The sequence below is a fragment of the Manis javanica genome, chromosome 16 (assembly GCF_040802235.1).
Source record: "Manis javanica isolate MJ-LG chromosome 16, MJ_LKY, whole genome shotgun sequence".
NCBI classification, from domain to species: domain Eukaryota; kingdom Metazoa; phylum Chordata; class Mammalia; order Pholidota; family Manidae; genus Manis; species Manis javanica.
The window spans coordinates 24,750,041-24,822,129 of NC_133171.1; the positions used below are offsets into that span (position 1 = coordinate 24,750,041).

Consider the following 72,089-nt stretch of genomic DNA (forward strand, 5'->3'; position numbering starts at 1 on the left):
CTTGGTTAGGTTTATTCCTAGGTATTTTATTCTTTTTGATGCAATGGTGAATGGAATTGTTTTCCTGATTTCTCTTTCTATTGATTCGTTGTTAGTGTATAGGAAAGCTACAGATTTCTGTGTGTTGATTTTGTATCCTGCAACTTTGCTGTATTCCGATATCAGTTCTAGTAGTTTTGGAGTGGAGTCTTTAGGGTTTTTTATGTACAGTATCATATCATCTGCAAATAGTGACAGTTTAACTTCTTCTTTACCAATCTGGATTCCTTGTATTTCTTTGTTTTGTCTGATTGCCGTGGCTAGGACCTCCAGTACTATGTTAAATAACAGTGGGGAGAGTGGGCATCCCTGTCTGGTTCCCGATCTCAGTGGAAATGCTTTCAGCCTCTCGCTGTTCAGTATAATGCTGGCTGTGGGTTTATCATAGATGGCCTTTATTATGTTGAGGTACTTGCCCTCTATTCCCATTTTGCTGAGAGTTTTTATCATGAATGGATGTTGAATTTTGTCAAATGCTTTTTCGGCATCTATGGAGATGATCATGTGGTTTTTGTCTTTCTTTTTGTTGATGTGGTGGATGATGTTGATGGATTTTCGAATGTTGTACCATCCTTGCATCCCTGGGATGAACCCCACTTGGTCATGGTGTATGATCCTTTTGATATACTGTTGAATTCTGTTTGCTAATATTTTATTGAGTATTTTTGCATCTACATTCATCAGGGATATTGGTCTGTAATTTTCTTTTTTGGTGGGGTCTTTTCCTGGTTTTGGTATTAGGGTGATGTTGGCTTCATAGAATGAGTTTGGGAGTATTCCCTCTTCTTCTATTTTGTGGAACACTTTACGGAGAATGGGTATTATGTCTTCTCTGTGTGTCTGATAAAATTCCGAGGTAAATCCGTCTGGCCCCGGGGTTTTGTTCTTGGGTAGTTTTTTGATTACTGTTTCAATTTCTTTGCTTGTAATTGGTTTGTTTAACTTTTGTGTTTCTTCCTTGGTCAGTCTTGGGAGGTTGTATTTTTCTAGGAAGTTGTCCATTTCTTCTAGGTTTTCCAGCTTGTTGGCATATAGGTTTTCATAGTAGTCTTTAATAATTCTTTGTATTTCTGTGGAGTCTGTCGTGATTTTTCCATTCTCATTTCTGATTATGTTGATTTGTGTTGACTCTCTTTTTCTCTTAATAAGTTGGGCTAGAGGCTTATCTATTTTGTTTATTTTCTCGAAGAACCAGCTCTTGGTTTCGTTGATTTTTGCTATTGTTTTATTCTTCTCAATTTTGTTTATTTCTTCTCTGATCTTTATTATGTCCCTCCTTCTGCTGACTTTAGGCCTCATTTGTTCTTCTTTTTCCAGTTTTAATAATTGTGATGTTAGACTATTCATTTGGGATTGTTCTTCCTTCTTCAAGTGTGCCTGGATTGCTATATACTTTCCTCTTAAGACTGCTTTCGCTGCATCCCACAGAAGTTGGGGCTTAGTGTTGTTGTTGTCATTTGTTTCTATATATTCCTTGATCTCTATTTTGATTTGTTCATTGATCCATTGATTATTTAGTAGCATGTTGTTAAGCCTCCATGTGTTTGTGAGCCTTTTTGTTTTCTTTGTAGAATTTATTTCTACTTTCATACCTTTGTGGTCTGAAAAATTGGTTGGTAGAATTTCAATATTGTGGAATTTACTGAGGCTCTTTTTGTGAGCTAGTATGTGGTCTATTCTGGAGAATGTTCCATGTGCACTTGAGAAGAATGTATATCCTGTTGCTTTTGGATGTAAAGTTCTATAGATGTCTATTAGGTCCATCTGTTCTAGTGTGTTGTTCAGTGCCTGTGTGTCTTTACTTATTTTCTGCCCGGTGGATCTATCCTTTGGGGTGAGTGGTGTGTTGAAGTCTCCTACAATGAATGCATTGCAGTCTATTTCCCTCTTTAGTTCTGTTAGTATTTGCTTCACATATGCTGGTGCTCCTGTATTGGGTGCATATATATTTAGAATGGTTATATCCTCTTGTTGGACTAAGCCCTTTATCATTATGTAGTGACCTTCTTTATCTCTTGTTACTTTCTTTGTTTTGAAGTCTATTTTGTCTGATATTAGTACTGCAACCCCTGCTTTCTTCTCACTGTTGTTTGCCTGAAATATGTTTTTCCATCCCTTGACTTTTAGTCTATGCTTATCTTTGGGTTTAAGGTGAGTTTCTTGTAAGCAGCATATAGATGGGTCTTGCTTTTTTATCCATTCTATTACTCTATGTCTTTTGATTGGTGCATTAAGTCCATTTACATTTAGGGTGACTATTGAAAGATATGTACTTATTGCCATTGCAGGCTTTAGATTCGTGGTTACCAAAGGTTCAAGGTTAGCTTCTTTAGTATCTTACTGCCTAACTTAGCTCGCTTATTGAGCTGTTATATACACTGTCTGGAGAGTCTTTTCTTCTCTCCCTTCTTATTCCTCCTCCTCCATTCTTCATATGTTGTGTGTTTTGTTCTGTGCTCTTTTTAGGGGTGCTCCCATCTAGAGCAGTCCCTGTAGGATGCCCTGTAGAGGTGGTTTGTGGGAAGCAAATTCCCTCAGCTTTTGCTTGTCTGGGAATTGTTTGATCCCACCATCATATTTAAATGATAGTCGTGCTGGATACAGTATCCTTGGTTCAAGGCCCTTCTGTTTCATTGCATTAAGTATATCATGCCATTCTCTTCTGGCCTGTAGGGTTTCTGTTGAGAAGTCTGATGTTAGCCTGATTGGTTTTCCTTTATAGGTGACCTTTTTCTCTCTAGCTGCCTTTAAAACTCTTTCCTTGTCCTTGATCCTTGCCATTTTAATTATTATGTGTCTTGGTGTTGTCCTCCTTGGATCCTTTCTGTTGGGGGTTCTGTATAATTCCATGGTCTGTTCGATTATTTCCTCCCCCAGTTTGGGGAAGTTTTCAGCAATTATTTCTTCAAAGACACTTTCTATCCCTTTTCCTCTTTCTTCCTCTTCTGGTATCCCTATAATACGAATGTTTTTCCTTTTGTATTGGTCACATATTTCTCTTAGTGTTGTTTCATTCCTGGAGATCCTTTTATCTCTCTCTCTGTCAGCTTCTATACGTTCCTGTTCTCTGGCTTCTATTCCTTCAATGGCCTCTTGCATCTTATCCATTCTGCTTATAAATCCTTCCAGGGATTGTTTCACTTCTGTGATCTCTTTCCTGACATCTGTGATCTCCTTCCGGACTTCATCCCACTGCTCTTGCATTTTTCTCTGCATCTCATCCCACTGCTCTTGCATTTTTCTCTGCATCTCATCCCATTGCTCTTGCATTTTTTTCTGCATCTCTGTCAGCATGTTCATGATTTTTATTTTGAATTCTTTTTCAGGAGGACTAGTTAGGTCTGTCTCCTTCTCAGGTGTTGTCTCTGTGATCTTTGTCTGCCTGTAGTTTTGCCTTTTCATGGTGATAGAGATAGTTTGCAGAGCTGGTACAAGTGACCGCTGGAAGAGCTTCCCTTCTTGTTGGTTTGTAGCCTTTTCCTGGGAGAATAGCGACCTCTAATGGCTTGTGCTGGGCAGCTGTGTGCAGACAGGGCTTCTGCTTCCTGCCCAGTTGCTTTGGGGTTTATCTCCGCTGTTGCTGTGGGCTTGGCCTGGCTGGGGCTGTTCCTCCAAAATGGTGGAGCCCCGTTGGAGGGGGAGCAGCCAGGAGACTATTTATCTCCGTAAGGGGCCTCTGTGCTCCCTGCTGCCCAGGGGGTTAGAGTGCCCAGAGATCCCCAGATTCCCTGCTTCTGGTCTAAGTGACCTGTCCTGCCCCTTTAAGATTTCCAAAAAGCACTCTCCAAACCAAAACAACAACAGCAACAATGAGAGAGGGAACAGAAAGAAAGAGAAAAAAAAAAAGGAAAAAAAAGGAAAAAACAAGCGATTTTTTTTTTTTTTTTTTTTTTTTTGTCCTCAGGTGCCGGTCCCAGGCACCTGCTCACTGGTCCTGCTGCCCTGTCTCCCTAGCACCAGGGTCCCTGTCCTTTCAAGGCTTCCAAAAAGCACCCACCCACCGGTCCGGCAGGGAAGGAACGCTCAATATTCTTTGTCCTCAGGCACTGGTCCCACGCACCCGCTCACCAGTCCCGCTGCCCTGCCTCCCTAGCACCGGGGTCCCTGTCCCTTCAAGGCTTCCAAAAAGCACTCGGCAAAAAGAGAGAAAAAAAAGGGGAAAAACGCGCGATTTCTTCCGTCCTCAGGTGCTGGTCTCAGGCACCCACCCACCGGTCCCACAGGGAAAAATGCGGGATATTCTTTGTCCTCAGGTGCCGGTCCCAGGCACCCGCTCACCAGTCCCGCCGCCCTGCCTCCCTAGCACCGGGGTCCCTGTCCCTTTTAGGCTTCCAAAAAGCACTCGCAGAAAAGAGAAAAAAAAAAGGGGAAAAACGCGCGATTTCCTCTGTCCTCAAGTGCCGGTCTCAGGCACCCGCCCACCGGTCCCGCAGGGAAAAACGGGGGATAATCTTTGTCCTCAGGCGCCGGTCCCAGCCACCCGCTCACCAGTCCCACCACCGTGCCTCCCTAGCACTGGGGTCCCCGTCCCTTCAAGGCTTCCAAAAAGCGCTCGCCCAAAAGAGAAAAAAAAAAAAAAAAGGGGAAAAACGCGCGACCTCCTCCGTCCTCAGGCACCGGTCTCAGGCACCCGCCCCCAGGTCTCGCAGGGAGAAACGCGGGATATTGTTTGTCCTCCGGCGCCGTTCCCAGGCACCTCCTCACCGGTCCCGCCACCCTGCCTCCCCAGCAACGGGGGCCCGTCCCTCTAAGGCTTCCAAAAAGCGCTCGCCAAAAAAAAAACTGCTCCGGTTTCTCTCCACCCGCCGGGAGCCGGGGGGAGGGGCGCTCGGGTCCCGCCGGGCTGGGGCTTGTATCTTACCCCCTTCACAAGGCGCTGGGTTCTTGCAGGTGTGGATGTGGTCTGGATGTTGTCCTGTGTCCTGTGGTCTCTATTTTAGGAAGATTTTTCTTTGTTATATTTTCATAGCTCTATGTGTTTTTGGGAGGAGATTTCCACTGCTCTACTCACGCCGCCATCTTGGCTCCGCCTCCTATATTGGGTTTAATAATGTATATTATAAAGTTAACTTGACCTTTTTCTGGGTTTTTTTGCTTTTTAAGTTTTTTATGTGTTTACAAGAACGTTGAAAATTACAGATGTGATCTGCATTGTATTTGTACTGGACATCAGTTTAGAGTGTTGGTAAAAGAAGGAATAACCAGCCAAAAAGTAGATAAATAACATCAAGGACAACCTTCTATAGAAGTGAGCAGTCCGGAAGCAAACGCCAGATATAAGGAAGAAAAGGGTGTCATCTCACACTTTTTTAAAAAATCCTGTTAGTAATGTTACAAAACAAACGCAGACGCGCCCCCCGCCCCGGCCTCTCCGGCCCGCGGTTTCGGGCCCCCCGACCACCCCCCCGCGCTCCAGGCGCCACGCGACTCCCCAGGACGCGGCTCCCGAGGACACGCCCCCGGGCGCAACCGACCCCGCCGGGCGGAAGCGCAGGCCGCGTAGCCGCAGCCCGCAGGTTCCGCTCTCCCCGCCCCGCCCCAGCGCCGCCCGCACCTAAGATGGAAGCCGAGGGGAGCCGGGCGGCCGCCTCGGGGGCTGAGCAGCCTGTGGGCGGGGCCTATCGGGGGCGGGGCCTATTGGCCCCGCCCCGCCCCGCAGTCCCGGCCTGGGCTGAACCGCCGCCGCTGCGCCGGGCGGGGGCCGCGCTCCGGGAACTTCATGAAGCCCCCGGCGCGGGACGCGGCCCGGACCGCGGGTGAGGAGGGCGCGGACAGCACTCCGCTCCTGCAGGGCGTCCGGAGGGTGGAAGCAGGTGAGCGGCGGCGCGGCCCGGGGGTGGGTCGGTCCCCGGCCCTCGGCCGGCGCGCCCGGCTGCAGCGGGGCGAGGGCTGTCGCGGAGCGGGAGGAGTCCCGGGCCCCCGGCCCGCCGGCCCGCTTTCCAGGAGCCGCTCCGGGGCCGGGCCTGGCCTGGCGGACGTCGGTAGCGTCCCGCGCGCGTCCCCGGGGAGAGCGAACCGGGGCAGAGCCTGCAGGTCAGCGCGCACGGGGCGGCGGAGGACCGGCGGGCGGAGGCCTGACGCAGCCGCCGGCCCTTCCTCCCCGCTGCCAGCTGCCGGCGCGCGAGGACGGCGGCGCGGGCGGCGGCGGCGGTCCCGCAGACCCCAGCGGGGGTCCTGAAACTGTGCGGTAGGGGATTGAAAGTACTGCCCGCGGCGTTTATAGCAGCCTGCAGCTTCACTTAGGGAACAGGTTGGCTGTCCTAAGACAGGGTGTCTACCAAGCCCTAAAGGAATTTGCCAAAGGTCGTGCAATGGATAGGAAAGGTGTTCTGCAACGCATCCTTCCCTGAATTTGGGAAATTTTGAATATTTTGCTGTTTGGTACTTTTGTAACACAACGTCGTGAAAGGTAATAATCAAAACTAAACAAGTCGGTCTGCATGCATTCTGTAGCTTCAAAGATTTGTGCATGAGAAACAGCTGAATTAGAAATTTGACTGCCTCAACAGTAAAGATCCGGTAGGATCTTTTTGTGTTTGCTTTAACATCACCAGATGGTGGCAGTAAAGTGGCAACGTTATAGCTCTGCCCTGCAGCTGGGCGCTTATTGTAGTGGCTGCACGATGGAAATGCTATACCGTAGGGTGTTTTACCTGCGAGTGTGACTTAGTTCCATAAATTAATCTCTTTCTGTGGCATATAGTGTTAGATTTCCATAATCTTCCTCTAAAATAATCTAGTACGGAAATGCAGAAACAAATGCCGTAATAAAGATACACCCTAGAGAATACCGTATTCTGCTGCAATACAATTGTAGCTCAAATGTTAAACATCATTAGTCGTCAGGAAAATGCAGACTAAAACTACAATGAACCATTAAAACACCCACTAAAATGCCTAAAATTAGAAAGAGTGAAGAACCAAATGTTGGCAAAGATATGGAATAATTAGAACTTGCATACTTTGATGGTAAGAGTGTAAAATAGTACATGTTTTGAAAACTGGCAATTAACTTTAAAGTTAAACATACATTACCATAATACCTCACAATGTTTATAACAGCTTTATTCATAACCGTTAAGATTGGAAACAATCTGTATATTCATCAGCAATTGAATGAATAAACTGATTATAGTATATCCATACAATGGAATACTACTAGCTGATAAAAAATTGTATACTCCCATCAGAAGACACCACTCTGCTTTTAAACCCCCAAAATGTTTGCACACCAGCTCTCCAGACACGGCTGTGAAGGTGCACAGCAGAGAACAAAACCGAACAAAGCTCCTGCCTCACTGAGCTTTTATATCCCACTGCGTGCTTTCCTACGCCTTCCGCCCCCTCCACGTCACTCTCTCCCTGGGTCAGCCTCACTGCCCGGAGCTTGGTTTTCTTGCCGGTGCCCGGGGCTCCCTCGCCCCTGCCTTGTCACCGAGGCTCCTCTCCCCGTGCTGTCCTGTGTGTCCCTGTGCCTAACCCCGCAGTGGGGCGTGCAGTGTTCCCAGGCCACACACTGGACAGGCTGCCCCCGCCTGTGTCAGGTGGGTGTCTGCTCAGTGACCCTGCACATCTCACTGACAGTCACACACCCCACTCATTTCGACAACTCCTTATGTCTTTTTCCAATAAGTAATTTCTCACAAGTGTGCAATAACCTCAATTCCTGATGTCCAGAAAAAGCAATAATACTAACAGCAGTTCACAGTCATTGAAGGCATATGTGCTAAGCACTATTCTAAGCACTGGGCATGTATGAACTCAATCCTTATGGTAACCCTCGTGTAGGCAGACCACAAGCTGACACTGAGTGCATAGTAAGTGCTCAGTAAATACAAGCTGTTGTGTTGTTCTATAAACTTGGCACCTCTGCCCCACTCATTCCGCAGAGTGCCATGGGCTAGCCATGCCAGGCTGTCCGGCCTCTCCTGCTCTCCCTGTGCGCCGTCCTCGTTGCACACTCCTGTCTCTGCTGCGGCATCTGCCTGCGCCACTGTCCCTGCCCTCGCCTGGTGGCTTCCTGCTCACTGGTGAAGACTGGGTACAAGTGTTTCTCCAAGAGGCCTTCCCTCACCCGCCCCACTCTGCGCGTGCGCGCGCACACACACACACACACACACACACACACACACACACGCAGAATAACATGTTACATACATAGCGTAGCACTTTACCTTACTAGTGTAACATTCTTTGGAGTAAACTGGAAAGGAACTCACTTGGAGTGCCTTCCATTCTGCCCTCCAGGAACTCATTTCAGCCACACGTGACCCAGGGAGGTGGATGGCAGAGAATGCAAAGTGACCTCCAGAGACCAGCCAGTGAAATCCAACCCAGAACCTAAATCCGTTCCCAGGTCTGCCTCACTCTGAGTTAGCCTGTGTTCCTTGAATAACACCTGCTCCACATTGCTGAGTTAAGCCGTGTCTTAGAAGCGGGTGGGTTGGGTGGGTGCCCTGTTCACCATGCAGGCGTGTTTTGCTTTGAGCTTGCTTTCCGTGTGGCAGGTGCTCAGGGATGTGACCTGTCTCCTCTCCGTGATGTCACAGGCACGTTTGGCTGTATCCCCAGGCTTCCTTGAAATACAGTTTTTCTGGCTGATTTGTAATCAACATCCAATTTAATAAAGCTAGTAACCATTTATTTTTAATATTTATTAAAACCTGATCATGTTATATTTTGTGACATCTGGCTTTTTGTTTTCTGATTATTGACTGCACCCCAAAAACTTAAAGTTGCCTGATCCATAACTCGTAGGTTAGATGTTCACTAGTAATTTGAAATCATCTCACTCACCTTTCCTTCGTTCCCCAAGCCTCTAGCCCCACATCTTACTCACCTGGTGAGGTATGTCCTGGTCCAACCCAAGCATCACATTGGGAGAAGCTGAAAACACACAGGAGCGTAAGGGAACTGCAAATAAGGCAGAATGGAGTGATGACATTAGAAGTCAGAGGAGCATAAAATAAAGCTGCTTAAAGTGAGAATCACTGATAACTGTCCCTTCCACTTACTCCTGCAGCTAAATGGGCAAAGTCTGTGCATCCTGCCTTTAAATTTATCTCAGATCTGCCCAGTCCTCGCCGTTGCCTCAGCTTATTCTAGTTTAGCCACCTTGGCCTCTTACGTAGAAAACTAGAGAAGGCCCTGCGGTGATCTCCCTGAGTCCACATTTCCCCACCATTCACGCTTCTCCCACTTGGTAATCGCACCGCGACCAGAGAAGCTGCCTGACCCTCAAATCACATCTTGTCACTCCTCGGCTGAAGTGCGCGATGGAATCTGTAGACGGACCTTGGCAAAGCAGACAGTTCAGAAATCTGGGTTTTTCTTCTTCCAAATTACTCAAAGTAAGACATTTTAATTGTCAGATTTGGGAAGGTGATGAATCCCCCATCCAGACTGCAGTGTCACTGTGTGGCAGAGCGATGTTAAAGGATGCGTGCGCGCCTGGAAAACATGCCTTGCGATAGCCACACCGTCGCTGCCTGGACAGCTCCCGTGTTGCTGGCGAGAGCAACTGTGTCTGGACTCAGGTCACAGACCGCGCGAAGGAGCCTGGGAAATACAGCTCTCACTGCTGGAGTCTAACTGGCAGCAGCACTTTACCTCTGCTAGCTGTCTCTGAACTGGGAGTCAGGAATGCCAAATCAAAGTGCTCCATTCAAAGATGTCATTCTTGCCCAGAAGAGAAATTGCTAGCAGTTGGTAGGTGTGTGAAGACTTACAGAAAGGGGAGTTGGATCACTTAGATGTGTGTTAATACATATCTAAGTGTAGTTGTGCTGCATTCATTAAGGCATCAGCCTGAGTCAGTGCCAAGACCGTTGCACTCTGAAAAATAGACTCTTGTTTGAGGTTAGCTCAGTGAAAACACAGGATTCCCAAGCAGGCAAACACACACACGTTACTATGCCATTGCCAAATGGAAGCACACATATATCTGTACGTGTGTCTAACTTCTCATGACCAAACAAAATGATGTTTAGATTCTTATTAAACAGTCAGCGTTTACCAAGTTTAAAAGTGTCAGACCCTGGGTGACCCCTTGCCGGGAATGGCCAGCAATCCCTGAGGCGACAGGTGAAGGATCTGACTTTACAGCAAGAGAAGAGAGGGCGAGGGGGTCGGCGCTCAGAGGCGAAGACCCTTTTCTCTGTTCGCTTTCATATTTATTGTGTGCTTTCAGATCTTTACATCATGATTAAAGATACCACAGGTGCAGATCACAAGAGTGCAGAAAGTTACAGGGTGTGATTAATCTTAAGCCTTTAGAACAAAGAAATCAAAGGTGTCCAACAATAAAGTCCGTACACAGACCCTGGCATTCCAAGGGTCTGCACCCCATCCTGCAGTCCCATGACACCCTCTGAAAGCTTCCATCTATATCTTAGCAAGCCAACACTGCACAGCCCTACCACTAACATTTCCATCCCCCACAACCTACTTTGTCTTTGTCACTAGCTTCCTGACTCCCGCCCTCAGCACTAGAGGACAAGGTAGGATGTGTGCATAAGCCCATGAATAGAGTAAAATAGGCCAGCTCCCCCCACAGGACCCTGTTCTCATCGCCGCATCCGGCCCACTCTCCTTCCTGTGATCAGTGGCACCTTCCCTCACGTCCTTTTTTATCGTGGGCCCTTTAAGCCTGATCATCTGAGCAACTGTCAGAGATGCTTTGCGTTTGCTTCGGGATTCTTAAGCACACTGAGTCTAGGAGGCCCTAAGTGTTAATCATGGTTTGTGGTTCAAACCTGCCTCTGAGGATATTTTCCAAGGTAAGAAGTGTATCCAGAGGGCTTTCGTGTCCTGGCCTTGGCAATAATCCCAGCTAGGCTGCCCCTGCAGGGGGGCAGCCACCAGCCCTGGTCACCAGCACACACGCCAGGCGACGGTGAGCGCCCAGACCCTCCTCAGCCGTGCTTTATTAGGTAATTCCTCAGAAATAGTGATGCCGAGACCCCCCGTACCTGTTTTTCTCATGTCCTGGCCAGCCGAGTGGGATTTGGGGTTCAGTTTGGCTTCGTGATGGAGATTTTTCTGCACACAGTTGGGGATGCTGTCGCCTACACGTTTTAAAAACCTGTCTTACAGCTCAGGCTCTCGTGTTAAATGCTCCCTGGTAACTGCAGATACCAGGGACAAATTCTCTTCGAGAAATGTTTTTAGATATGCTTAATCTGACAATATTCTTAGAAAAACATTCATGATTTATTAATTTGTACACATCTAAAAAGTAACGTTTTAGTGATTTAGATAGTATCATCTAAGTCACTCTTTCATTGGAAGCGTCCCCGGCTCCTCGTTTCAGCTCCAGCATGCTGCTCCGCTCGTTACAACTTAGCAGTTCTGGCCTTTTTTGGCTTCTTCATCCTCTATGCCTTGCGCGTGAACCTGAGCGTCGCACTTGTGGACATGGTGGACTCAAATGTGACCGCGGCCGACAACAGGACATCCCAGCCATGCGTGGGCCACTCCACTCCTCTAACGGCGCTCCGTGATCCGTCGGTAAGGGCTACTTTTTAAGCAAACCGTCTTAACCCTGAGCTATGAGAGGTCTTCCTTCATCCTGCAGAAAACATACACACTTAGTTCATGCAGACTCTGAACCACTTTCTGTTGTGTTTTCCAGGCACAGGTTGGACAGTAACAGGACTACAGCTGCTGTGCCTGTGCTGTGGTGCACCTTAATCTGTTCAAAAAGTGTTCTTTCTGTGTCTTCTATGAACAAACCATTCTTGAAGAAAATTTGGAAAAACCTGTTTGGCCTACCAAAAAATCATTTTGCACGTTGCTGGTTTTTATGTGACTCAATAGCCACTTAAGATTCCTGTTGCAGGGGGCCTTAGAAAATCTCAGGTGCAGAATGAAAGATAACTGGTCAATGTGGACACACTTTTTCCAGAACATACGCCTTCTAACCGAAGCCACTGAGTCACTTTACCTGCCCTGCGACCGTAGAGTTGCAGTGTGTGTTCACCTTTTGTTCAGAGAATTTAGTTTAACACAAACTTTAAATGTTTTATTTTGCCTATTACTCGGGGAGACAGGACAAGTTGGAAAGGCTGGGGTCCCTTCTTGTGAGTGTGCTGTCAGCCGTTCTCAGCATGCACAGAGCCAGACCCGCGCGCCGTGAGGCGCTCCCCACGAGCGCTGGAGCAGGAGGGGGGTTCTGCCCGTGCAAGCACGTTCACAAAATAACAATTTACCAGAAATCTCTATTTGACTTCAGTAATATTCCTGAGTACATATTCGGGTACACCTCACCCACTTGCCCCCTGCAACTTATAACTGCCGGGCAGTTCATGAGGTCAGAGAATTCTTGAGATGAGCTGCCAGCTATTATCCTAAACTTGGGTAGTTGGGGGCTGGCCTTGCGTCTTTCCCCTTGGCGTGTGCTTCTGTCGCTCCAGCTGCTTACCTTCATCTGCCTGACAGGCAGCAGAAAGCACACCTGGACTGGTTCTTGACACGCCGGCTCGGGTGTAGGCGGTGTGCACCAGGAGTGTCAGATCTCAGATGGGTCGCTAAACCCTTGTGACCCTGCCATGTGCTACTGCTGCTGACAAGACATTTCCTGTCACGTGAAGTATGGGTCCGTTTAGGTGCTTGCTGTCAGCATTGTTCTATCTGCATGTCCGAGCGCCTGGTCTAAAATGGGCAGATATGAATGATCTATATTTAGGCATACTAACAGCCAACATTAAATGGACCCTTAGTGCATGTCAGACCTTATTTTATGTACCTTTTCATTTAATCTTCCCAGATCACAAATCCAGTAAGTCATGGTGCATGGCTTGAACCCAGGCCTGGTTCCAAACCCTGGCTCAGCCCCTCCAGTGCCCGGTTCAGTGGCTTTCTGGATTAAGTCTGTCACAGCTAAGGCTTCCTAAGGTTTATGACTCAGTCATTTTCCACTAACTTCTAGAAACCACATCTGTGTCAGGGGGACTCGCCTGCCTCGTTGGCATGCTCTTCAGTCTGAAGCAGTGGTTCAGAATCACATTTATTTGTACGTGCATGCCGAAAAGAGAAAGGAGCTGTTTCATCAAGGTCTTAAAAGGTTTTTTTTTCTCTTACTCTTCACAGGGTAAAAGGTACCAGTGGGATGCAGAAACTCAAGGCTGGATCCTCGGTGCCTTTTTTTACGGCTACATCATCACACAGATTCCTGGAGGCTATCTGGCCAGCAGAGTGGGGGGGAAGCTGCTGCTGGGGCTCGGGGTCCTGAGCACCGCCGTCTTCACCCTGTTCACCCCCGTGGCCGCGGATGCCGGCGCTGGTGTTCTCATCGCGCTCAGAGCGCTGGAAGGACTAGGAGAGGTAGTGTTTGTTTCTTATTTTTCTTATGTTGTTTTTTTATCTTTCTAAAGATACCGTTCTTTGGTTTGAATATAAAACAAAATTTGTCATTGGGAAGATACAAGGATTTCATTTTTAATTAGAAAAATGATTAACTAGAAAATGATCTGAGTAGATTTCATTGTGGTCAATGAGCAGGAGCACCCTGAAATCAGAAGTTTTACTCTAAAGGCTGGAGAAAACATTCTCCAGGGGACACTTCACAGCTCCCCCGGTTCTCTCCTACTTTAGGAGAGAAGAAAATAAACCACCACTAAAATAAACCAGGTCAGGATAGACGATCATTACCTCCTAAACTTTTGCCAGTTTATTTCTGCTCTATCATTGATTGCCCAGGTCTAAAACGCATTTTATGCATAGAATAGCCTTGTTTTACTTTTTTTATTTTTTTATTTTTTATTGTGTTATCATTAATCTACAATTATATGAAGAACATTATGTTTACTAGGCTCCCCCCTTCACCAAGTCCCCCGCACATACCCCTTCACAGTCACTGTCCATCAGCATAGTAAGATGCTGTAGAATCACTACTTGTCTTCTCTGTGTTGCACAGCCCTCCCCGTGCCCCCCCCACACTATACATGCTAATCATAAGGCCCTCTTTCTTTTTCCCCTTCCTTATCCCTCCCTTCCCACCCATCCTCCCCAGTCCCTTTCCCTTTGGTAACTGTTAGTCCTTTCTTGGGTTCTGTGATTCTGCTGCTGTTTTGTTCCTTCAGTTTTTGTTTTGTTCTTATGCTCCACATATGAGTGAAATCATTTGGTACTTGTCTTTCTCCGCCTGGCTTATTTCACTGAGCATAATACCCTCTAGCTCCATCCATGTTGTTGCAAATGGTAGGATTTGTTTTCTTCTTATGGCTGAATAATATTCCATTGTGTATATGTACCACATCTTCTTTATTAATGCATCTACTGATGGACACTTTGCTTGGCTAATGTGAATAGTGCTGTGATAAACATAGGGGTGCACGTCTTTTTTAAAATGTGCCACTGCATTCTATCTTATCTATGTATCTATCTATCTATCTATCATCTATCATCTATTTATCTAATCATCTATTTATCACCTATATCTATCATCTATCTATTTATTTATAATTAATCTACAATTAAATGAGTAACATTATGTTTACTCAAGTCTCCCCACCACCAAGGTCCCCCTCACATACTATCCATTACAGTCACTGTCCATCAGCGTAGTAAGATGCTGTAGAATCACTACTTGTCTTCTCTGTGTTGCACAGCCCTCCCCGTGCGCCCCCCCACATTATACATGCTAATCGTAATGTCCCCTTTCTTTTTCCCCACCCTTATTGTTTTACTTTTAAAATTGTTCTTTGTAGAACTTCCTCTTTGTCCTTTTTTCTGGCCCTCTAAACACAGAGACAAATAATTTGCATTTGCTATAACTATACTTATTTAGTTCTATGATTCTTCTGACTTTTCTGCCTCTTTTATAATTATTGATTTTTATCTTTTTTTCTCTCCTTACACTGTTTAATTTTTCAAATTTTAATTCCTTATGTCACTTTCCTTCCCACTTCTCTTTTGCATTTTATCATATGTACCTCCATCTTTAAATAATTATGTTTTCATTTCTAACTTTGAACTTCTCCCCATGAAACCACAGCATAGGTTTATTCTGCTCTCCCTTAAGCAAGACAGTGGCTGCAGTTTAGTGCACAGCAGGAAGGCTGTTTGATCGCCCATCTGTATGTTCTTGTTTTGTCCTTATCAAATGGAGGTGTACTAAATAAACCCTTATTGACTACAAATAATAATTGCCCCCTATTACCAGGTTCCTCTTCTTACTTAAGTAAAATATACTTAATTGTAGTGTATTTTATCTGGTCTAGATACTGAATCTCCATCCTGAATGTATCCCCATATTGTGGCTTCCTGTCTGTTCATGCCACCAACTTAGCATCATTGGACATTGATTATATTACTGCTGCTATCTCAGGTGATTGCCCTGTTTTTCAGTAGAATTTAATTTGTGTTTGTTCCAAGGGTCCTGTCATTGTTCATCCCTGCAGTATGAATCCCGGATACTTTGCCTCCTCTATAAACCTCGGTCAGCATCTTTCATCTGTAGCATCCCACTCACTGTCAGTATACATACGCTTTCCCCAGGGTTTTATAATAAAGTCGTCCACAGCACAGTCTCTGTGGGTATTTCTGACCCTCTTGAGCTTTGTTCCAGGACGACTCATCCCGTGGATGCCCCGTGATGCAGATTCTTACCGATTTGCTATGTTGCCCAGATCGTTTTTGCCCTCCATTGGTATTTCCTTTTTGTTGTTGTTTTTGAAAGACTCAGGAGAAAGTACAAAGTATTAAAGATTTATTCTTTTCTCCATTAATAATAGAACTAGCTACCATTTATCTTTGTAACAATCATACAATATAAGGAGTATTATATCCGTTTTACAGATAAAGAAACTGAAGGTTAAGGAGGTTACCTAGTCTTTCTGGCCTACACAGCGGGTGGCCAAAGAAAGATGTGAATTTACTGCTTTGAATCTACCAGAATCTATTCCCTCCTGCTTGCCTGCAGCATCTCTCCTCTCCCAAGTCTGTGAGCCGTCCTGTCCCCACAGTCCAGTGCCTTTGCGTATCAGTAATTGACATTTACTAGGGTAGTTATCACAAGAAAAAAAAAGACTATGAACATATTAATTGAATTCATCCTTGTGGGACCATTTTTTCCTGTTGATTAAGGTCAATTAGGGATCTCCCAGTATCCCAAAGTATTAGCTCAGTATTTTTAAAAGTTACGTATTTGTAATATTCCCATTTCATTCAGGCCATCAATAAAGTGAATGAGTAAAACTGACCTTGAGAGGGATCCTTTTAGGTCACCATTCAGTCCATTTTTTAAATTTATTGTAAGCCTTACTTTGCAATCCTCAAACCAGCTAACAGAATCCATTAATCTCTGTTCAGATTTTAAAAGTACTTCATTATAAGGTATTTTTACTCAATATTGTAAAAACATCTCACCTCATGGAACCAGATTCTAGTTGTTTGATTCTTATCCATAAATTTCTCTTGGAACAAAATATTCAACTGAATCTAAAGCATTAACAAAACTACCTTGTATTTCATCAGCAGTGCCCTTTCCCCTCCCTAGGGTGTCACATTTCCCGCCATGCATGCCATGTGGTCTTCTTGGGCACCACCTCTTGAAAGAAGCAAGCTTCTTAGCATTTCATATGCAGGTGAGATAACTGTTCTTATAAAAAGTTTTGCTACAAAAACTGAAGGAACAAAATGGCAGTAGACTCACAGAACCCAAGAAGGGACTAGCGGTTACCAAAGGGAAAGGGACTGGGGTGGATGGGTGGGAAGGGAGGGAGAAGGGGAATAAGGGGCATTACGATCAGCACACATAATAGAGTGGGGGGCATGGGGAAGGCAGTATTGCACAGAGAGGACAAGTAGGGGCTCTATAGCATCTTATGACACTGATGGACAGTGACTGTAATGGGGCATGTCGGGGGGACTTGATAGTAGGTGGGAATATAGTAACCACAGTGTTGCTCATGTGAAACCTGAGCATAAGATTGTGTATCAGTGATATCTGAATTAAAAAAAATTTTGCTACAACTTGTTAAGTACATACTAGTGTCAAGGGAAGAGGCCTGCACACCGGAGTCACACAGTGTCAGGTGTCTCCTTGGAGGGAAAGTAAAGTGCTGTGGGTATAATTTTATTATTAATTTTCCTCTGGCTCACCAACATAAGCATTGTGGCTCAGTTGACTCATGTCCTCCATCTGCCATCATTTATTTCAAAACATGTTGCCTTTTCAAATGTTGGTATACAGAATACTATGTTTTGTTTTGTTTTTAAGCCCAATAGCTGGAAAATTGAACACTTTGTTCTTAAACTGTGGTTTCTAATTTGGTCATCTGATAAACATATCAACCGCTCTCTCTGCCCTTCTCCATGTACATCTTTTTTCTGTGCATTTACTTGCTATCACTCTGATCTGTAGGTGAGAGAGTATAAGGTTTCCATGTGAATTACAATTTTACCAGGTCACACATGAGTGAAAACTTTGGGACCTGACTGCTTTGTAAGTACAGTGGTTGAGAAAAACTTCTCTGTGGTGACCTTTAAGCTAAAACTAAAGGATCAGAACAAACCAGTCATGCAAGGAGCAGAAAGAAGAGCATTCCAGCCAGTCCGAGTAGCACGTACAAGGGCTCTCAGGCAGGAAATAATGTAATTTCTCAAAGAAATGAAAAACCACTGTGGGTGGCTAGGACATAATGAAAAAGGGGATAATAGCATAAGAGGAGGTTAGAGAAATAGACAAGGGCCAGATTATACCAGACTTTACAGACCACAGGAAGAAATGTAGATTTTTTTCCCAAAATACAATGGGGAGACATTGGTTTTTAACCAGGAAAGAGACATGACCCAGTTTACACTTTACAGAGGTGATAACTGCAGCTATGTAGAGAGTGACATGAGAAATGGTAAGTTCAAGAGCAGGTACCATCCATAGTTCCCCCTTTACATGTTGAACAAAATCTAAGCTCTGACTGGGGTCCACATTCTTTACAATCCTCACCACTTGGTGTCAGCCAGCTCAGTCCCTGGCACATAATGCCTGATCCGGAGTTTGACCGACTTTTCCAGCCTTTATCTTTTCTTCCTTCCCTTCTCCCAAGTGAGTTCCCAGACCCTCTCTCTGCTTTCCTACGTCATTCCTCTGCTTGTCCTGTCACATCTGCCTCCGTATCTTCTTTCTTACCTCATTTCACAGGGACCAAATCTCCCCCATCTTTTCAAGCTCCACTGCTGCTGCTTTTACCCTTTCCTGGGCTCTGAAAATCAGAGGTGACCTGTCCCATATTTGAACTTCCATATTGCTCTGTGCCACTTAGCGCTCTCTAACATGTAATAATTATTTTATATTTATTTCCTACTTAAGACTAAAACTTGAAACCAGAAGCAATGTCTGATTATTATAGCTCCCATCATGTTTGGTAGTTAAAAAGAATTTCATTATTTATTTGTCTGAAACACTTGTTTGTAATATATTTTGGGCAGATTAGATTAGTAAAAGCTTCATTGTTTCATCAAGTAGGCTGCAGTGGGTTATGTGTATTACTTAGCAACCACCTTTGAACCTTTCCACAAACACCTGGATTTCTAATACATTTACTAGTAATGTGATATTTATTAGTTCATATTATAATAGGTCTTCTATTGACTCATGCCTACTAATTCATCAGTAGCTACATTGTAACTAATGTAACTACATATTAATGTATACACTTTACATACTATGGGTCTTTTCTAATACATGATTCCTTAAGAGAGTAGGTAATTTGTATTTACATGTGACCAATTCAGTTCCTGTAGGATGTGGATCATTCTCTCCTCTCTGCATTATCTGTTACTCATCTGCTTTATGCAGTAGACATGTCCCCTCTTTATTCATCACTCTCCAAAGGTTACTAAGTCTTTGTTGTTATTCTAGGAGCACAGCTTGGGACGGTAATTTCTCTTCCTCTTTCTGGAGTAATTTGCTTCTATATGAATTGGACTTACATCTTCTATCTTTTTGGTAAGTTTATTATAAAATGTAACTTAAATTACAATGTAACAAGTCCAAAATACAAATCAAAGCCACAGTGAGGTATCACCTCACACCAGTTAGAATAGCCACTATCAAAAAGACAAAAAATAACAAGTGTTGGTGAGAATATGGAGCAAAGGGGACCCCGTACACTGTTGGTGGGAATGTCAGCTGGTGCAGCCGCTGTGGAAAGCAGCAGTATGGAGGTTCCTCCAAAAATTAAAACTAGAAATACCATATGGGCCAGCAACTCCACTTCTAGGAATGTATCAGAAAAAAACTGATTTGAAAATGTATGTGCACCCCTATGTTAATTACAGCACTATTTATAATGGCCAAGATATGGGAACAGCCTAAGTGTTCATCAAGAAATTAATGGATAAAGAAGATGTGGTGTGTGTGTACACACACACACACACACACACACACACAGTGAAATACTACTCAGCCATAGAAAAGCATGAAATATTGCTATTTGCACCAACATGGATGGATCTAGAGGGTATTACACTAAATGAAATGTCAGACAGAAAAAGACAAATACCATATGATTTTACTTATATGGGAATCTAAGAAAAAACAAAAAAACAAAACAAAACAAACAGATTTACAAATACAGAGAACAAACTGTTGGTCGCCAAAGGGAAAGGGGATAAGATGATGGGCGAAATAGGTGAAGAGGATTAGAACGGTCATAGAACCATTCTCAGGTGTGCAGAGCGCGGCACGGAGAACATACTCAGCACCATAGTGCCTGTGTGGGGACCAGTGGTCACCAGATCAGTCAGGAGCGTTTTGTAATGCGTGCAAATGTCAAATCACTATGTTATAATATAATATTATATGTCAACTCTACTTCAATGTTTAAAAAACCTGAAATTCAAAAATCCAAAAAAGTTATCTTCAAAATTTACATTGAAATTAGTTACATAGTTTTTTTAAGATAAAAATTGCTGTTAGTACATTCTAATTATATTTAACTATTATTTTTCTATTTTCAGGCATAATTGGAATCATTTGGTTTATTTTATGGATCTGGTTAGTTAGTGATACACCAGAAACCCACAAGACCATCTCTCCCTGTGAAAAGGAATACATTCTTTCATCCTTAAGAAACCAGGTATGGACTTAGGCACATTTTAAAAATAACTTCAGAACTTTTTTTCTTCAGATTAAGATACCAATTTTTAAATAGATTATTATGCATGATGAAGGCAAAGCAAAGCAGGCAAATGGAATATTGGTTTGTTTTGTTTGAGAAATTCCAATTCTTTCTAGATTAAATCTATGAAAAATTACTTTTCTAAGTCATTTTCAACCTTCTAGAAAAATGGTTATGAAGTGAGTATTAAGTGTGTCTTCTTAATTAGTGGACAATGTGTTATTTGTGAAAGGAATCTTAAAGGTACATTCTAAATGTTAGTTGATAGAAAACTGACTAGTATGTTTTTATCTGTATTTTAAATGAGTGTGATTTAATAAGAAGGATGCATTTATTATGATAAATTATAACATGATATACACCAGTTTGCTCCTCTAGAGAAGATCCTTAGAAAAAAATGTATATCTTATTAAAGCTAGATTTATATCACCTAGTGGAGCACAATAGCAGGTCAGAAATAAAAGTCCTAATTTTATATACAAATTCTCAAGACATGGAAACAAAATACTTGCCTTTTGGGGGGAAATAAAAGAAGAACATGAAAACATTAGGAAAAATTAAAATATATACAGTCTTTCCTTTAGCATTAGTAATGGCTTCATGTCACTTTATTCATTTAAGGACATAAATATTTCATATAAAATTTTTCTTGACCATTAGGTGGTTATTGTTGATATTTTGAATTTTCACATATAGTATAACCAGGCAATAGTTAAACATTTACCACTCACTAAATCTTGGGACAGATGTCTCTCCAAGCTGCTAAACCTTAAGAAATACGGCATCTCTTGGTCTTTGCCAAAGGCTTGCACAGAATTAGAAGCAGCATTGATGGAATAATGTTACTTTGAGATTTAGTGTCTTCTGCGATTTTAATCAAATGAATCATCCACCTTTTCCCCCTAAGGAACAGATGAAAAGAATTTAATGTGTAAACAGCTCTTGCCACATAAAACTTATTAAATTTTGTCACCTCTTCTCAGCTTTGATGGTCAACAGATCGCTTCTTCTAGTACCTCATTCTATCAGTACTTTATTTTTATGGACTTAAGAAACTTTTCCGTTTGTTTAGATTTTTTTAAAGCTTTCTCAACGCTGATATCTGCCTTCATCTGTCCATTATCCAAAACTAAGGTTAATTTGTTTTTCCATATGCTTCAGAAAATGGAAAACTCAGAAGCAAGAGGAGTTAGGGAGGCGGCTTCACGGAGCCCGAGCCTCCCGTGAGCCAGACGGTCCTGTAGGTGGAAATGTCACAGAGGGCAGTGTGTGCCGCGAAGCTCCACCTGTAAATCCTGGGCCCAGGAAATGCGCAGCACCTCCTGTGCATTCATTCTTCGTTGTTTGAGAGCTTGCTGTTTACTGGCTACTGAGGACTTAAAAGTTACTAAGAGAAAGAAAATGAACAAGACACAACTCCTGGGGAGCCTGTGATCTCCAGAGGGAGGCATGGGTGAGCAGCTTTTCCATACAGCATAGGCTGCATAATGCTATGAGGCACATAGTATGTCTTCAGACAGAGAAGGCAGGCTCCTCAGCCAGCCTGGTAGCAGGTAGGAGAAGCCCTCTGGTGTCGCCCTCTGGCCGAGAAAGGTCAGGGACAGACCTGTACTGGGCAAAGTCAGGTTTCTTAGTTTGTTCCATGGAGGGAGAAGGCACGTGGTGGGACCCTAGCGCATCTCAGTGGGAGAGCTGAGAAGGGCTTGTAGCCTAGACTCTATTAACTGACTGTAGGGATGGTTTAAAGAACCAGTGTTTTGCTCTGCAACTGGCACTGTCAGAACAGCATCAATTTTATGATTCAGTGTCTTACGTTTATCTGCAGCGTGAGGCTGAAGCTGAAATAGTACCGAAGCCGTAGTCACTCATATTAGATGGGAGAGGAAAGCACACTGTGTGATCACAGAGTGTTGACCGGGGGAGGGGGGGCGGTGAGCAACACCTGGTCACCTCACAGAATCACCGTTTCCCTATTAATAGTGAGAACAAAAGTGAGATCTACTCTCTTAGCAACTGGCCAGTACACAATGCAGTATTGTTGACTGTAGTCACCATGCCACCTGTGATTTTAAAGTATCAAGCATGACTGAAGCGTAGCTGCAATGGAGAACCGCTACTACATAAGAATCAACACCCCCTCCTCATCCCCTCGCCCCTCCGTCTTCGATACACACTGGAGAACACAAGAGGCTATCTGCCAAGTCAGATAAAAAGCCCCTACGAAAAGGCCACACGAAGGTTTATACTGGTTCTTCCTTTTCTTTGAAATGACAGTGAACCCTGGAGGCAGAAAGCTTGATTGCTTTAGGTTTTGAGAGAGAAACTGCAGCACCTCGGCATAAGAAATGTAACAGTCTGATACCCTAGACAGTGTCCCCAGGCTCTGTAAATCATGCGTCAGTAAAGAGGTGGGAGGGACTAACAGTCTGAACACAGGGAAATTCACTCACTGCTCCCTGCATGTAGGACGGTACCATGTGCACTATAAAATACATATAAAATTAGACTTTTTAAAGGGTGAATAGGATGGGGAAATAAACAGTATGTACATAAATTTTAATAGGAAAATACATCACTTAAAAATTAGCAATATGTAACAAGGAAGCATTGTGTTTGAATATGCTAAGTATGACAGACTCATTACTTTGCTGGGTGAGGTGCATATGAGGGCAGATGTCAGCTCTTCTTGTTTCTTAGTGTCCACTTGCAGTCACATTAGCATTCTCTTCTACTGACTTTCTCTGTAGGTCTTTGAAGATGCTGTCAATTTTGTAGGTTTATTTTAATTAAAACTAACTAGTAAAACCCACAGGTGCACTTTAAAAGGCAGGTCTCAACTGCAGAGCCCTGATGCACTGAAGGCAGACCAGCAAGTGAGGACAACAGCTGCACTGATGGGGCGATCACACCGCACCCCACTGTCTGACTCATCGCAGGGCCAACCTGTTTTTAAATATTAATGGAGTGTAATACATTCTGTTAGAACGAAAGTGAATATAGATAGTTCCGATACGTCTCTCCACACCACAGTGGATCATCTCGGATATCTTGAGGTGCTTATGTCCTACTTCAGGCCTACTTCAGGGACCATTACTCCATGGCTGCATAAAAAGTCCTTGTACCACACAGGTCTTACACATCATTGAATGAAGATCGGATGATAAAATATGAATTCCAGTAGGACTCCCAGTCTCTTCACTCTGAATTGGCTTGTGAAATTATTCTCTCTTCTGTGGATGGAGAAATTGCCGCTGCAGTGATTTCTGACATTCATAAGGAATGTTTAGGGCTGATGTTCTAGCTCTAACACTACGTTCCTATTTTTCCTTCTGATTTGAATCATGGGCTCTCTTTGCTGTTTAATATTTTAAAAGAGATGGTTTAACACTCTGAAATGTATTCATCATGTAGAAACGATGATGTGTTCTAGGTGGCATCTGAGTTGAACAGGTGCAGAGCTGAACGTCACGTCATCACAGCTGTAGGTCATCCTAATCGGGCCGGGTTTTTCCAGCTCTCTTCACAGAAGTCCGTGCCCTGGAGCCCCATGCTGAGATCCCTGCCTCTTTGGGCTATTGTAGTCGCACATTTTTCTCACAACTGGACTTTTTACACTTTACTGACGTTACTGCCTACTTACATGAAGGAGATTCTAAGGTTTAATGTTCAAGAGGTAAGAAAAAGTAATCATGTGCTTCTTTCCAGAGAGCGTACATTTTAGACCGCACACGGTTGTTTCGGTCTGTATGAAAGTCAGTCATTTTGTGTCTTCCATTTCACACTGATAAACTGAGCTCTTCTTGCCTCCCAGTTGTTCCCTCTCTGCTCAGTGCATGTAAACTCTTGATTCAAGGTAACTTTTGGCAGGTATCTCCTTTAACTACAAAGGTCTTACTAGTCACTAAACATGACGGGATATCAGATGGAAAATTCAAGGGGTGCCAATATTTGCCTCTCAAAGGGGTGGTAGTGGGACTCTGCTGACAACTGAGAGGGAAGTTAGGAGACACGAGGCTCCCGTGCAGAGAACGCTCTGCCGCGGGATGTGGGCAGCGGCGGGGCCACAGCTGCACAGCTGTGTAAGAAGGGCCCTCCTGAAACTGGCAGCCACTTCTGAACTCATTAAATTAAGGCATTCCCTATTATCTCTACATTGATGGATTTTGTCTTTAAAGAGATAGAAGAAAAGCCTTAAGAGAAAAAGGCACAGTTTATAAGGAAAGTTGGTGGGATTTTTGCCTTCAAAATGAAGGTAGATCAAAGACCTGCATGTAAGAGCTAAAATGATAAAACTCTTAGAAGGTGGACATCTTTGTTACCTGGAATTAACAGTTTCCTACAGGTAACACAACTGATCACAGGAAAAAAATGCATCGATTGAAATTCATCAATAGTAAAACTTTTGATGTCAAGACACTGTCAAGAATGAAAATCCACTGAGTTGTAGAAAATATTTGCAAGTCATATTTCAAATAAGGAACTAGTATCCAGAATATATAAAGAAGTCATACAACTCAATAGTAAAAAGACAACCCAATTTTTAAAATAGGTAAAGGATTTGAATGGACATTTCTCCAGAGAAGATAAAGAAATAGCCAATAATCCATGTAAAGATGCTCAGTATCATCAGTCATTAGGGAAATGCAAATCAAAGCCATGCTGAGATACCACTTCATGCCTATTAGTCCACAACAACAGAAAATAACAAGTGTTGAGTGAGGATATAGAGAAAAGAGAACCATCATACGTTGCTGGTAGGAATATGACGTGGTGCAGCCACTGTGAGAAATAGTTTGGCAATTCTTCAAAAAATTGAACATAAAGTTATCCTATGACCCACCCACTCCATTGCTAGGTCTATATCCAAGAGAAATGAAAACATGTCCATGCAAAAACATACACAAATGTTCATAACATCATTGCTCATAATAACCAAAAGGCAGAAACGACCCACATGTCTACGAGCTGACAAGTGGGCAAACAGTGTGGGGTAGCCCACAACCAGGTACCACTGAGCCACAGAGAGGGAGGCAGCCCACAGCACAGCAGCAGCAGGATGACACGTGTGGGGATCGCTTTAAACACCGTTCAGCTCCTCAGTCAGCTTCCTTTCAAAGCATTCTGAAAACTGGCCGCATAGACCAAACCCCATCTTCATCCAGGCAGCTAAACAGTGGAGAACTCCTCTGGCTACTTTTGAAAAACAAGATCTCTTATACTGAAACCTGTCCATGTATTGCACTGACAGAAGTTAAACTGAAATGAACTGTTGGCAGTAGCATAGGATGGGTTTGTCTTAAGCGACCTTGTTTTTCCGAAGCTCTTTGTTAGTAGAACCTGACGGCCATCTGCTATTACGGTGATGAATAGCATGGGACTGAAAGATCATCCCACTGATGTTTCTATTTGAGGTTTTCTGGGAGAACTGCAGAAAGAATGAAATGTCAATAGCTGGCTGGGTATTAGCATTGTTCACTTACCTGCCTTCATCTATTTTTCATTCATTGTTTTTAAGCTCTATAATGAGAGACTTAAAACTAGAATGTTTTATCTTGCATTTTCATACAAAAAGTCATTTTCATTCTCAATCAAAATTAAAAGAAACAAGAAAGGAGTTTGAAAGCAATTCTTTCATTGTATGGAAGCCTCTTTTTAAAATGGATTTTTTTCTTGAAAGTCGATATATAATAACATTCATGAAATGGCCTTTGTTGAAAATAAAGCTTCCTTTGAGAGGCATTGTATTTAAAAGTAATCTCGTGAGAACCTCTTGATCCTTTGTTATAAGCTTGCTTTTTCATGTAAGTTTAGTTTTATTAGTTACCCTTTATTTTCTTCCTAGTTTTTTCCAACTCTAGTGTCCCTATTTCTTACAGCTCAACCAGAGTTGGGGTAGTATCTGTTACCCTATTTTGGAATCAATTTTTTAAATAAATAAATGCAAGGACTCAGAGCCTTGAACAGAAAGCTTAACTGTGAAAGATACCCATGGATGTATAAATGTCGAAGATTTCTAATAGTTTTAGGCTGTTAGAAGAGTTTTTAACATTGGAACTTTAAGTGCAAAAATTCAGTAACTGATAAAGTATGGTCTTACCCCACCAGACCAAGATCAGAAAATTTACTTCTGTAGTTTCTACAGTTTATCCATGTGTAGCGCCCTGCCACAGATGGTGACAGGTGCGACCTCACTCTGCACAAGTCTAAATGGAGTAGAATTTAAAGAGGAAGTTCCTCAGCTTAATACTAGAAAAAAGAGTCTTAAGCTGCATAAGTAGAACTGTGATACAACATCTGTATATAGAGCACCACAAGCTGTGCTGAAAAAAATTAAATCTTAAGCACACTCAAATCTAGTATTTTAACATATGTTGCTGGCAGGTACCATTAATGATTCTTAAATGGATAAGATAAGACTTAAATATCGCTGATGAAATAGCCTCCTATTATGTGTGTGTGTGTGTGTGTGTGTAAAAAACACTAACAGTTTTGCCCCTCTCTCTCATGCTATGAAAACGTTTGTTCTTATCAGAATTAGGCTATTTAGTCTTGTCACCTCGGGTTTATGTCGGGGAAAATGAATAGGAAGAGAAATTCTTTTTTTCCCCCCAAATGTGTGTTCTTCATATTACAGGATTTGTGATTTCCCAAAGAGCTAACCATGAAATCATTCCTGCAAAGCAAATAGCACATTCCCATGTTAAATCCGGTTTCTCTCTCCTGGTGCCCACCTTCTGCAGGTGGTGACTTACAGGAAGAAAGCGAGAAGCAGGGCCGCCTGTCACCTCACTGCCTTCGCTCTGCTCAAAGCGCGTCCCGGTGCCCCCAGCCCCTCGCCTACCTGGCGTTCGCCTTAGAATAATTCATAAGCTGTACATTTGATTGATGTGATTTTCTATATCCACATCTTACTCCATAATAAAAAATATTTTTAGAATAAATTAAGTGAAAATTGGAGGTAAGACTTCAGCGGGGAGAATCCATAGGCTAACAGGAAGGTCTGTCTCCTCTCACTGCCGCTGCAACCCAGGCCCCAGAATAGCGCCCTGCGCATCGCCCTGCGTGGGCGGGCCTAGGGAATAGGGGCGGCACATCGCTGCGTGTTTCCTTCCATTTCAAGTGACACTGGGGTAATCCTGTGTATTCTCACTCCTTCCAGAATGGGGTTTTATCTGCACTGCCTTATTTTGGCTGTTGGCTCTGTATGATCCTGTCTGGTCAAGCTGCTGACAATTTAAGGGCAAAATGGAATTTTTCGACTATATGTGTTCGAAGAGTTTTTAGCCTTATAGGTAAGTGAAATCAGGTTTTGTTTTGGTTTACAATTATTTACTGTGTTTACAGAGCAAGACAAAATAAAAGTAACAGTAACAGCCATTTATTTTGTTCACTATTGAGCATGTAGTACATTTTTTTAATTAAGGTATCACTGATATACACTCTTATGAAGGTTTCACATGAAAAACACTGTGGTTACTACATTCACCATATTATCAAGGTCCCCCCACACCCCATTGCAGTCACTGTCCATCAGTGTAGTAAGATGCCACAGAGTCTACTTGTCTTCTCTGTGTTACACTGCCTTCCCTGTGGCCCCACACACACCACGTGTATCAATTACAATACCCCTCAGTCCCCTTCTCCCTCCCTCCCCACCTGCCCTCCCCCACCCGTCCCCTTTACAACCACCAGTCCCTTCTTGGGTTCTGAGAGTCCACTGCTGTTTTGTTCCTTCAGTTTTTGCTTTGTTCTTATGCTCCACAAATGAGTGAAATCATTTAATACTTGTCTTTCTCCGCCTGGCTTATTTCACTGAGCATAATACCCTCTAGCTCCATCCATGTTGTTGCAAATGGTAGGATTTGTTTTTTTAAGGCTGAATAATATTCCACTGTGTATATGTACCACATCTTCTTTATCCATTCATCTGTGATGGACACTTAGGTTGCTTCCATATCTTGGCTCTTGTGAATAATGATCATCCCCGAAATTTTATAAACCTCTTTTTCAGCTCTAAGTTTACAGTGAAAATAATATTTTTAAGCTTCCATCCCTTTTCTAAGTGAAAACGTTTTAAATTTCAATACAAAAATATGTACTAACATTCTATCAAATGAGAGGCTATAAATCAAGCTTAAAGGAGCCTTAAATAATCATGTTTCAGACTCTGATTTCAGAAAGGTAAATTTTAAAACTATCTAGTACAATTATATAATTTTTGAAGAAGCAGGTAAGCAGAAACCCACAGCCGCTGTGAAAGGACCCTATTCAGGAAAATCAGCTGAGCACCCGGTGCTGGAAGGGGCTGTCCGAGTCCCTTGCTTACTCACTTGAACTCAATAAATTTTTCCAAACCTGCAAGTGAAATAAATCCCTTTAGATTCAATTCTATTTTCTCTTTTTTGGCTCCTATTGGCCTGCTCTGTCCAATACGGGAGCCACTAGCCAATTATGGTTATTTAACTTTAATTGAAATTTTACAGTAAGTTCCTGAGTCGCACGATATACAAATACATCATTGGCATCACACAGAGGGAGTCTGAGTAGCACTTCTGTGGACGCAGAGAGGGCAGCCTGTTCTTTAAGCCCCTTCTTCTATTTGTATTTCATGCTTAACTGCCTATACTAAACTACGCATATTGTCATCAATTATTAAAACCTAGATGGAGTGTTTTCCAACTTTACTCAACAGAGTTTATTATTTAGCTTATCTTCTTGGTTATATGAATTTCAAATCACATTCTGTATTAACTATTGCTTCTCTCTAGAATCGCATTTTTCAATCTCTTCTTCTCTGACTTTGTAGAACTTTAGCTGAGTCCTGGTTACATGTCAATTTAATAACACTGCATAATGAGATGATGAGTTGCATTATGCCCGTATGTTTTCCAGCAGTTTGGGGTTTGTTTGTTTGTTTGTTTCCATTAAACTACATAATCTAAGTGTAGAGGCCTCCGGGCGGCACAGTGTCTCCACAGTAGGTGGCAGTAGCCTCAACCCTCAGATTGAGGCCGCACTCCGGTAAAGCGAGCAAATCCTAACACCGAGCTTCTTTTTCTTTTTCTAACTCTTCAAACCCAGGAATGGTGGGGACTGCGGTGTTTCTGGTAGCCGCGGGGTTTATAGGCTGTGACTACTCCCTGGCTGTCGCATTTCTCACTGTATCGACGACCCTGGGGGGCTTCTGCTCCTCCGGATTTAGCATCAGCCACCTGGACATCGCACCCTCGTGAGTACTAACAAATACTGGCTAGGACTGGCTTGCCTTTTTTTTTTTTTAATGTGGTAGTATGTATGTAACACTAAATTTACCATTTCAACTGCTTTCAGGTGCGCAGTTCTGCGCGTTAAGTACATTTACACTGCTGTGCATCCAACTGCCACCGTATCCCCAGAGTTTTTTCATCCTTCCCAACAGAAACACTGTCCCCAGTTCCCTGTCCCCTCTCCTGCCCAGCCCCTGGCAACCTCCGTTCTCCTTCTGTCCTGAGAATTGGACTTCTCTAGGAATGGCTTACAGTTCCTAAACAAGATTTCAGTTGCCATAATAATTAAGGTATGATGCTGTTTTTACATTTAAACTTTTAACTGTCATCATCTCTATGCAGTGTTCCCATAAAAGCATCACATATAACGTATTAAGCTTGCGTCTGCCCGGCCAGCTAGAACAGGAGCTCTGAAGCCAGACTGTGTCCCACCATCCTCGGGCCTCACTGTGGTGCTTGGCACATGGTGGGCATGTAAGTGGGCGGGTGAGTGTCCAAGACCAGACCAAGTTACTTGCCAAATCTTATCTTACCTGCGTGCAAATATATTTGTCTAACACCTAATCGCTTACAAATCACTTTCACAAACATTATCCCCTTTTATCCATAAAGCGTTCTTGTGAGATAGGTATTCTTGATCTATTTTATAACTAAGGTGACTCAGTTATAAGTCAGGTGATTCAGAGGAGTTACGTCGTTTGTCTTATAGCACACAGCTCATAGATGATAGACCCAAAACTTTAATCTAAAATTTGTACTTCAGAGCCCAGAATTCTTTCTGCAGCTACTTCTCTGAAAATATTCTTTGGGCCACATACTTCTAGAATTATTTTGTGCCAGTTGACAAGGTAGAGGAGGGGACTGTGTAAATATTTTAACCCAGAAGAGTTAGTCATGGATACGAGTTCATTTCTGAAGAGAAGACAGGTGGTCTCGTACCGTCCTACCCCAGACCCTTCGCACCTAGACGACCGCATCATGTTCTGATTCCAATTGATCCTCAGTCTCCCATCCCTTCAAGAAGTACTTCTCCTGCCAACTGGCTCTCAGGACTGAAGCAGACCTTTGAGGTCATTCTACTCCAGTTTCTACTTTTGTAGAAGTCCAAGAAGGGTCCATGGGATCGGGGTCTCAGTGCACCCAGCTCCTGTCTGCCCAGACCACTCCCCATCCCTGGAGCAGTGTCTTTTCCTCTCTGCCCATCAGAATCCTTCCCAGTGCGCCCAGTCCTTCATGTCGCCTTTCTGGACCTTACTGCCTGCTTTTTCTCTTCCTCTCAATGCAGTCCATATATGATTTCATGCTAAATGCACTCGTATCAGGTGCCTCACCTTGGCTTGCGATTGTCTCTGCCTGTGACACCGACCCCTCCTGTCTCCCCCATCGGATGTGAGCTCCCTCAGACCGAGACACGTCAGGCATCCGCACCTCGGCTCCTGCACAAGGAGGGGCGCACCCAGGCCCGGCCTCTTGGGAGGTTGGTCTGTACGATCATAGCATGGGGACGGGAGCTTCAGTGCGACATGCAGCCTTACTGGGAAGCCAGGGAGAGAAAACCAGGAGCACTTTATATTAAGTGCAGTGATGATTTGAAAGATCTGATATAACCAGAACTGAAATGATAAAGAACCCTTTGACACTGGAGGAGAAGAGGCGTAAGAAGCCATTTCTGTGGGAGAGATAGGAAGAAGCCCTCCTTAATTGCAGCACAGGACTTGGGGCGTGTACTTGAGATTTACAAAGTGGACACTAAGCCTGATTACTCACAGAAGGATTCAAGGAATAGCAAATAATTAAAGGACAGAAATAAGTTTCTATATGCTCCTGATTAGAAAAGGAGTCTGGCAGGGATTTCACTAGAAGTCAAACAAATGACATCATTCAACTATGTAATTTCTAGAATCATAGAAAGTTAGAATGAGGAAGGATTTACTACTCATGTACAACCACCTTCATGTAACCCCCGCCCCACGCCCACCCTGCGGCAGGTCCACGGGGCCCCCGCCCCACACACACCCTGCGGCAGGTCCACGGGGCCCCCGCCCCACGCCCACCCTGCGGCAGGTCCACGGGGCCCCCGCCCCACGCCCACCCTGCGGCAGGTCCACGGGGCCCCCGCCCCACGCCCACCCTGCGGCAGGTCCACGGGGCCCCCGCCCCACGCCCACCCTGCGGCAGGTCCACGGGGCCCCCGCCCCACACACACCCTGCGGCAGGTCCACGGGACCCCCACCCCGCGCCCACCCTATGGCATCCTTCACGGAGCCCTTGTCTGCATCTGGCATTGCACATGACACCACAGAAAATGAAACCCAGCTCCTGCTAGCAAGGAAACTAGTTAAATCTAAAAAGAAGATTTAAAAAATAAACCATTGTAAATGATAATTCATCTTCCAACAAATACTTCTCAAATGCCTGCCATGTACTAACCATAAGAGACACAGCCCTAGCCTACGAAGCTTTTAGTCTGAGGTGACAGAAGTGGAAAAATACACAAATAAAAAACAGCTTTTTGAAGAAAAAGCGAGAATATGATAGGAACTATACTGTACATCAGGGAGTGAGGGAAGGTCTCTGAGGAAGTGGTGTTTAAGCTAAACCCTGAGGCATGAGTCAGAGTCAGCGGTGCAGAAAGGGAAGAGGACTGCGGACAGGAGGACCCACGGAAGCGGGAAAGGGGTCGGTGCCCTTCTCAGCCTGCTTGACAGACGGGCGGCCTGACAACAGAGATCTATTTTGTCACAGTTTCAGAGGCCAGAAGCCCCGGATCATGAAGGTGCCAGTGTGGCAGGTTTCGGCGAGCTCTCTCCCTGGCTGTGCGCGCAGGCCTTTCCTGGGTGTGCGCGTGGCTGCGGGCGGGCGTGCAGACGGGGGGAGCTGTGGCGCCACTCGCTCCTCCTATAAGGGCATCGGCCCGGCAGGTTAGGGCTCCACCCGTATGATGTCATTTGACCTTTGTCACCTCCTGAAGACCCCTTCTCCAGTACAGCCCCATTGAAGGTTAGGGCTTCAGCATAGGAATTTGGGGGGCACACATTCAGTCCATATCAATGTATCTCAGTCAACTGCGTGAGGGTCAGTTGTGGCTAAAATGCAGAGAAGAAAGCCACTGGGGAGTAAGCAGTAGCCTGTAGTAAGCATTTTATATTGTATCCAAAGCAAGTAAAAATGGACATTCTCTGTATTTTAAGATCAGTCTTCAGTGGACAAGAGTACAAGTAGAAGAAACCAGTTGGAACACTGCTGCAGTGACCAGATAAGAGGTGATGGGATATAATAAGAGAAAGAAAAAGTAGATGGATGGAGGGGCTTCGTGAGCACATTAGCTGGGGTGTGACAGTTGATTGGCCCCCGAGAGTGAGCAAGACTCCGGGACGGTGGTTCCGTCTTCCTCTCGGCCTCCCGGATGGATGGATGTGCCACTTACTGGAAGCGGGATGCCTGAAAGAGGAAGTCCTGGAGGAAGATAAAGTTTCAGACATGTTAAATTTTAGATATTGTGAAAACATCTTGAAAATAGTAATTGTAGGCAGTTTGATAGTTGGACCTAGAAGCCAGAAAAACAGTCTGACTGGAAATGAAAACGAAGGAATAGTAAATCACATTTCAAAGTATTTAAAGGCAAGGAAAGAGAGAGTGCAGAGACATACAATCCCAGAACTGAATCTTGACATTTAGAGACCAGAAAGAGGGGAAATAACCAGAAAAGGAACCTGAAAAGGAGCAGAGAGATTCAAGGATGAAAATCAAGAATGTGTCCAGGGGCCAGAACTCTCCAGTCTTCACCTCAAGGAGGAGCTGTGGACGAGAGAGATTTTAGGAGGCCCGACCTTAGGCGTAGTAGGTGAAGCCATGGAAGTGGACAAAATTACAGTTTACCCTTGAAAAGTGTGAAGGTTAGGGGTACAGTCAAAAATTCACATACAACTAAGTTTGACTCCCCAGAAACTTATTAATAGCCTACTGTTGACCGGAAGCCTTACCAGTAACATAAACTATCAATACATATTTTGTATGTTAGTGTACTATATACTGTATTCTTACAATAAAGTAAGCTAGAAAAAAAAAGTATTTTTTTCTAGTAGTCGCAAATCTCCAAAAAAGTCTCCAGCATATAAAAAAATCTGCATATGAGTAGTCTGGCACAGTTCCAACCTGCGTTGTTGAAGAGTCGGCGGTACTTGGCACGCTGCGTGAGCTCCTTGGGAGTCCATTACGAGAAAGAAGAGCCTGATGCAAGGATACACGGAAGCAGCAGCTGGAGAAGGAGCATGAGCAGAGACCGGGGTCCCCAAAGGAGAGGTTGTGTCAGCAGTGTAGTTGCACAGGGAAGTCAAGTAAAATAAGAATGGAAGTGTTCTTGGATTGGACGCCCGCATGAAGCTCACTCATGTCTTGATGGAATGCGCCCAGGGAGCAATGAGAAGGAAGCCAGGCTGCAGTAACTCGAGGAATGACTGGAAAGATGAGGACATGAGCCGCGCACAAAGCAGCGGCTTCCCAGTGTGGTCCTCAGCCCATGCACGCCAGGCAGAGGAAGGTGGTAAGCCTTTCAGATGAGCATCCATTTTATTTTCCAACTGGAATTTCTTGGTTCAAAGCATCCTAGCATTCCTGGTCCCTGTACTGGCAAACTGGGGGGTTGCATAGTCTGTGACCACGTTGTTACCTAGTTGCCTTTTGTCTTTGGGAACTGAGTGCCTGGCACCGGGTAACACTCTGCTGTTTAGAGCAGGAACACCCGAGGGCCACAGACCCGGAAGCCTTCAGCACTGGGGCTTGTAAACAATTAAGCATGAAAAATTGGTCTTTCCTACAGATTGAAGTCAGTGATGACATTTTAACAAGACAGCATTATAGATTATAACATATTAAGTACCGATTTAGAATCAGATAAACTGGGTAACATTTTAGTCTTTCTTTCTTCATCTGTAGAAGGAAGACAATATCCCTACCCAATGGAAATGATTTTACTATTTAAATAGGACATATATAAAATACTTAGAACCATGCCTGACAAAGTTTTCAATAAACAGTCAGTATTCCTATCAACATATAAATGTTTATGGTATTTTTTAAGGCTTTTCTTCTGTAGACCAATAGAGAGATTGTCTATGGATAATTTTGTTGCCCAGATTCAAGGGAACTGGGTATATTTTTAGCTTTTGATCTCCCAGGGTTCTAGGAGTCCACTGGCCAGAATCCTCGCTGAGCGCGCCCAGCGTGTGCTTTTCCAAGCAGTCATCAATCCTCCCTGGCCCTTCCCAGCCAAGTGTAATACAAATACCTGAATGAGCTGCTCGGTGCCGACACGTGGAACTTCTCAGCATTCATCCACCTCACTCTGTGCTGAAAAGGCCTGGCAGCATTGCAGTTCATTCCTCCAGCCGCCAAGGTGTTAATGGTTTGGAAAAAAAAAAAAGACAGGTTCTGCCAAGCTTGGTGAATTTAAGCTACACTCCCAAAGGGCATAAGCCAGAAAGGTCTGGCCACGTGCTTCGGCACTCGTATCCTGTATGCAGGCGTTTGGAACGTGAAAATGTGTGATGTTCATAGATAGGTGAGTTAGGTCAGTAGGACTTTCTCGGGCACTGTGTCGGTCACCGTACCGAATACCACAGAGGGGGTAACTGGGAAGCAGAGGCTTCTGTCCTCACAGTTCTGGAGCCAGGGAGCCGGAGAGGAGGCTGCCGGCAGGGCGGGGCTGCGGGGAGCGCGCACCCCGTGTGCAGGCGGACCTGCTCCCGGTGTCGTCCTGCCGGCCCCTCCCCACGCTCGCGGAGGCAAGGCAAGCATCTCTCTCCCTCCCTCTTATTATAAGACCATTTATTCTAGAATATTAGGACCCCATGTGTGTGACCTCATTTATCTCCAAAAACAGTCACACTGGAGTTCAGGCTTGACGCATAGGAATTTGGGGGGAACACAGTTCTGTCCACAACAGACCTTTTTCCATATGCACAATAGAAGAATTTCAGATCAATAGTCTGCGGTTGAGGTACTGAGAGATCTAAACCCTAACAGATACAGTATCACCCCACAATGACTGATAAACGGCCAGCTTCTTTAATTTTGACCGAATCTTATTTTATAATAACAGTGATCATCTCATGAAAAATTAAAAGCTTTAATTGGGCTTTGTATATGTCTAAGTGATTTTTATGAAAAATAAATTAACAAATGCCACTCACATGGTGGATTAATTTTTAGCTCCACCACTACCTTTAAGGTTCTTGCTAAAAATATCAAACTTAGACGTGATGAATCGTCTAGGACCTCGATGCTGCCAGTATATCCAGGAACCGCCGAGGATGCGAGGTCGCGTTAAATAACACCTTAGGGGAGCCGTCTACAAAATGGAGAACGTAGGACTACCCACAGGACAAAATCCCAGTTTGTTCAATTAAAAAGAGCGAGAGAGAAAGCAATAAAAAAGGAACTAACTTGGTATACCCAGCAGTCTGGGGTGATGTTTAGCAACCCTACTGTGTTATCTAAAAGGTCACATTCTGTGTGATTCCCTTTATATGAAGTTCCTGATGCGGACTTGGCGCCTTTCGGAGCCAGTGCCCAGGGCAGGTGCTGGTCTCCGTGGGACAGAGCCCCCTCCGGCAGTCGGTGTGGGCAGAGCCCCAGGCGCCTTGGGTCCTCAAACAACTGGCTCCTGTGCCACAGAGAATTAGCAAAATTTAATTAAAGAGCGATTACCTCTTAAAGCAGGTAGTACTGGCTTAAAGGATAATAAAGCTTGAGAAGACAATGCTCAGTATGAACTGAGCTAGACAGAAAAAGTTTCGTGGCAAAGGTGCTCAAATAAGCCAGGTCTGCACGGGAAGGGTGTGGGGTCCAGACAGTCCGGTGTGGCAAAGATAACTACGCGGCATGGGCGCGGCAGACGTGAAGGCCTGCAGAGAGCTGTTGGGTTTGAGGCTGTGTAACGTGCGGACTGGCACGCGGACCGGGGCTGTGGCCGCCGCAGACAGGCAGCTGACAGCCTTCTTAGGGTAAGCGTTAGCCATCCTCTGAGTTTTAGGAAAGGCGACCTTACAAAATTACGATTATTCAAGTTAAAATTTACACAGTCTGAGAGGCAGTTCAACTACATGCAAATGTCCTTAAAAATGCCCACCAGCAGACTCTGCTTCTTAACTGAATGCTAGGGACATGGTCGTGTTCACATTGTGAAAATCCACCCACCTGTACATGTGTGGTTTGTGCTTATTTCCATACGTGTGTTACATTCCGTAACTATGGTTTTTGTATACCTGGGGGGGGAGGGGGCGCTCAGCTGGGCCCCCAGGTATGTCACGTGTATACATCTGTGAACCCGTGGCTGATGAGGGAAGTAATAACTGTCACGGGCTTGCCCGGGTCACACAGGGGCTAATGCTGGCGCCGGCTCGGAAGTCCTCAGGCCCCTGATGACCAGTGCAGCATCGCTGCTTCATGGAAAACGAGAAGCATTTCATTATTTGAGGATGGTACCCGTGGCGTTGGCCACGGCAGCCCTCGGTCTGTATTCACTCATTCTTGTACAGGAGAAGTCAACGGACCATTAGTATTTCCCAAAAATAGGCAGGAATTCTGTCTTTAAAAGTTTGCATCTAGATATAGATAAGAACATCCCACTCCCTAAGATTTACTCTTAAAATAAGTCTGAACTTTTTCTGAGCTATTAAAAAATGCATTTTTTTTGTCATACATAACATGTGTACACACTGTAAACCCGACTTTGCATCTGGGTCAGTGTGCAAAGACTTAGCTGTAAGCAGATATGTGATAAGTAGAACAAGTACGTTGTGATGTTGTATGTTCAGTATCTCACTTCTATAATAATATACCAGAAATATGTAATGCATGGAAGCAAAAATAATTAGGATATATACCAAACTGTTAAAATATCTCTATATGGAAGAATTATAGGTAATTTTGTTTTCTTCTTAATGTTTTTCTTTTTTCTCATTTTCAACAACAAAATAAATTTTGTAATCAGGAAATAAGTTGTTTTAACTTTTAAAAAATGTAAAGCCCATCATGCTTCCTGTCTAGATACCATCACACGTGAAAACCGTATCTCAGCACTTCTCTAAATCACTGACCGTCGGTCTCAATGGCCGTGTTCCCCTCGGTAATGTTAGAATGCTATTTAATAAGTGAAATGCATGTTTTTCACCAGCTAACTATTCAGTCCTATTTCAGGAAGACATTCTACTTAGATATAAAATGTCACAGGAATACAGAGTATACTGGGAGCGATACAGCCTATGCACTGAAAACAGTCTACTGAAATGTGTAACGCGATCATTAACCTCCATGACACTTCCCTGCAGGTATGCCGGCATCCTCCTCGGAATCACAAACACGTTTGCCACCATTCCAGGCATGGTCGGGCCGGTCATTGCCAAGAGTCTGACCCCTGACGTAAGTAGACAATTTGTTTGTAAACTGAAAAGGTATAGAACGGTTCCCTTGACCTGCACATTGGGGTCAGTCTGTTTTAATTAAGGGTGAAATTCAGAATGTTTATTCTTAGGCAATCCCTTATAGCAACAAAAAGCTGTACGGGATTTTAATGGGTAGGAAAGCGTGTTCTCACAGCAACTCCCCGGGGTTCAGACAGAACTACAGAACTAAGTCAATGAAGGTCTCGTAGCTGAAACCTTGCAAGCACTTAAAAGTGATGTCACATCAGGTGAATAATTTGTTTGGTTCGAACAAATAAAAATTGGCAACATAAAATTATTCAAGAAGTGGGTCCACGAAGGTGGTGTCAGGAAATCATGTGAGAATGAATAAGGCCTGTGTAGGGGAGCAGGGACCCGGGAAGACAGGACAGGTGGCTTCACATGGCTGAAGGACCGCCGTGTGAAAGACGGTGGCTTATTCTGGGCAGTTCCACGAGACGGCTGGAGAGCAGTTTGGGGCTACAAGGGCAGTTTTCTGCTCGAAGCTGTGCCTGTGCGGAATGGGCAGCCTTAGGAGTCGGTAAGCCCTGAGACCCCCAAACACGTGTTCAGCAGCATTTCTTGATGCTTATTAATATGCCAGATGAGGGTTCAGAGGCCAAATGATGAGCGTCTTCCCTTGAGAAACTCGTCATGGAGAGGCGATACGTGATCAGACAGTTAAGGACAGCGTGTGACTGCTGCAGACGGTGGGCACAGGGGGAGCCCCGGAGGAGTGGCCCGGGGTGGCCGGAAGCTGGAGGCGGCAGGGGGCCCGTGGGTACAGCCTTCTGATAGGTGCCTCCATTGTGTAAGAAGTCAAAATACATGGCCTCAAAGACCCTTTCCAACTCCAGTTTTCTACTATTTAAAATAATCTAAAGGACTAGTAAAATGTGTTCTTCAAGAAGCTGACTTAAACCTCTAAGAGACTTGATTTTCTCTTTGTCTCTGTGATCAGATGAACACTGCCTGACCCTTAGAATTTCAGAATGTGCTCACACTTCAGCAGATACTCTGATTTCAGACCTGTGGGTGTTCACCACAGATTGTGTTCCGATTTCTTCTCCACTCCCACCATTTCTCATCTCTTACTTAAATGAATCGGTGCCTCCTCACTGCTACTTTCTCACTTACTAGAAAAGGATGTTGAGGAAGTTTTTTTTTTTTCCTAAAATTCTGTCTCAATATGGTTGCATCAAAAATGGTTGACCGTATCTTCGTGGGACGTGGAGGTCACACGAGAACCTAAGCCAACACACACCACATATTAATTTTACTCATTGGCGATAATCTTCACTTCTGCTAGGAATGTACAGATTCCTAAATTAGAGTCTGAAATGTTTGTAAAACAGGAACTGAACTGGATTATGGATATGTTATTACAGCATCCATTTAATGTTATTAAATGACAGTATTTTTTTAAAGGAAAAACATTTGCCTTTACAATTGTAATTCCTTACAGTTAAAATTTACTGCACTGCCTCAAAAACTTTGTGGGAAGAGTCAGAGTATAAATAAGCAATGAAATAAAGAAAAGTTAAAGTGTGTCTGAGGTTCAATTTTGTTATAAACAAAACAACTTTCTCTAAAAAGTACAGAATTTCTGTTAAAAAGCAAAGTAGGAGCTATGTGAGATTTCTGGTACAGCTGATTGATTTTAAGTCGCTCACTGCCTCCAGATAACACTGGAGTATTATTTTATCCTGGAGATCACACACAGAGCAGCTCTGTCATGGGAGTGCCAAGAATCGTTCTTAAACATTTCTCTCTGGCGTATGATAAAATCAGTGACCAGCTCCTCTGGAGTGTTGGCACATTGTTAGCATATCTAAATAATTACTAAAATTGAAGATGGAGTTCTAAGATTTTTTCCTACCAAAATACGTTCATCTCAGATAAGTACAGTTGAACCACAAAGTGTTCCTTTCTTTACCAATGTTCTTCCTTGTTTCCTAAATAAGCTGCTCGTACCTTTCCTTTTTACCTCTTCATTGCCAATTTTGCTGCTTGTTTTTTCCTTTTAAATGCTGCAAATAGAGCACTCCAGTTATGCTGAAGTTGTAAGAATCCAAAACATGGCTGTTTGAAGTTAGTCACATGACCCAGAAATTAGCTAACTGCTGATGTTTTTACAGCACCGGATTTTATACTGAACAGCCATGTTTTGTTGATCTCTTGTTGGCAAGTCCCATACATGTCCTATTTTGTGTGCCATTCGAGAGCCCTGCAGAACCTTTCAGGACAGCCCTCAAGCGTGACCTTAGAGTCCGTCTTCATCCATCCTGACTCGATCTGCCCCTGACACCTCCATGTAGGAAGCTGGGGGGTGAGGCGCAGGTGTAATACTTTCCTAGTCACTCATGATTCAAGGGCATACCACACGTCTTATTTTCAGTCAACTTTTTGTTGAAGTACAACATGTATTTTTTAAATGTACCAAGTGTACTGCTGATCAGATTTTTACAAAGTTAGTCTGTCCATGTAACCGCCACCCAACCAAGAAACAACATCGCCTCCCTTGCCCCCAGGTATCCCTCCTGCCATTCTTCCTCCCCCACAAGAGGAACCCGTGCTGACCTTTGACACCGTAAATGAGTTTGTCTGATTCCGAGCTTTATGGAATGACACCTTCCAGCATGCACTCGCCTGTGTCTGACCTCTCTTGCTGAGTATTCTGTCTGTGAGGTGTGTTTATGTTGTAGCCTGTTCGTCCTCGTTCCGTTGAGCAGCTACACCGCAGCCGCACTGTTTGCTGGGCCTCCAGCTGTCCGGCATGCCCCGCATGAGGCCTTCATGGGTGATGCTGCCATTGTTAACAGTCCTATGGCACCAACTTTTTCTAAATTGGACTATGAACAAGATTTTTTCATTTGCTTTTTTTTCTTTCTCTGTAGAACACTATTGGAGAATGGCAAACTGTTTTCTGTATCGCTGCTGCTATTGACATATTTGGTGCCATTTTCTTCACGCTATTCGCCAAAGGTGAAGTGCAAACCTGGGCTCTCAGTGATCACCATGGGCACAGAAACTAAAGGAACCCATACACAATCCCGTCTCTATTAATGTATTATATTCATCATGTAACCTAAAAGTGCCTTTGCTCTTTTAATGTGTAAGCATTCTATATACAAGAAAAAAGTGTATTAAATTTTTAAGGCTCGTAGTTATGAAATGTCCCTAATTGCCAGATTAGTAAGATCAGCTGTTTTTAATTATTAATAAATTGTATGCTGGAATTTACACTTTAGGGTCACCTATCTGGCTGCAGTATGAGGCAGGGGAGTTCTCTTTGTTTTTAAGGGCCGCACTTAAAGGTATGAGTTTAACAAGGTATCTGTTAAAACCAGATAATACTTCTCAGGTCTTGGTAATTACCTGGTTTTTGTCCACTTTCCTCATAAGAACTGTCATCAGCAATCCCTTACCCTTAGGTCTCAAACGAGCATCTCCCTGGAGCTGCCCACCCAGAAGGGTTGGCCTGGCCCTGCTCCGAGGGAAGTCTGCCCGGCACGCCTTCCCAGCTTCCATGGCAGTGCACAGCCTCCACCAGAGGCAGCCTCCACGGTCAGGGCCAGCGCCAGGCCTCGTCCCCTGGGGCTGTTAATGTGCAGACGGAGCCCTGAGCAGGCAGGAGTGGTGGACCCCACAACTGTGGTCTTGGCGACTCACCACCTGCCACCAGGAACCTGCAGAAGCGCTGCCAGGAGGCCGCCAGTCAGGGCGTGCAGGATTGAAACCACCTTCCCCCATCACAGTGTGACCTCCCAAGTCCTGTGCTCCATGAGCTACGCCAGAATAAGAATGTTTTAATTCACACTTTTTCCCCATCTGCCTACATGTAAGCTTCTGGTTGCGGTTCAAGGCTAAGGTGACTTTCACTTGATCACATACCTATGACCAGTGGCGTGATCATCTTTACTGCTGGTTCCTGAAATCATATTGTTCCAATTTTTTTCCATCTTCCAGTGGTTTTTGAGAAAGTTTTGAGGACACTTCTGTGATTTAGAACTTGGTTTATGTTTTGTTGTGTTTGTTCAACACTAGCTGTAACATTTTAACTAAAACTCTTTAATGTAACATGATGTGAATACATTTCTGTAAATTTGTTATTAAATTTGTAAATAGCTTTAAGTTGCTATGGTGATATTGCTTTTATAAATCATCAGAATAAACCTTTTTGAATTAGTTTTTGCACCTGACAGTTCTGTGGTGTTTTCTAGTGTCCACAGTGGCTACTGCACATCTCTTTTGCCTTCTTCCTCAGGCCGGCAGCCTACCACTACATGCACCTCTCCCCCCACCAGGACGGGGACACTTCGACTGTCAGAGTGGTGCCCGTCAGAGATCTCATCTGCCATCAGCCTGCGCTTCCCGCTCTCGAGAAGAGTCCACTGTTCCTACTCAAGCACGTACCTGCACCACTGACTGTGCTCTCTGACTGCCTCTAAGATCTTGCTTAGTAATTCCTCTTTAATTTGCTCTTCAATCTCTACCTCTCTTCTTGTTCTTTCCCTTCTGTTCCAAAGATACAAGTCTTCTCTAGCCTTTAAAAAAGAAAAATGCAACCATAAAATTCTTAGAAGGAAACATAGCCAAAAATCTCTTGAATATAAAACATGAGCAACTTTTTCCTGAGTGCATCTCCTCCAGCAAGGGAAACAAAAGCAAAAATGAACAAATGGGACAACATCAAACTAAAAAGCTTCTGAACACCAAAGGACTCCATCAGTAGAACAAAAAGGCATTCTACAGTATGGGAGAGTATATTCATAAATGACAAATCTAATAAGGGGTTAACATCCAAAATACATAGAGAACTCACAGGCCTCAACATCCAAAAAGCAAATAACCCTATTAAAAAATGGGCAGAGGAGCTGAACAGACAATTCTCCAAAGAAGAAACTCAGATGGTCAACAGGCACATGAAAAGATGCTCCACACCGCTAATTATCAGGGAAATGCAAATTAAAACCACAATGAGATATCACCTCACACCAGTTAGGACGGCCACCAAAAGACTAGGAACAACAAATGCTGGCAAGGATGCAGAGAAAGGGGAACCCTCCTACACTGCTGATGGAAATGTAAACTAGTTCAACCATTAATGAAAACAGTATGGAGGTTCCTCAAAAAAATAAAAATAGAAGTGCCATTTGATCCGGGAATTCCACTCCTAGGAAATTACCCAAAGAAAACAAGTTCTCATATTCAAAAAGACATATGCACCCTTATGCTTATTGCAGCACTATTTACAATAGCCAAGATAGGGAAGCAACCTAAGTGTCCATCAGTAGATGAATGGATAGAGAAGAGGTTGTACATATACACAGTGGAATATTATTCAGCCTTGAGAAAGAAACAAATCCTACCATTTGCAACAACATGGATGGAGCTGGAGGATATTATGCTCAGTGAAATAAGGCAGAGAAAGACAAATACCAAATGATTTTCCTCATCTGTGGAGTATAACCATGAAGCAAAACTGAAGGAACAAGACAGCAGCAGACTCACAAACTCCAAGAAGGGACTGGCGGTTACCAGGGCCAGTGGGGAGGGAGGGAGAAGGGGATTGAGGGGCGTTATGATTAGTACACATTGTGTGGGGGGGATCATGGGGAAGACAGTGTAGCACAGAGAAGTAGTGACTGTGGCATCTTACCACACTGATGGACAGTGACTGCAATGGGGTATGTGGGGGGGACTCGATAATATGGGTGAATGTAGTAACCACATTTCCATGTGTAACCTTCATAAGAGTGTACATCAATGATACCTTAATAAAAAATAAAAATACAGAACTTTCCTGGGGACATAAACACACACACACATATAAATACAGAACATCTGTACAATCCTCAAGAAACAAAACAGCGGTTACCTCTGGAGAGAAAAAAATAGGCAACCATGAATAGGAAGAATTTACATCTTCACCAAATGTGAAAATATAACTTCTTCAAACAAAGAGATTGTTTTGCTGAAAAAACAAAAACAAACAAAACACCCGTGGCTCGCACTACTGTGCAATCCCCCCCAACCTTTCACTGCCTGCCGGGCGCGACCGGCTTCTCCTTCGCCCCTGAGACTTGTTCAAACCCAGCCTTGCTCCAGCGCCCGGCCTGCAGCACAGCCGGGCTGTTCCGGCCACTCTATTCCTGTCCGGAGTCTCACCTCCCCAGCCGCCGAGGGTCGGGTTAGACCGCGAGTCCTGCTTGATTCTGCCTCCTCCCCAGCACCCTGCCCCACCTCCATCCAGCCCTGGGTGGAATTAACCTCCCGTCCTTTCTCTTCCACTTTCTCAAATCTCTGGAATCTCTCTTTTTTTTTAATCCATCTGTCATCTCCTAAATAAGGTCTTTGTGGCTTTTATTTCCACCTGGAATAGAAAAGGTCAGTCACTGCACTTCCTTCTCTCAGTCTGGTCCTCTCTGTCCAGCTTCCCAGCCGTGCTGCTGAGACAGGGACCATGGGCTTAGACAGAGTAGGGTGAGGGCCCCCAGAAAAAACAAGGCAGGATAACCAGTCACAGCAGGGTAACTACGTGCAAGGACACCCCCCACCAGAACCCCGTGTTAAACATTAAGCTCTAGAGTCCTTCACTGAGATCAGTTAATATTCCCCAGATAAAGGAAAGTAGCCCGTGTTTTTATTATGCTAATCATTTGTGATCATGTGTAAGGTTCACTTTAGCTTGCCAAAAGGCCCAGCCTGTGTGCTGTTTCTCCTTCAGACCTGATGAGGCGATTTGCAACCCGGGCAATTAATAATGGCAAGCAAGCCCAGCCATAAACAACATAGTAAAAGCGAGAAAGATTCCATCTTAGATTGCCTTTTAAACTCCTTAGACAATAACTCATCCCACCTTGAGGGCAGGGCAGGCAGTCTGAATTGATGGTTGATATGCTCCCAGACCAAGAAGCCGCTATTCTGGGAAAGAAGTTGGCAGTAAATTTCTTATGTTAATTTTGCAGAATTATCTGGAAGACTGATGAGAAAAGAGACTTAATGTCTCCTCCAGGATGAACATTCTAGGACCATTAACAGGTCCACACCCCTAGCCCTTTATCACGTTCCAGGAAAATCCTCAACTCCTATAAAACCGCCAGGCAGAACACGACCCCGGACTCTCTTGTCCCCTCCTGGCCTGAGCCAGGAGCTCTGTCCTCTCACTTTATCTCTAAATAAGAGCCTCTCCCTGGCTCTCCTGCTCTGAGTGTTTGTGAAGTTCATTCGTCAACTCCGTGAACAAGAAACCCAGCATCACTGGGTTACTCGTCCCCGTTCACCCACCTCCCTAATCGGGATGCTCCCCCAGGGCGCACCCGCGGCTTCCCTCACCCAGCAGCCGGTTCCAGTCCCTCTAGGGGCCCAGCTTGCCCACCTGCATCTACCACCACACCTGCGGCTGCTCCCCTTGGCTACCTAACCCTTCCCCCACCTGCTCTCCCTCCTTACCCTGACTAATTCCGGAGCCTGGAAAGCCACCCTTCATCCCCACCCGCCGTGACCCTCGATCTCTTACGCCCTCCTGACCTAGATGTGGTTCTTGCCCTTTGAACCACAGAAACACGGACAGTTTGAGTTTTTTGTTTTAAACTCCAGGACTCAGGCTCAGTTGGGAAGAAGGGACCATTCTTTCATTCAACAAAGAAGATGAACAACCCCACTAGGCAGGAACGTAACGGCTGTGCACATGGCGCAGTCTCCCCCCTCCCTGGAGGCGGCCCTGCGGCCCCGTCAGGCTCCTTGGCCCGTCCCGTCTGGCCTTCTCTGTAATACGGACGAACTTGTGTTCATGTCCACCTCCCTGCTGGAGCTCCAAGAGCACCTTGAGTGCGGGGTCCTTTGAGCCATTCCTCATAACAATATTCACTTTGTCTTAATATTTTAGTTACTTAATAAGTATTTAGCAAACAACCCTTTGGTTACAGACTGTTGAACTTTTTATCTATTTTTTTCGGCATAATGTTTTCTTCTTAAAAAATAGTTACACAAATGTGCTGACACCTCTGTCGGTAAAATTGTAATATTTCCAGAATATCTCGCCTGGTTTTAGCGCATCTGCGTATCAATAGGCATTCCTCAGGGGTGGAGAAAGAATCATCTCCATATGGATGGGTGATTACCTGGGCAACCGAGGGCTTATCTGAACCTGAGAGCTTAGGGGCAGGTCTGATTTACTTCAGCCACAGCAGGAAGGAGACAGCGCCGGACTGTGGTTTGTAAGCAATAAACGGGTTTAAACTTTATTTCTCCCTTTGACTGATTTCAGTTTTAGAGGTATTTCAGCCTGGGATTTCCTCCCCTGGGAGTTACACCTCTTGAAGAAGAAATGATATGCTAACTTCAACTTTTAAGTGGCAGTTACTGGTAAATGGTTTTGAAAATACTTGAGACTAGCTAATTAGTTCTATATTGGCAAAATACTTCTCTCCGTTATACAATAACTATTGAGCATTCATTATGAGTCAGGCTTGCTTTGCACCCAAGATACGACAGTGACAAAAAGAAAATCCCTTTTCTCGTGGGGCTCACATTTTGATTTATCAAACCTTCTCCTTCCTAAGTCCCAGCCTTTGAAACCTTCTGTATAAAACATCCTGATCAGCGCAGCCATCAAATCCACGGGAATGAGCGGCCCGCCGGCCTTGAGAATCAGTCGGGGAAGAACCCGAGACGGACGCCGAGATCCGCACTCGGCACTGCGTGGCCCTGCCCCTACTTCAGACTCTGGTTCAAGAAAACAGAAATAGAAATATTTGAATCTAGACCCCGTCTGCAAAACAGATAAGCTAATCTCCAATCGGAGAATGGTTTATCACCTGAAAACAAAATGCCCGAATAGAAAGATACTGAGAATTTAAATTTGAAGGCGGGCAGGGCGCCACACGGCAACGGCCCAGTTCCTCTTAGGGAAAGCACTTCACTGCCTCGGTGAATAGGATAAATTCCCAGTTTCAGTTAAAGAATTATAGAAATGTATGAACTAAGATGGATCACAAAGGCTTTCAGACGCCTCTGCCTTTACAGCGACCATAAGCGGAGAAGTTTGTGCCCTAAGGGGGTGTTAGAGAAAATGCTTCCCATGTGCGCAGAGCGGTACTGAAAACCGGCAAAAAGGAACCCGCGCCCTGCCGCCCTTCCTCCTGCGCCCTGGTGAGGGGGAACGCCAGCAACTTTCCAAGCTCTTTACTTTCACTTTATCTTGAAGTTGGGGGAGGAGGGGCCGCAGAATCCCACGTGACTGCTAGTCCGGGGCTTGGAAGTCAGAGGCCATTGTTGCGCAATCAGCCAAGGGTCCTTAAATGACCTCCCTCCCGTCCCGCCCACCTTCGTGCCCGGGGGGTTGCGCTGGGCGCAGAGCCGTGCCATCCTGAACGCGTATTAGATCTGTCCCTGAAGGGCTCTTTTTGGCAGACACAACTGAAACGGGCCAGCATTTCCAAGGGTCATCGCCTCTCAAGTCAGGTGTGCTTGTGGGCCCCGTCCCCACCCCGCCAGAGCACCGCCAACAGCCCCTGCTCTTAGCCTGTTACGCAGTCACTGCCACTCCGCCATCTGAAATGAACTTCCCACAGAAGTTTGGTTGAGATTGAAAGCGATCTGGACAGGATATATAGTCCGGTCTTTTTAATGCTCAAGAAACGTTTTGTGTGAAGTGTGGGATGCTGTTACAGGAAATTCAAGGGTGCAGACTGCAGAAATTACCAAAACAATAGCTAGTATGATGCTTTTTTTTTTTTTAACTAAGAAGCTACTTGAGATGCCTGCAGTGCGTTGAGCTGCTCTATCACTAGCAGAAAGTTCATTCTGGCGCATTCACAGGATTCGCTTTGGGGTCATCATCAGCCACCAAGAAGCAGGTGCTGACCAGGAGCATCTGTATGGCACTCTCACCTCGCTCAGCACTCACAGTCACGCTGAATGCGCGGCCAGCAGGACTGATTTAACGCTGGGGTCACAGAAACATGCTCCCGCTGTTGACGAAGAGTTCTCAGGCCCTTAATGGGACCCAGCCGGAAACCTCGGCTCCCACCTTCAACCAGGTAGGTCCATTGGCTCAAACTATCTCATTAGGCCAAAGAAAAATTCCTCAACAATATCTATCCCTAGCACAAAGTCAGATTATTATTTGAAGGACAAAATCATTTCTTATAAAGAAAATAGCAAATCCTACAAGAAGCCTTGTGCATAAGTACATACTTAAGATTATTACCTTCTCCTTAGTTGCAAAATTAGCCCCGGGCCTCAAAGCAACTCCCGTTGGAAATTTGTCATATCACTGTCTTAGCTCCATATGTGATATTAGGGAATATGTAATTATTCTATGTCCATTTTATAGTACTATGGATTTGTTTGATGTTTTCTATAAACCTAAGCATGCCAGGACATGATTTCGTTGCTTCTGCAAAAAAAAACGTAACTCATTAAGAGGAAGAGTGTAGGAGGGATTGAATCAGGACCGTCTGAGGCCGGCAAAACCGAACTAGAGGGAACACTGAGGGTTGTTCAGCATTGGGTGTGGTAGTACCGCTGCCAGGCCCTGCATCTGGGGAGCTCTCCCCGCGCACGGGGTGAAACCTCAGCCTGACCGGGAGGGTTCCTGCCTCTGAAGGGGAAAGAGCTCCCAAACAGGTCGGACGAGGCAGGTAAGGCAGGAATCCATTAAAGCGAGAGCAGCAGGGAGTGGCAGCTGCCACGCAGGCAGCAGAGCAGGAAGAACAGAGGAAAGGGGGGCCCCCTGGGCTCCTGCCCGCACCGGGCACGTCCCATGCCAGGGTCTGTCTGAAACTGCACAGTGTGGGAACGAAGGCCCCAGCGCCCCAGGATTTGGGGGAGCCACAGAGCACTGCATGGAGTGAGATTATGTTCTGAGAACTTCCCAAAGCAAAGAAAGGAGATTTCGGGCAGGCTGCCAAGACGCATGACCGCACAGCTGCAGTCCTGTCCGGGTCACCCGGAAACTTGCAGGCCCAAATCAGATCTCAGGAGCCCCTCCCTTCTTGCCTGAACCAGGACAGAGAGAGTGAAGACTAGTGCTTAAGTCTAGAAAACTGGAGGAAATAGCAAAGTAACAAAGACGCTCACCACTGGAAGAGCAGAGACAACACAGCAAGTTGAGCAGCGAGAAGGCTTTGAGGCGAAGTACACGCCCAAGGGGGGCGAGGGCGGCCTCAGAGGGGAGGCGCACTCAAGGGTTTAGGACTGTCTTTCACGGCTTTCAAGAATGGGGCAAAGCGGGGTTGGCAGGGGCATAGGCTTGACATGTGCTCTCCTGATGTCTGTCTCTGGTGAGACACATTATGTCCCACCCACAGTCAGCCCTCTAGATATTCTGTAAGACAAACTTCACACAAGGAGCTTATTGACTCGGTTCTTCTCCGAGGTAGTGCTGACCTTCAAGTGCGGTGAACGTATCATTTAGGACTACTTGCCCCGCCTTAAGAAAGGGTCGGTTATTGGCTGATGACCATAAAATGTTAGGAATCTTACCTCCTAACTCCCTGGTTTTTAAAATGGAATCTTAGCCTTAAGAACAGGAATGGAATCCTGTTCTTATTATACTATTTATATCTCAGCATTTTTCATCATAGGCAGGAAAAATGAATCATGATGCTTGTCCCGTGTCCCTGCCCTCCCTATCTAGCATTATAATATTATAAATAACAACATTTATAAATTTTCCAGAACAGAGAATTGGTGCCAGGTACTTTATGAGGGCTCTACATTTAATACTTATTTAATTCTCCTGTCATGCAGGTATCAGCACCACTATGTTTCAGATAAGGAAACTGAGGCAGTCACAGGTAAGTGGCACAGAAAAGATTCAGTCAGGTCTCTCTGACCCTAGAGCAGATTCTCTTTAGTCTTATGTTATACTGTCTCCATTAAAAACCATGTTTGAACACTGTAGATGCACATAAAAATCATTACAACATTTTGGTAATTTGACAGCAAGTCAATACTAAATAAATACATTCATTGAACCAGCAATTCTGCCTATGGAAATCTAGCTTAAAAAAATACTTGAACAAGCACCAAGCACTTTTTGGAATATTGTCAATGTTTCATCAGTAAGGAAATTGTTAAATAAGTTATGATACATTCATAGAAGAGAACACTGTGCAGCCATGAAAAAGAAGGATCTGAGGGAGAAATACAGGAGAACGTCCACACATTTTGTCAGAGGATGAAAAAGTTACCTAACAATATACATTGTTTTATACTGTTTTTGTTAATAAACAAAGTATGTATGTGTACATATGCACATAAAAAATATCTGTTAATAGTGGTAATGTAAAATTAGAGAGTAGAAAAAAATGTGGGAGAATATCTTTAGGGCCTAGGAGTAAGGGGGGAAATTAAATGGATTTCACTACATTAAATTAAGTACTTCTGTTCAGCAAAAAGTACTAAAGTTAATGACTGACTGGAGGAGAGATTGCAACATCTTGTCAACATGAGAGGTTAGTATCTAGAATGTTCAAGGAGCTCCTGTAGATCAAAGAGTCAGAAAACTCAATAGAAAAATGAACAATGAATAGACAATCCACTTAATGAAGACCAGATGTCAAGCAAATGTGTGAAGAAATGATCAAACTCCCTAGTAATTTTAGAAACAGAAGGAATGCAAATTAAAACTATGAAGATATTACTTTAGATCCTAAGATGGGCAAAATTAGAAAGTCTCATGCTAGCAAGTATTGGCAAAGGACATGGGGTGATGAAAACTCTTGTCCACGAGGGAGAGGAGAGACAATAAACTGGCATATCCACTCCACAAAGCAAAATGTTGGAACAAAATAAAAATATGTCCCTTGAGTATAATGCTTCTTGCTCTGCTTCTCAAGGGGACACATACGCCACCCCGTTTACTGTGCCAGAGTCGGAGGCAACCCAGATTTCCCTCGTTAGGGAAATGATGTAAGTTAAAACTGGTGATGTATGCCATGGAATCATATCGCTCAGGAATATGCAGCGAGCTCAAAAAGTGTTGGCTAAAAAGAAGACTTACAGCACAATCCTACTTCTAAAAATTAAAAACCCACCCAAAAAAAGAGTAGTATTTTCCAAGGATACTTATGTAATTTAGAACATACAAGAAACACATTGTAGCGTTGGTGGCAATGCAGGGGAAGAGAATGAGAGTAGACACGGAAGGAAGGGGGAAATTAAAAATAAAACAACAGTTGGCTTGTACCCAACATAAGGGTCTATGAACAGAAATATATGAAATAAAAATACTTTTTAAGTGGGAACTCTGAAGATGTTGAAGTTGGACACAAGGAGTAATACTTCACTTCCTAATTTTCAGGCTTCCGCATTATCTAATTTTTTTTTACAATGAATGCATTACTTCGATAATTAAAAATAAAAATGTCACATATATCACTAGGTATGGTGTAATTACATTTTAAAATAATAGCCTTGATATAATTACATATAATAAAGCATACAACCTAATAGTTTTTAGTATAGAGTTGTGCAACTGTCACATATCTAATTCCAGAATATTTCATCACCCCAAAAAGAAGGCTGCTGTACATGAGCAGTCACTCTCGATTCCCCAACCCCCACGAGCCCTTGTCAACCACTGATCCACTTTGTCCTTAGAGTTATGCCTATTCTGGACATTTTATATAAAAGGAATTATATGATATGTGATCTGTGTGGCTAGTTTGTTTCTTTGCAGAATGTTATAAAAATCCGTCCATACTGTAGTTATCAGTGCTTCATTCATAATATTCCACCAAATGGCTGTGCCTCCTTGTTACCCATTCATCAGTTGAAGGTCATATCTGGGACTGTTTCCACTTTTTGGCAGTTAGGAAAAATGCTGTGAACCTTCATATACAGGTGTTTAGTGTGGGCTTAATGTTTTCTATTGTTTTCAGTGACACACTTATTCAAATAAAACATGCACCAAGATGTTAACAGTGATTATTTCTAGATAATGGGATAACATAAATACCCAAGAGCTCAAAGGAGGTGAAATGATTACAATTTTGGAAAATAAGATCTTATGAAATCAGGAAAAAATATTGTTTAAAAAAAAAAAAACCCCAGAGTGAACGTCAGACTGCCTGCGGCCCTGGCCCAGGGCCCGGCGCTAGAGCTCCCGGTGCAGCGCCGCCCCTCAGCCCGGCGGGCGGCGGCTCCGCGGCGGGGCCCGCGCGGCTGTGCACGTCGGCGCGCGGGCCGAGCCCCAGACGCCGCGGCGGGTGCCCGCGGCTCTGCTGGCTCCGCCGGCCCCGCGTCGCGGCGCAATGCCCACCCTGGGCCCCGACGGCGTCGTACATTGACAGACGCTTCCCCGAGAACTGACTACCAGCGAGCACGCGCGCGCCCCGCCCCGCCCCCACCCCGGCGCGCGGCACTTCCGTCGAGGCGGGGCAGCGCCCCGGAAGTGCGGGCGGGAGTCGCCCTCCGGCCCCGAGGCCTGCGACGCCCCGCTGCCCTTTGTGCGGGGGCTCGAGAGGCGGTCGGGGCGGGGGCCGGGAGCTCGACGGCCCCGACCCCGCCGCGGCCGCGCCGGCACCGCGGAAGGGGCGTGGTTCCGGCTTACTCCCCTTCCCTTGCCTTGTGGCCCACAACGCAGCACTACTTCAGAAAGTCACACTGCAACACTGACGGTTCTGTAAAGCACCGAGGCCGCGGGACCCGCAAGCGAAGGTCCGGGCCCGGCTCCCGAGGCCAGGGTCTCCGCGGCCGCCGACAGACACCCGGGGGCCCGAGATGGGCTCCGCGCCGCGGAGTGGGCGGCGCCTGGACACGCGCACCGAACCCCCGGAAAAAGGCCCGAGGGCGGCGCAGGGCCAGCCTTTGCCCCAGGCCAAGGGCGAGGGGCTCGCTCACCGGGGAGGCCGGCTGGGGCCCCGCCGGGTGCGAATCGGCCACTCGCGGGAGCAGGGGCTCGGGAAGTGGCCCGGGGACCGCGGGTCGGGACAGCGTTCCCGGGGAGGGCAGCTGCTCGGGGCCCCGCGTCCCGGACTCCGATGCTCTCCAGGAACTGGGCAGCTGCGGCCAGGATCAGACCTCCAAAGCGCGGCTACACCCTGCCTCCCATCTGCGTGTCCGCTGGGCGGGGCGGGGACACGGCTGACCCGGGGAAGCCGGCACTCAGCCCTCCTGATCGCCCCGCAGGCGGGAGGGCCACGCCCACCCATGCGTACCACGCCCACACCGCCGAGGCCACGCCCGTGCACGCACGCACCGCCCCCACGCCGCCGGGCCAGTCCCGGTGCCGCCTCGCAGCTCTCCCCGCCCCTCGGCCTGTGTGCCGGCCTCCCAGCCGAGGATACTTTCTTGGCCGCCCGAAAGCCCAGGGTGCCATCCAGTCCCAAAGGTGCCCCTCCAAGCCGATCTCCCCGCCTCTGAGACATACTGGCCCCCATCCAGTAGTATCCCCTATCCAGACACACTGACGCATGACAGCTCCTCTCTCCTAGAGATGACGTGGGCACGTGGTTTACCATCCAGACCCAGACCGGAGGGGAGGGTGAGACGCTGGCTCTAAGTGCACCCACACAATAGCCGGAAATGGAGCAAACCAGGATACCAGCACAGATAGGGCTGCCATGGGGCCGGGGGGCAGCTGTTGAGCACCTTACCTAATTCAGAAAACATTTACTCCAAGGGAAGGAGGGACGGAGTGAAGCAGGTGGAAGTGCAATTTTAAAAGAAATAAAGCCCAATTCAGGGCTGCATTGTGAAAAAGAGCCTATTTTTTAAACAGACCTAGTTAGTGGGTTTGCACCACTTCTGTTATGTACTTGGAGATGCATTTGTAAACGCTGCAACAATTTCTGTGGACATCAGCAAAGCAGGGTTAACCAGTATTGCCGCGGAGGTGGAACCCGCCTCACTGTGCCCGACCGACCTGACGGTGGTATTTCTTCCCACAGGATTCTCTCTGTGCATTCTCTTTGCACACATACAGTGATCACTTACATACATGCAGATTTAAAAAAAAAAAAAAGAGGATTTTTTTCTTTCTAGAAGTGGTATCCTGGCTGCTTGGCTATAATAACCAACCAAAAATTTTAACAAACTCTTACAGCATATAGTATGTGCATGCACTACGGGTTCTAAGAACTTTACATATATGAACACATTTAATCCTCTCAACCCTCTGAAATAAGTGCATTGTTATCATTCCCACTTTACAGAGAGGGAAACTAAGGCAAAGGGGGGTGAAGAAAATTGCCCAAAATCTCACCTCTAATAAACTGCACAGATAGGACTGGAGCCCAGGGAGTCTGCCGCCAACGTCCATGCGCACCAACACTAAACTATGCGGGCCTGACCTGGCCTATGAATGCTTGAGGGCAATAGGAGGGACGGGTGGACTGCCTTAATTAAAGTCATTTGCTAAAGTACCTAAGGATGTGCGCTCTTGCTGCCCCGTGCCTCTTTAGTCAATGTTCCCATCGCCTTCTTGAGCATAAAGCAGCTCCTAAGGTTCACCTGGCGGAGTAAGGCCTTCGCAGGTGACCCAGTCTTCTTTCCCTCCAGCCCTCAGCTTTAGCTAAACTAATCCTCAGCCTCACCATTTTCTCTGTACTTTTCCTCTACCTGGAATGCCCCCCACGCCACATCTCACACTGGACTTCTTCTATTGAAACCCCATTTACCTTCAAGACCCAGATCAAACTGGCATTCCATTGTCACACAAGACAGACTGTCTCCCAAGTCTGGAATCCCCCGGCCTCTATTCTCTGCACCATTCACGCGCCTACGCACCTCATCTCCCTGCTCAGTCAGCAGCTTCTCCCTGACAACACTGAGCGCAGCACATTTTCACATAACTAGTTCTCAGTGAATGTACAGCCCCTTTGTTTGCCCATCCATCCTCTCTGCTAAATATCTGCAAAGGAAAACGTGTCTTGATTATTTCCATAAGAAAAGACTTCCTCTTTCTAAAATAACTATGATTTGATTCAAGCATCTGTCCCTCTCCAGTTCTGGAAGCAGACCCAGTGTTACCCAAAAGAAATATAAAGGAGTCACATGTGTCATTTAAAATTTTCTAGTAGCCACGTTAAAACAATAAAAATAAACGGGTGAAATTTACTTAAATAATTCTGTTTAACCAAATGTACCCAAAATGTTATCATTTCAACATGTAAAAAAACACTGAGGAGATACTTGTGTGTCTGAGAGGGAGATGTTTTTAGAATCTGATGATTATCTTATACGTGGCATATCTTAACTCAGACTAGACCCATTTCACGTGCCTGGAGGCCTCGGGTGGCTGGGAGCTTCCACATGGACAAGGCAGGTCTGGGCCGGTCACCCGGCGTCCCATGGGGACCCGTCCTGGTCCAGGCGCGGCGGCTGGGGACCTGAGGGGCGGATCAGATGGAAGCGGATCAGACGGAGGCAGAGAACTCACCGCGCCAGTCTGGGAGCTGCAGCCACCCGCCTTGATGACCAGGGAAGCCGGGAGCGCTGGTGGCCCTGGTGGGAATTAGCTGGCACCACGCGGGGAGCGGAGGGCTGGTGCCAGGGTGACACTGCTTTGAAAATGGCAGCGGTGGGAGACATCACTGAGCCATGGATCGCGCAGGGCCTGGGGCTGACCCTCTGCTCGTGAAAAACAAGTTTCCCTTGTGTTTAAGTCACACTGACACAGAGTTTTCTGTAGCATCCAAGAACGTCCAAACAGTAGAACCCACCCAGGAATCAAGGTCTGCAGCCTTCTCCGGGCCCAGGCTCTTCCAGCAGGCTGCTTCTCAGAAGGGATTTTTAGCGAATTATTTTGGACGCCTCTTAGATTCTTCCAGAGGCACAGTGGGTGCACCTGCCCATGGACTGGAGGTGCAGATCCGCAGAGACGCTGTGCTGAGCAGGCCTCGCCCGCCAGGGAGGCTCAGTGCAGCCCCGTCATCATCTGGGGTGCACAGCCCTCCCTGGCTCAGCTGCTGCTGCGCTGCCCTGCTGGACTGGCCAGCCTGGACTCCATCTGCCAGGCCAGGCATTTGGCACAGCCCTGTATTCACCAGCTCCCGGCTTGGACCCCATGGGCGTTAGGTCTGGCCCGGAGCTGGACGAGCACCTGCCTTTGCCAGAAGGCAGCTCAGGAAGCCACCCTTTCCACTGTGATATGGCAGCTTTTTCTGGCAGGTTGCTGAAGATCAGATCAGATCAGACGTTCTGGGCCAACTGCTGGTGCAAGGACTTTGGCAGAAAGGTCAGAGAGGTCCGCAGGAGCGCTGACGAGGCCCTAAGCTGAAGAGGAGCCGCGTGAGAGAAAATGGCTGAAAGAATGCCACCAGGGAAGCGAGTTAAAGTTGCTCACAGCTCAGCGTACGGGGCACTGCTTACAAGCAGAGCAGCTCAGGAGCGAACTGCTCTGCGATAGGCAGACTTTATGGGTCCCCTTACAGTGCACAGGCCGTACAGCCCCAAAGCCAGGAGGAAAGGCAGCGCCACCCTGAACCAGGCCCTCCTCCCACCTACCGGGCAGAGTAAACACTGTGCACCAGTTGGGAAAAACTTGGTAATGTGACACAGTGAGAAGAATATGCTTCAGCGCCAGAGATCCGCCACTCGGGGCTGGCGTGATGGTGGGCAAGTCACAGGGCCTCTGTGAGGGTCAGTGTTCTAGTCTCTAAAATGAGCGTTCATTTGTTTTCGATCACGCAGCTTTGTGGGGCTTACATTCCCACATGCGTGTGAAACCCCTTATAAGCTGTTAAGCGCCATAAATGTTCAGTTATGGTTTCTCTTATAAGAAAAAACTACCTCTGATGGATTTTTCATACCCAGAAGCTACTACCGACTCCTTAATGCTGCTTCTGAAGAATAAATGACTGATACAAGCATTTTAAATAAAAGTATATGTTCTGACAGTATTTATTCCTTCCATCCCCTCTCTTTGCCTCTGATTCCTGATCGGCAAAGCGGGACGTCTAACACTCACCCTGCGCACTGCTGGGGACGGGGTGGTGGCCGGAGGAGGCTTCAGACCCGGAAGGCTTACTAAGATGCAAAGCTTTACACCAGGGGGTCACCCCCGAAACAGTTATAGCATCTAAAGGCAAAGAGCTTGCCGGGGTGTAGGATCTAATTCCTGTTTTATGAAACATTTCAAACATTGGAAAGCACAGAAAATAATATGACTCCCATATTACCATCTGTTAAAGCTGGATGGTAGGCATATGGGTGTATCATTTTATACAGATGGGTGTATTATATTTAAATCATATTATTTTCTATACTTTTCAATGTTTGAAACCTTTCATAAAACAACTTTTTAAATGGTAATTTTTTAAAAGACAGAAGTATGAACATCTTCCCTTGGATGCATATTTTGTCTCCCAACCTCCATATATTCCCTCCCTCCCCAGGGTTGAGTTAGATGTTGTTTCTCTGTATCTCTGCCACACTGAGGCAACTTCTGTTAAATCACTTCTCACACTTCATTATATCTTCTTATTACCCCAGGTTTTGAGCACTTTGAGGGCAGGATTCAGAGCCTTCAGCTCGGTCTCCTCATCAGGCCTCCTGCCTGGTGTATTGTGGGGTTTAACACATGTCCCATATATGTCCACGAGGTTATTTAACATGAATGAAAGACTCTGGTTTTTCTCTAAGCTCCCACCAACAACCAGAACCTTCTCTCCTCTCCAAGGCTGTTGCTTCTCTCCCTTTCTCTTTTGTGCTAGACTTAAGTTCCTCTGAATGCTGTGACTCTACACATCTAAGAACCATCTGACAGCCACGTATCAGAGAAAAACTGTGCTTACCTATTGCTATAGACTGAATGTTCATGTCCTCCCAGAACACATATGTTGACACCTATTCACAAGGTGATGGCATTTGGAGGTGGGACCTTTGGGAAGTGATTAGGTCATGAGGAAGCGGGTACAGTGGTATCAGAGCCCTGATAAAGGACAGCCCAGAGAGCTCCTTTGCCCCTCCTGCCATGTGAGGTCACAGCAACGGGCCAGCCGTCTGTGAACCAGAAAGAGGACTCCCGCTCTGGACGCACACCAGACCTCCTGCCAGCAGCTTGGTCTTGGACTTCCCAGGCTCCAGAACCGTGAGAAATGAATGCTGCTTGCAAGCCACCCAGTCCGTAGTGGTGCGTCACAGCAGCTCGAGTGATTAAGACACATATACCAAAAATGGAAAAGAAAAGATGACTTAAATATTGCTCTTTCTCTAGCCATTCAACACTGTAAATACAAATGTGAAAAATATGAGAACTTTTTACCATTGATAGTCCAGCAAACCATCCCATAGCAGGGTTTCTCTGCTCAGAGGACAGAAGGTCTAAGACCTGGAGAAGATTTATATTGTTTGATCTGTGGGAACAAACTTCTCTTGGTGAGAGTCTCCTTTTTCTTATTCTAGTCGTAATATGCGGTCTGACTGACATCGGACAGTGGCTCCTGCCTTCCACCAGCCACCGGGTAGTGAGCTTCAGTGTCCACCTAACTGTCCTTCCCAGCCACACACTTAACTGAACACTCGCTCTCAGTTTCATCATGAACAAAACCGTCGTCTTTAAGGTTAAAATTAATATGGTAAAAGCTCTACAATGAGTTCTCTCACATTTCCTGAAATGTCACTGCTTTATATTTAACCAATCTATACTGAATGATACGATCCAGGACAAAAGCTGGAATATCTGGTTATGGGAGCAACTGCCTTATTCCACGTCCCTTTGCCGCACCCCGCGGGGCAGCCGTGCTGAGTCATTCTCTCTCCAATCTTGCCTTTGCCTGTATTGTTTCTTTGGCCTAGACTGGATCTCATCCCGCAAGACTCAGGTCCACCGTCACCTCCTCTGGGGAACTTCTCTGAGCACGACTTCCTCCACCAGCCATCGCACGTCCCCCTGTTTCAGTACTCTTGTCTTGGCTGGAATTACCTGCCCCCGTGTCGTATCTCCTCTGGTGCCCTGAAAGCCCGGAGCTGAAACTGTGACTTCCTCCCCTTGGTGGTTCCGGCGGGGAGCGCGGCACCTGACACTGAAGCAGCAGTTAGTGAAGGGAGGGCTGGGAACTGAACCAAGGACGGCGCTGCGCTACGGTCAGTGCCCACGTGCCACTAGGGAGCTGACAGCCGCGGCCGAGCCCGATGCAGGGACCCCCACAGAGGTAGCATGAAGCCAAGTACCCGTGCCAGTTCACCAGGGAGACGGCTGGCACGTGTGCCCCACAGAGCCCGGCCACCACACTGGGGTCTTGGCCCGACGGAGTCCCTGGCGCTGCCTGCTTCTGGAGTCGGGAGCAAGCCCGACGCAGAGGTAGTAATTTTTACAACGATGAAGGACTTCCTTGGCTGAAAGGCTGCTCTACCCACCGCGCCTGCTCTGCATCGTGCTGTCGCTCCCAGACTGCTGTTTCCCCAGGCTTTCCAGACGCGGGTAACAGGTGTGCACATCAAGGTGGGCAGAAGGGGGGAAGACAGCAACCCCCAGGGAGCCAGGAGAAAGGGACAGGTCACGTGATGAGAAGGCCTCCGCGAGACAGCTCACACCCGGGACTCTGCCGGGGCCCCCGGGGTTCCACAGCGGTCCAACCTGTGGTGTGGAGACTGTGTAGAGGTGGGTGGCACGGGGTGAGCTGGAAGCTGAGCGGACGAGCAGAGGTGGGGAAGCGGCGGGACTGGCAGTGCTTAGACGGTCGCGGCTGTGTCCCAGCGGTCCAATTCTTCAACATCACCTTACAGTCTGTATAGTGGCATTCTCGATTTATACAGACATCATTAAATCAAAAAACATCCTTGTTCAGCTATCATATTTGACATGCACATACACTAACCGGGAGACTTGTAACAGTGCAAAACACTGGGGAAATAACCTCCTCTGAATGACTTTTGAAGGCTGGCAGGATTCAGGGCAGGTAGAGGCTTGGAGTGTGTAGAACTGGCCCTGTGACTATTAGCAAGCTACTAGGGGTCTCAGTCGGATCTCTAAGACAGATGATTAAACCAGCTGCTGGGGAGGAATAAATTTCCTCTACCCATCGGGGTTCTTCTAGCTGATCTAAGAATCAAATTGACAGGAGACAGATTAACAAGAGAAAAAAAACAAAGTTATTACCTACATGCAAGGAAGCCAGAGACATGGATTCCAAAGACAGTCGGGGAGAATGAGGTCTATAGGTCACCCTGAATCCAGGAGAAGGGGGTGGGGGCCTGAGACTCCAAAGGAAAAGGGGAGCAATTCATGGGCATATGAAAAAGTCGATGTTTTGTAAACAAATATTTGCTGGGCTGCACAAGAACGAGGGGACGCTGAGGAACTGTGACGAGCTGAGCCACGCCCCTCCCTGTCCACACTCATGCAGCTCTCCCGGGTGACGCCGTCCTCCTAGGGTGGCCACCCCGTCTAGACTCTCTCTGTGCAGCTGTGCGGGGGCGGGGAGGCCACAGCACCCTCCTTAGTCTTTTGGGCCTTGATGGCTTTAGGCTCAAAATAATCCACATGTCACAAAGGCACGTGTGGGGGCGGCCTGCCCTTGGCCCCCACAGTCATCATATGCAGGCAATGGTTCTCAGAGCTTGGTACAGGGACGGTAGACTCAGAATCGCTTTAAAACTTATAAAAATGTAAATTATCAAGCCCCATTCAGACGTACAGAATCAGAAACTCTGGGGCCAGGCTGATTCTGTTTCAGCCTGGCCTCCAGGTGACGTGAATGCATCCTGACAAATGAGAACCTGGGAAGAGCTGGGGGCTCCTGCAGGGGCTCCAGGATGACGCCCGCAGACGGAGCATGGGCACCCCGGCTGGCTAGTGTGGAATCTGGGAGCAGGCACCCGCAGGTGGCCCACGGCACTCACAGCCACTGCCAGGGCCTCCCTGGGACACAGCCGCGACCGTCTAAGCACTGCCAGTCCCGCCGCTTCCCCACCTCTGCTCATCCGCTCAGCTTCCAGCTCACCCCGTGCCACCCACCTCTACACAGTCTCCACGTGCTGTGTGGGACAGAAGAACGCGAAGCCGGCATCGGTGTGTCCCTCCTGCCCTGCTCTCCTACGCCAACTCCCACCGCACAAAGCAGGATGAGCAGGAGAAACCTGCTTCCACCCTGAGCACCGGGAGCAGGTGAGTGGCCCCGGGGAGCCCAGAGCAGACCAGGGCCCCCTGAAGCGCTCTTTCCTGGGGGTTACTACAGTTATCCCAGTTCCCCAAGGTAACAGGGCAGCAAGTTACACAGAGTAGCCATCATAGCTTATATTTTGAAGCATCTTGTGGAAATAACTGTTTGCTACAATTACATACACCTTAAAAATATTTGTCATGCTTTATTTTACTACTTTATCCTGAGGTTTAATGCTAAAAAATAGGTTTTCAAAAATCAGGAACTATCATTACTTTCAAAAGTTAAAAAAAATGGCACGATAAAGTCCATGGTTTTGCAGTCCCATCTGAGAGAGCTGCACGAGGCGGGGGTGCCTGCCCTGTGCCCCCATCCCCACGTGGACCTTGGCATACTTACAGCGTGGATGTATATGTTTGTTTGAGTTGTCCTCTACCACCACCAGGTAGTCATGTTACAACCCACCTCCCGACTAAGTAAACGAATTCCATGGCCCCAGAATAAACAAGACCCTAGCAGGCTGAGACCACCGCTGCCTGCGCCCCTGTGAGTTGTTCTCCCCACAGCCTGGGAGCCTTGCTCTTCACCAGGCGCTGTGGATTCAAGGCAGGCAGAGTCGAGGGAAACAAGCAGGTTGCTGCTCTCATGGACCTTAGATTCTGCTTCGCCCTCCTTCCAACCTTATTTTCCACGAATATCTGTGCACTTCTAGCCCTTCGTCGCAGGGGGTGAGAGGAGGGGAGACTGGCCTGGCCGCAGACCTGGGCCTGGGGGGTGAGTACGGGGGACGCAGGGAGCGGGAAAAGGATCAGGTTATTCTCACATCCTTTCCTTCTACTTTCGAACTTTTCCAAGATGAGAAGCTAAACATGTATCTATATAAATAAATACCTTAAGATAAAAATATTGTTTAAATAAAATGTCTATGTCTTTCCTAGCATCTCCAGTCAGTCATTTGCCCCATTCTCTCTACTAGTCCAAAATGTTGTTTTTGTTTTTATTATTTTACATGTCTACCTTCCTTTTCGACCGCTGGCTTCTTGAATTCAGACTTGTGTCCTGTCTTAGTCACCTACACAGGCACACCTTGGAGAGACTGGGGGTTCAGTTCCAGACCACCCCAATAAAGTGATATTTTGGCTCCCCAGTGTACATAAAAGTCATGTTTACACTATACTGTAGTCTGTTAAGTGGGCAGCAGCACTATGGCTAAAGAAGTGTACATACCTTAATTTTAAAATACTTTATTGCTAAAAAGTGCTAACCATCATCTGAGCTTTCAGTGAGTCCTAATCTTTCTGCTGGTGGAAGGTCCTGCCACAATGGCAACAGCTGCTGACCTATCAGTGTGGGAGCTGCTGGAGGCTGGGGAGGTTGTGGCGATTTCTTAAAATAAGGCAACAATGAAGCTTGCTGCATTAACTCGTCCTTTGAGAAGGATTTTCCTGTAGCGTGTAGTGCTGTTTAATGGCATCGTGCCCACTGTAGAACTTCTTTCAAATTTGGAGTCAATCCTCTCAAACCCTGGTTACCTTATCAATTAAGTATACGTAATATTCTAAATCCTTTGTTGTCATTTTAATAATCTTTATAGCATCTTTACCAGGAGCAGATTCCATCTCAAGAAACCACTTTCTTGGCTTATTCATGAGAAGCAACTCCTCATCCATCAAAGTTGCATCATGAGATCGAAGCAATTCGGTCCCATCCTCAGGCTCCACTTCCAATTCTAGTTCTCTTGCTGTTTCCACCACGTCTGCAGGGACTCCCTCCACTGAAGTCAGGAACCCCTCAAAGTCATCCATGGGGGCTGGAATCAACTTCTTTCAAACCCCCATTAATGTTGCTGTTTTGACCTCTTCCCACAAATCACAAATGTTCTTACTGGCGTCTAGAAGGTGAATCCTTTCCATAAGGTTTTCAATTCACTTTGCCCAGATCCATCAGAGGAATCACTATCTGTGGCAGCTATGGCCTTATAAAATGTATTTCTTAACTAATAGGACTTGAAGGCCAAAAATCAATCCTTGATTCACAGGCTGCAGAATGGATGTTGTGTTACCGGGCATGAACACAGCATCCATCTCATTGCACATCTCCACCGAGCTCTTGGGTGACCAGATGCATTACAGCAAACAGTGATATTTTGAAAGGAATCATTTGCTCTGAGCAGCAGTGCACTTAAAATATTCAGTAGACCATGTTGCAAACAGATGTGCTGTCATCTAAGCTTTGTCGTTCCGTTTATAGAGCACAGAGTAGTCTACAGACTCTTAAGGGCCCTAGGATTTACACAGTGGACAGTGAACATTGGCTTCAGTGTAAAGCCTCCAGCTGCATTAGCCTTAGGCGAGTCAACCTGTCCTCTGAAACTAGGCATTGATTTCTCCTCTCTAGCTATGACAGTCCTAGATGGCAAGTTCTTCCACTAGGAGGCCACTGGCTATTGTTTCAGATGAAAATCTGTTGTTTAGTGTGGCCACCATCATGAATTATCTTACTAAGTCCTTTTTTTTATTGAAGTATAGTTGATATGGAATATTATATTGGTTTCAAGTATACAACATGGTGGTTGAACAGTTGTATACATTATTAACTCGTATAGTTATACTCACCCCAACTGGTGTAGTTACTGTCAACATAGAAAGATGTTATCTTCCGAGTAACTTGCTGCACCTTCTCCTCAGCGCCTTCTGCCTCACCTGCACTTTCTGTTATGGAGATTCCTTCTTTCCTTAAACCTCATGAACCAGCCTCTGCCAGCTTCACAGTTTTCTCCTGCAGCTTCCTGACCTCTCTCAGCCTTCATAGTATTGAAGAGAGTTAGGACTTTGCTCTGGGTTAAGCTTTGGCTTAAAAGAATGTTATGGCTGGTTTGATTTTCTATCCAGACCTCTAAAACTTTTTCCATTATCAGCAATAAGGCTATTTCACTTCCTTATCGTTTGTGTGCTCACTGGAGGAGCACTTTTAATTTCCTTCAAGAACTTTTCCTTTGTAGTCACAGCTTGGCTGACTATTCGGCACAAGAGGCCCAGCTTTCAACCCATCCCAGCCTTCAACACGCCTTCCTCACGAACTAAATCATTTCTAGCTTTTGATTGAAAATGAGAAACATGCGATTCTTCCTTTCCCTTGTACACTCAGAGGCCACTGCAGGGTTATTGACGGGCCTGATTTCAACACTGCTGTGTCTCCTGACTGCAGTAGAGGGGGCGAGGACTTGATAATATGGGTAAATGTTGAAAACGCTATGTTGTTTGTAGGAAACCATCTTAAGATTGTATATCAATGATACTTTGATAATTTTTTTAAAAGTATCTAAAAATAAGATTGTATATGAACGACACTTCAATTAAAAATTTAAAAAATTGTGTCTCAGGGAATAGGGAGGCCCAAGGAGATGGGGAGAGTTGGGAAGGGCCGGCTGTGGAGCAGTTGTCAGTGAAGTTTGCTGTCTTCTATGGGTGTGGTTCATGGCGTCCCCAAACAATCCCAGTAGTAGCATCACTGATCATAGATCACCATAACAAATAGTGAAAAAGCTTGAAATATTATGAGAATTACCAAAATGTGACACAGAGACATGAAGTGAGCAGATGCTGTTGGAAAAATGGTGCCATTAGACATGTTCCACACAGGTTTGCTACAAACCTTCAATCTGTGAAAACTGGAATATCTGCCAAGCACAGTAAACTGAGGCATGCCTCCTGTATCTTGGGGTGCAGCACATTCTCTGCTAGTTGAGCAAATGCAAAATTGTCCTTATGTACATAGTTTAAGTTCCTCGAATAAATTGGGATTACAGTCTCCAAATGGAAGTACTGTGATGGCTAGCGGCGTACAATAAATAAGAGCGTATAGCTGCGAACTCCATTGTGCTTTCAAAGCAGCACTCCACTCTTCCTTGAATTTGACTAATGATTAAAAAGCAAATTAGAAAATGGTCAGTCAAATGGCACAGTTCCTTGCAGAATATCTCTGAGGGAGACTGCAGGCTGCACCTTTTTATTCACTATTCCAGCATTTGCAAAAATGCTTTAGCAAAATTGTGAGCAGCCATCTCTTGACACTCCCATACAGCGGTGCTTCGGGCCAGTTCGTAGCAGAATGAGCCTTCTGGCTTGTCAGGAGGCCCTTTTTCTGTCCACTAATCGCAAATGGACTCTGGAGATGGGAAGTGGGATCCTAACTAGTTTGATTATCCTCCTGTTGAACAGCTTTATTCAAAATGCCAGGGCAAAACAGACTTTAAATTGCACATGGCTTCCTAGTCTCTGCATATTTATATGCAGGAATCCCAGAGGGCTGGGGCAGGAATGTGTGACTGTCTGTGCACAGTTAAATGGCAAACATTCTTTAAATGTCAGTGGACCCTGCCCCTTCCCCCTCTGTCTCCTCATCTTAAACCAGCCAGTGTCCTAGTCACTAGGCTTGCCTTCCCCCAGCCCTTGACCCACCTCTGTAACAATGCACCTTGTGCCTCAAGGCGCCTACAGATTATTGACGATCTTGCTAAAATGCAAATTTGCATTCAGCAGGTCTGGGGGGCCTGACACTGCCTTTCTAACAAACTTTCGGATGAAACTCCTCACTTCTGGTTCACAGGCCACAATGAGCAGCCAAGTTCAGCGGCAGGAGACAGCCGACTTCCTGGAAAGGGCTGGGTGGTGACACTGCGGGCTTTGCTGGTCTAACAGGGTCTCTGTCCATCCAGCTACTCTCTTCTGCCACTGCGGCGTGAAATCAGACAGACAACGTGCGCCTGAATGAGTGTGGCTATGTTCCAATCAAACTTTATTTATGGGCCCCAAAATGTGAATTTCATAAAATTTTCATATCAGGAAATTTTATCCTTCTTTTATTTATTTACTTTTTTGCTGCTCTTTAAAAATGGGAAAACCCATTCTTACCTGGAGGGCTATACAAACAGGCAGCAGGTGGGATTTGGCTGGGGCACCGCAGTTTATCACCCCTGCTCCAGGGTGCAAACTTCAGCGACACAGACCCCAGAGTGAGGCCCGGCTCACCTTTCCCCTGACTCTGCTGCTCAGCCGGTCACCTGACCTCTCAGGGTCTCATTTCACAAAGTCGTTAAATGAAAGCAATAATTCTTGTCCACCTACAGCTGTTGGCCAAGTGCCTCACAGTAAAAGGCCCTCAATAGAAGAAAGTTCTAATTTGCATTTCCGGCTAATTTCCTTATGCGTTATGTTCCACAGATTATTCACCCTGTAAGACCCTCTTGGTTCCCTGTGTCCCACTGGGTCAAGTTTAAACACTTCCAAGTGACCTGCAAGGCTCTCCATGATCTGATCTCACTCTCTTCCCCATTTTATTCCCTCAGAGGTCTCACTCTCAGCTTAATCAAGCAGATCTCTCATTGTTCCCAGCCCCAGGTGACATTTCCCCCTCCCTGGAAATCTTGCTTCTCCCCTTTATTTGCTACTAAAAATTGATAAACCTATGTGAAAGCTGTTTATCTCTACAAATTAAGAATCAAGAGCCCAGTCCAGTTCTGTCTCCTCCATGAAAGACTGTCTTTAGGACTACAATTGTTATCCATAGTCTGTTTCCTATACACAGTCTCCCAAACCATGTGTCATGAACTTCTTGACTAACAATTATGCAGATAGTATGTGCTTGGTTCAGGCAACAAAATATGTCCACACTGGTACATTTTATAAGAGCGATGAAGACAGCTTTTGGTCATATCTGTCCATTGTGATTGGGAGATCACTTATTTTCCAAAAAGATTATCCACAGAAACATTCATTTACTCAACAAGTATCTATTTCTTATCTAAGGGCATCCATGAAAAATCAAACACTAAGGGCCAATGGTCCAAAAAAAAAAAAAGAATCAAACACTGTTCTATGCTGTCAAGACACAAAGGTAAAAAAAAAACTACTATGTAACAGACTTTCCGAGTTGAAAATGACTAAATAATTTAAAACTAATCGTTTTTGAGAAAGCATAGCTGATATTAAATACATTGCATTAAGGGTACATATATTTTTCTTAGATACTGCTAGCAAACCCTCCTGGGCCATTTGATTGGAATGCAGATTTGGGTCCCACCGCAGAAATCCTGAGTCATTAGTTATTGGAGCACAAGGAAATCAACCAGAGGTTGGGTGGGTCGCAGGATATTTTGTACCTTTTGTAGGGGGGAAATAAAAAGGTGGTTTTACCTTAAATCGCTGATTCCAACCCAGGGTCTGAATCACAAATTACAAATGTCTGGTGGCTCTTTTCTGTAGGCCTAATTCTGGTAAGACCCATCTTCTAACTTTGTTTTAGGAAAGCACCCTCCTTCCCTCCCAAATGGTCATTGACACCAGTGAGTCTGACCATAATTCTTGGGAAGATTTGTAATGAGTTCTTAAAAGGGACAGATTGCAGGAATACAGGGAGAAAAGGTAGTGATCGCTGGGCCCACAAGAATTCGGTGAAGCTTACCGCATTTCCTTCCATGACTGTTTGTCAATCAGAAAAAAATGCAACAATATTGTGTATCTAAAATTCAGTGATGTATTGACAGGGTGGGAAGGAGGGTGATCGTTGTCATGGTAAAGAATAATTCTATTTGTTGTAAGAGCTCCAAAAGACAGAATCAAAGTCCTTGAGAAACGGGGATGATTCCTCCGGGAGAGAGTGGGGTCCCCCTCGCCGGAGGGGCTGCGGACAAGCCACACAGCCATGGGCCGAGAGCTAGAGGTGGATGAATTGGGTTAAAAAAGAAACAACAGGCCCCAAATGGGGTCACCTGAGCTGAGCCCCAGCTCCTTAAACCAAGACTTACCACCTAACCGAATTAACAGTTTCGGCCTCCCCCAGAACATAGTCTGTCAGGCATTTTCTGGGCAGCATCGCTAATGAGATAATTGGTCACCCGAGCCCCCTCCATCGTCCTTAAAAGAGGACGGGGTGATCTGCATTATAAGACCCCTTTCTGCTCCCGCTAAGAGGCCGGAAACGGTCCCTTCTTTTCTTTGCTAGTAACTCCCCCCGCCTTCCTGTAAAATCCCATTGTGAACGATTCCCGGGAGCATCTCTACTTGCTCGAGGACAAATCATTTAATAAGGCCAATTAGACCTTCAGATTTATTTGGATGGATTTTGTTTCTGGATACTAGAAACTTTCTTTTCCACCCCACTTCTCCCTGTGAAAGTCTTCCACGCGCACAGCTCCTCCAAGCTCCTTTCTGCTAACATGGGATTCTCCTGATTCGTGAGTCATTAAGTAAAGCCAGTCGGATCTTCACGTTTACTAAGCTGAATTTTGTGTTTTTTTAACAATCGTATTTGGTTTAGCTGAATAAGTTTAAGGTCCCAACTGAGATTTACTCACTTTATTTTATAATACTTCTGTAGTCATACTCTGTGGATGAATAAAAGAGGAAAATACCTGACGTTTACATAATCATACATAAGAACTTCAGAAAATGCAAAGTACATTTTCAAGACTCTAATGCTCAGGAGCAGACCCCCAAGTCCTTTCCTGCGTTACGCATCCCCCTGAAGAAAGAGGGAAGCCCCAGTGGGAACGGGATCCTGTTCGTCCTGCCCGGGGGAGGGCCGTTCGGTCATGGCAGGGAAACAGGACAACCCTTTGCCTGCTTATTCCCTGTCATCCTGCTAAGATCCGTACGACAGCTGCCCAGGAAGCGCTCCCGCGGAGACCCGCACTGGTTTCCAGAGACGCTAGTTATTCATGCGCTATTAGATAAATGCAAATAATCCCTGTGAACATTTCCAGGAGAACAATATTGCCGACATTTTCCGAGGAGCAATGATAATTTTCCAGTAACAAAGGGGCATTTGTCAAATATCTGAGGTCAGTGGTTAAAATGCTAAAGGTCCTGTGACTTAGAGAATTCTAAGCATTAGAGGTAAAACTGGAGCTATTAGCACAGACCTTTCATCGTTGAATTTCCCTGTGAAGTACAGTAGACCTTAGTAGGAAGAGTGAAGTAATGGGGTGATGGATTAGCGTGTGTCTGAGGTGTGATTCTAGCTGTTCAGACTTGCCTTTTTGTTTGCTGTAAACTATTTTTCACTTTGCACGTGGAACTGTAGAATGATAATTATCCTATGTAAGTATTTGGCTTTGCCCATTGTGTTGAGGGAAATAGGATTAGAAATTGTGTGGCAGGAAGGAGGACTGTTCAGTATCCCAGAAACTGGATTTGGGAGGTGACTTTGATGAATAGAAATGAGATTCCTTTTTTGGCCTTCTTTTTTTTTGTAAGCAACGTCTCTGGTTTCTTTTATGGTTACAAGCAGTAGCGATTAGGAATTCTTGGAGGAGGAGAATAGCAAAGTATGGAAACTGTTCATGTTCATGCTCTCATTTCACCTGCGGGTACCAGATTCTCTCCATTTCTATCTGCTGACAAAGCCACTCTCACCCCCAATAGCCAAAGAGTTTACTGATTAAAGTCCAAACAACTGCCCCTAGGCACTTCATTTGGGTGCTTAGACACAAAAACTACTCCAAGAAAATAGGTTCTTCCACCTTGAGGACAGGACAGTATGAAAACACAAAACAAAAAAGGGCAAGAGATTGACTAGGTCCAAGTTAAGTAATTCAAAAGCAAGGGGAACAGATGGGTTTTGTCACATGTGGCATTCGTTGTAAAACGTGGTGCTGGTGGTGGACTAGCCTAGGATTAACCATCAGAGGCCTGCAGGACTCTTCGTTCTGCCACTTTCTATTGGGTAAACTTTAGACAGTCCCTCAACCCTCTGGGCCTTATGTCCCTGGCAGTTAAAATGGGAACAACTGGACCCACCTGACAGAGTATTTTAGACCTAATCCCAGGTCCTGTTTTCTAAAAACTCTTTCATGCCTGTGGGCTTTTCCCGGGCTTCTGTGACGACGCACAGATCCTGTATCGATGGAACACATGCATCTGTTCATTTTGCTTATGCCAGGGGTCAACAGAGAAAAAACAGGTTCTAGGTTACGTCTGTAACCAAACAAAGCCAAAAGATTGGGTGACCATTTTGAAAAGGACTTAGAAAGAGAAAGAGATTTTATAAGGATAGATCTTGGGAGACTTGCGGTTTAGTGCCCTGACCAGAGAGGAACAAGCCCAGATGCTGCCCTGGACTCTGGCACCTGCCGCCCCAGGCGCTGCCTGCCACACACCCACTGCCACACAGCCCTGCTGAGGACAGAAAGCTTTGCATCTTAGCTGTTCTGGTTTAGTGAGAAGACAGAAGGGGTGGGTGGGGGATGACGATAGAGAAAGAACAAAACTGGGACAGTGGTGACAAAATTAGTGAAGAAAGGAAAAAATAGAGAATAAACCAGCCTCTGTCTTCCCTGGAGGTGAGCTGCTCCCCCCAGACGTGGGTGCAGCTCTGTCTCCTGGGGCTTTCCTGGCTGCATGTGGGCTGGGCTAAGTGACAGTCACAGAGCTCAGCCCTGGGTGACCTCTGCCCTGCATGATATCTCTCCCCTAGCTGCCGGGAAACGGCCTGTCTCGAGAGCAGAAGGATGTAGTGGGCCTGTTAACACCATAGGACAATACTTGGCCCTCCAAGCTCATGCCTGTCTCCTCCAGGGCCCGCAGCCCACCCTGAGCAGCCCTCTAGAAATGGAAGGACCTGGTCTTCTGTGCTTCTGGACTGAGTAAAATCAGAAGTCCTTCACTGGGGCACTGAGTGACAACTACACTATTTTTAAAGTTCTATTAATTAGAAAAAGTCAGCATACAGGTTATTGTTCATTAGAGAATCTGGTCTCATACGGTTTTTTTTCTTGTGTATAAATGTAGCAGACAGTGAGGTTCCAAATCTGTTTGCTTTTGGTTTGTAAGTATACTGGGCACTCCAAGTTAACATATTAACTTGGCCTAAAACCCTGATTAACACTTCTTTTTTTCTACATCTTGCTGAAGTCTCACCCAGTAGGCCACTGTTAACCTCTTATGTAAAAGAGTAACCTCATTCAGCAAAATTGCAGGGTACAAAATTAAGATATAGAAATCTGTGGCTTTCCTATACACTAACAATGAACTAGCAGAAAGAGAAATCAGGAAAACAATTCCATTCACAATTACATCAAAAAGAATAAAATACCTAGGAATAAACCTAACCAAGGAAATGAAAGACCTATACCTTGAACACTACAAGTCACTCTTAAGAGAAATTAAAGATAAATGGAAATTTATCCCATGCTCTTGGGTAGGAAGAATTAATATTATCAAAATGGCCATCCTGCCTAAGCAATCTACAGATTCAATGCAATCCCTATCAAAATACTGACAGCATTCTTTAATGAACTGGAACAAATAGTTCTAAAATTCATATGGAACCACAAAAGACCCCGAATAGCCAAAACAATCCTGAGAAGGAAGAATAAAGCAGGGGGGATCACGCTCCCTGACTTCAAACTCTACTACAAAGCCACAGTAATCAAGACAATTTGGTACTGGCACAAGAACAGACCCATAGACCAATAGAACAGAATACAGAGTCCAGATATTAACCCAAGCATATATGGTCAATTGATATACAATAAAGGAGCCATCAATATACAATGGGGGAAATGACAGCCTCTTCAACAGCTGGTGTTGGCAAAACTGGACAGCTACATGCAAGAGAGTGAAACTGGATCACTGTCTAACTCCATACATAAAAGTAAACTCAAAATGGATCAAAGACCTGAATGTAAGTCATGAAACCATAAAACTCTTAGAAGAAAACATAGGCAAAACTCTCTTGGACATAAACATGAGCAACTTCTTCATGAACATATCTCCCTGGGCAAGGGAAACAAAAGCGAAAATGAACAAGTGGGACTATATCAAGCTGAAAAGCTTCTGTACAGCAAAAGACACCATCAGCAGAACAAAAAGGCATCCTACAGTATGGGAGAATATATTCATAAATGACAGATCCGATAAAGGGTTGACATCCAAAATATATAAAGAGCTCACACACCTCAACAAACAAAAAGCAAATAATCCAATTAAAAAATGGGCAGAGGATCTGAACAGAAACTTCTCCAAAGAAGAAATTCAGATGGCCAACAGACACATGAAAAGATGCTCCACATTGCTAATCATCAGAGAAATGCAAATTAAAACCACAATGAGATATCACCTCACACCAGTTAGGATGGCCAATATCCAAAGGATAAAC

General features: G+C 45.4%; 1 protein-coding gene across 5 annotated transcripts; it reads left to right on the plus strand.

Moving 5' to 3' along the window:
* Positions 1–5,697: 5,697 nt before the first annotated feature.
* On the plus strand, positions 5,698–43,412 carry SLC17A5 (solute carrier family 17 member 5). Of its 5 annotated transcripts, none has more exons than XM_037012589.2 (11): positions 5,698–5,852; positions 11,351–11,547; positions 13,129–13,362; positions 16,538–16,625; positions 18,902–18,988; positions 20,002–20,120; positions 23,677–23,835; positions 27,322–27,454; positions 29,244–29,391; positions 37,759–37,849; positions 42,140–43,408. In XM_037012589.2, exons 1-11 carry the CDS (start codon positions 5,759–5,761, stop codon positions 42,311–42,313), a joined length of 1,524 nt encoding a protein of 507 aa, XP_036868484.2. In that variant the 5' UTR covers positions 5,698–5,758; the 3' UTR covers positions 42,314–43,408. The 5 variants fall into 5 exon arrangements, with proteins under 5 accessions (XP_036868484.2, XP_036868485.2, XP_073080117.1 ...); XM_037012590.2 differs by lacking the exon at positions 42,140–43,408 and adding an exon at positions 40,770–42,074; XM_073224016.1 differs by lacking the exon at positions 23,677–23,835 and having other exon boundaries at positions 42,140–43,412.
* The last annotated feature ends 28,677 nt before the right edge of the window (positions 43,413–72,089 follow it).

Bases quoted from the DNA above. Each gene is read 5' to 3' on its own strand.
- SLC17A5 (XM_037012589.2), top strand. From the start codon at position 5,759: ATGAAGCCCCCGGCGCGGGACGCGGCCCGGACCGCGGGTGAGGAGGGC. The intron at 13,363-16,537 runs GTAGTGTTTGTT...TCCCCTCCCTAG, and splicing joins CGCTGGAAGGACTAGGAGAG to GGTGTCACATTTCCCGCCAT. The intron at 23,836-27,321 runs GTAAGAAAAAGT...CACTCCTTCCAG, and splicing joins TAAGGTTTAATGTTCAAGAG to AATGGGGTTTTATCTGCACT.